Source organism: Cryptomeria japonica, chromosome 7 (genome assembly GCF_030272615.1).
Source record: "Cryptomeria japonica chromosome 7, Sugi_1.0, whole genome shotgun sequence".
Lineage (NCBI taxonomy): Eukaryota > Viridiplantae > Streptophyta > Pinopsida > Cupressales > Cupressaceae > Cryptomeria > Cryptomeria japonica.
Genome location: NC_081411.1, coordinates 832,449,352 through 832,521,440, shown reverse-complemented (window position 1 = coordinate 832,521,440; position 72,089 = coordinate 832,449,352).

Genomic DNA, 72,089 nt, shown 5'->3' with positions numbered 1-72,089 from the left:
CGAGGAAAACCTAATGTGGGAAAAACCTCAGTGAGAAAAGATGCTTGAGACTACAGTTCCAATCCAGCCTCATAGGTAAAATACTGACTTACAAAGATTTAGCACCAACCCCTGCACCAAGCTCCAACTTGGCGATGTATATTGAAATACTGTTTGAATACAATTAAGGATTCTTGTTTCAATTGAATTTTGCAACTATTTGATCAAATAACTCACTGCTGTAATACCCTTAAAATGGTCATCTAAACCATGGGCCCCTAATCTCGGCAACGTCACCAAGGTCCTGACCAAAGGCAATTAAATAAATCTTGAGCACACAATTAATTCTTTAAACATTAAATGTTAGATGGAAAAATTAATCAACCAATATTAATTAAATATTTATATTTAATTAATTAAATCATTCCAAGTAAATCATTTTAAACAATTATCTTATTTATTTTAATTAAATATCTTTTGCATATTTAATTAAATAAATCAATTTTCCATCAAATCATTTTGAGGAATTAATTTGAAAAATAAATCAATTGAGCACAAATCTTCAAAAATGGAAATAAATCAAAAAATGAATTAATTGACAAAAAAGAATTAAAAATTGAGAAAAGAAATCAATTGGAGATAATCTTGAAAAACAAATTAAAAATTGATAAATAATCTCAAAGAAAGCAATTAAAACAATTAAATATTCAAATTGAATGAAATAGAGAATAAATCAGTTTTTTCTGATTTAATCTTATTTTAGTTCAATTTCCTTTAAAACTGAGAAAAGCATCCAATCACATCAATTTACCTGGATTGTGCTTCCTCTTGGAAAATCTTGACCGCTCATCATCATTTGATCTTAGCCGTTGGTTTCTTTTTGAATTTTCTATAAATTCAGGCTCATCTCTCATTCAAAGAAGGCTGGAGAATATATTGTTATTATGTTGTTTTTTCTCTAGACTCATTGATATATTGCATGTTAATTGTTTCATATTGATTAAATCATTTAGCTTAATATTGCAAAAATATTGTTAGATTAACATTGCATCCATCTAGCATTCATCATGTTCATATAGATAAAATCCTTCGTCTTGATGTTGTCTAGTCACTGGTATTGCTTATAATCTGAGAGCAATCTTATACTCACATCTTTTAGAAGGCAATGGGTCGATTTGTTATAGTTTATTATTCATTGATTATGTCTGATTAACCATGCATGTAATGACTTGATTGAAGTGTTGTGTCTTGCAGATATAGATTCTTAGTCCACTTTTCACACACACATTTTTGGTGCCCGCCATGGGGCAGAAAACTACTTTTTCGGCCTCAAAATCATATTTTTTATCCTCCAAGTTTTGTCCATACAACCTCTACAAAATATCGTACGAGCAGTTTCACTGCATCGTATGACATTATATTAACGCGTGCAGTGTATTGTATGAAACAAGATCATATCCTTTCAATTGTCGTATGAATCAGAATATGGAGTCGTACAACATACTGATTTTCTTATAGTTTGTCATTCTATGTTGATTCCTAACTCATACGACATACTGCTTATGCTATCTTTTTGTCGTTTTGCACTAGTTTCTAACTCGTATGATAAAACTATTCTGTCGTTCCATTTTATGAATATTGTCGTACGATTTTGTTTTCTGATGGATTAAAAACATAATACCTTTTAGGATTTTTTGCTTAAATTTTGATGATGCTAACGCTGACCCTGGATTGTCTTCTGTCTGCCTGATATTTTCACAGCCTAACCAGTTTCTTGCAGGACGCTTGTCAAAGAATTTATCGATCAAACGTATGCCTGTCAAAGAATGAAAACAACATGACTATTGATGCATTGTTTTTGTAGGTTGCCTAAAGACAATCAACCAAACGTCGTGTATTTTTTTTAAATTCATCGTTTTTAGGGACTTAAATTGCTATCTGGTTAAAGAACAAATTTTTCTTTTGTGTTTTCAAAAAAATCTAAGAGGTAGGAGAGTATGCTCTTGTCTTTTATAAACAATCAGAAATCTAGACCCTCGAAGCTTTTTTCTATGTTTTGAGATTTGTGTACCTTTAGCGGGCTTGTCACAGTGGGAAAAAGTAATCACCCTGTGAGAATGACCCAAGAGAGTACAGCTGGACCTAAGCATTCTAACTCACTATAATAAATAGGTCTCTAATGATTAAAGTCTCAGAGGATGGGATTATTTGAGTTTTCTCTTTGAGATCTCTCATATCAGGCATTTTGTAGGACCTCACGGTCTCAATCACGTTTACGTGACTACAGCTTGTTTCAGTACCTTGTCAGGCTATAGGCCTCAATCATGCTTGTGTGACTTCAAGGGGTAATTTCAAATGGAATTTTTGACTAAGAACTATAAAATAGAAGCTACCTAATTCACCTCTGAAAGGTTGATAATTTTTGTGCAAGAGAGATAGTATCTCTCCCAAGACACTTGCCATATTGTGCCCCCATTAGCATTTGGAGTCGGCTAATACGGTGTTGAGAATCCATTGCGTGAGACTTAGCGACCGTATTCTGATTAGTTATTGGGTGTGTACCTAAGACAACAAGCAAAGGTTTTCTTCTCTAAGACAACTTCCATAGGGTTAGCGTGTTGTGCTTGAAATATTATATATCTTGTGTGTTTTCTGTGTTTTCATTCCTGAAACTAAAAATGAAATACTGAAACTGGAGAAAACAAATCAAACAATATCAAAAAAATCAGTGATAAACTCTGTCCATGTCACAAACTAGTCCATCCCAGAATTGGTTATACTCAATTATCATACTAAGCCATTGAAAAACTCAGAATTTTTAGTCTTTGCTCTGTGAACAATCGTACGAGTCTGGTAAATTGTCATCTTACACCATATCCTGTGTCATATGAGTATACTAAATTGTCATTCTGAATCCCATATTACATCGTATGAAACCAAACAGTCTATCATTTAAGCTAAATCCGGTGTCATATGAAACAAAACCAAACAGAATCATTTGTCATCTGGGACTTACCCATTTGTCGTATGGTTCTAGGCAGCAACTTGTACGAAACAGAATTGTTGTCATCTTGAACTTGTTGAATTTTCATACGGTCTCAGAAATTATGTTGTACAAGTCTCTGATTTTGCCAGTCCAAAATAGTTAAACCTGTCCAAAATAGTCTACAACGAGTCTAAAACTGGTTATCATCCTCATAAGCATAAACAACCTTGATAGTGTACCTCTGCAGTTGCGTTGCACGATTTTGTCGATCATTTCTCAGCTAGTTCAAACGAACATTTTATTAAACCTAAGTCAACTTAGATAACGTCTTACACAAGATAGATCATTCCTGAAACCAGACCAGATCTTAAGTTACTTCTCCTAATTACTACGTTAAACAAACTACTAGCTACAATTTGATCTTGACTTCTGCAACACATCTCGCTCTTGGTCCTGTTGGTTAGAAATGCCTGTTCAAACTAGAAGCTCTCGTAGCAAAAGAGACAAAGGAAAAGAGACACCCTTTTCAACCAAAGACAATCCAATCTTCAAAGAAAACCCCTTTTACAATAAATCATCCTCGTCACAGATACCAATTTATGATATACCAATCTTTGGTTAGCCCTTATCTCCCACCATGTCTAGAGAAAGGAAAGAAAGAGAAGCTAGTAAACAAAACACTCATGAAGATTTCAGCAATCATGCCACTAACAATGATTCATCAACTAAATCTGAGCTTCCTGAACCTTCTAAAGATGAAGTACATAGATGTCAGAATGATAAAAAATTCTGGAAAATGATGAAGGTTATCATGGCTAGGGAAAAAGAAGACTATTTCCTAGAATTAGCAAAACAAGGTGTGAAACTCCCTACTGGTTATAATGTGGAGGCCCTCGTTGCTAAAGAGGAAGAGACACTATGGGGAAAAATGAGCAAACAAATGCAAGCATTACAAACTGCAGTCACAAGAATAGAAAACAAAGATAAAACACCAAAACAATATTCTTTGGACACAATATGCCCATTCCCATTTGACAAAAACCTTTACATGTCTCCATTTCCTTCACGAGTTGAGATCCCAAAATTTGACAAGTATGATGGTACCTTAGATCCTCAAGATCATGTCAGAGAGTTTTGTGCCACTTGTATGGAGTTTATGCTGATCAAACATACCTCATGCGCCTTTTCCCATGGAGTTTAGGGGGTCAAGCAATGGAATGGTTCGCAAGCCTACCCAAAGGAATAAAAATGTTTGAAGAACTAATCCAACTATTTTTACAACAATACTCATACAACATTCATCACCCAGTCACTATGATAGACCTTTGCAATACCAAACAAAAGAGAGGAGAACCCTTTCTCACTTTCCTCCAACGATGGAGAAAGATGTTCTCTAGATATTCACGAACTATCCCAGATCTTGAGAAAATGGATATCTTCGTCAACAACTTAGTCCTTGAATTGAAATACAGTGTCTAGATGCAAGTACACCCTTCATTCAAAAAAATGGTAGATAACGCCCTCAGAATGGAAGACGTTCTTATCAAAAAGGGAGATATATCATTTTGGAAAGAAACATCGCAAGGTTCTAGCTCTAAAGAAAAGAGTAAATACTGGAAATATGGCAAAGACAGAAACAAGAATGTCGTTAGTGATGGAGTGTTAGATATTGTCCAAGCAAAAACAAAATCCACAATATTCAACTTGGCCAGTGGCACACAAGCACTCAAGGCAGCTGAAACTACAACAGAGAGTCCCCCAAAGAAAACAAGAGAGTGGTTTAAAGATAAACCTTGGGTCTCAAAGCCTAAGCGTGAGTTTACTCCTCTAGATGAGTCATATGAATCGGCTTTTAAAACTCTATTGGAAAATAATCTAATAACATTGCCAGAAAATTCCCGACCATATGACCCAAAAATTAGACCCAAATGGTGGAGAGAAAATGACTACTGTGACTACCATCGGAACAAGGGACATAACATAAACCACTGCATGAAACTCTGACATGAAATCCAAGATCTCATTGATGTAGGCAAGATCTTTTTTGGAAATCACACAACTAATGCTGATCATAAGGCCTTTAAAGATCCCTTACCCACTTATGAACAAGGAGATTCCTCAAAATACAAGGGAGGAGCTAGAGTCAATTATACTTACACTAACAACGATAATGTGATCAACATGATTGAATCTGTTCAACCTGAATATTGCAATGTGATTATAGTCGAGGATCATCAAAGTCAAGCACAAGCTGCTAATGCTATGACTCGCGCTCAAAGGAAGATTTCTCTCCCAAGACCTAGTCCCCCAACTTTTGATCAAACAAAACTGCCAAATAGACAAACAGACACAATCATGGCTAAATCAAAACAACCAGCTTCATCGTCTTCTCCTGGTTATAGTATTGTTGAACAATTGAAGAGAACCAATGCTCAAATCTCCATTCTAGAACTTCTTAAGATCTCTTCTACTCATAAAGAGGTCCTGGACAAGGCTCTACTTACCACCAGTGTCCCTAAAGATTTGGTCGTAGATCAGTTTCAATCTATGGTAGGTCACCTGACTTCACCTCATTATCTCACATTCTCTAAAGAAGATGATAATTCACTGAGTCACCCACATAACCAACCATTGCACATTGAAGCCATGATCCATAAACACCGCGTTAAACGTGTTTTGATAGATGGAGACACTGGGTTGAATATTTGTACCTACAGTCTATTAACACAGCTGGGATTTTCTGAGAATGTCATTGATCCAACAAAGAAGATAACAATCAAGGCTTATGATGAAGAGGAAAGAACTTCTAAGGGATTAGTATCATTACCAATCAGAGTAGGACCTGTGGAAAGAGATGTCATTTTTCAAGTCCTGGACCTTCATCTTTCATACAACATCTTACTGGGTAGACCATGGATTCATGAAATGAAAGTAGTACCATCTACGTATCATCAATGCCTGAAATTTCCCTATAATGGAATAGAAGTCAGTATTCCAGCCGATACAAGCTATACCTACAATGAATTAACACAGGGTACTGATTCTTTTGTTCCTAATAATAGAGCAACTTATGTAGCTAAAAGTTCATAATCTTTGCTGAAAGATTTGGAAAAGAAACTGAGAATCACAAACACTGGCATGGATGGTTACAAGGTAGAGCCTATACTCTCACTAATGTCTCTTCCTCCATCACTAAGACAGTCGGGAAAACCATCAGAGGATATGAAGCCACAAACTTCAACTCCAAAATTCATTTATGATGGTGTCTTTATACAGTCCTCTACTTCTCTTGCAAGTGAAATAGAAGAGGATGATGTTCTCAAGTCACTTTTCAAAGAAGACAGTGCAAATAAAGAAATACAATATTGTGAGATTTCTCTGACACAATATGGTCCAGGCTATAAGATGCTTCAACGCATGGGATATTCAGGTATTGGTCCTCTTGGAAAATGTCAAAAAGGTATTGTTGAACCTATTCAGTTACAAACTAAGTTGACCAATGATAAAGCTGGACTGGGATATGATCCAAGAAAGTCATCAAATCAGAAGCACACATCTCACCATCAATGTAAATGGAAGAAAAAGGTACTACCTTTAACAACACAAGAAATTGATACTCAAAAAACTCAGGAGGAATGTGATGGTGAACAAAAAGAATTGCCCACCCAGGGAGAGGAAACAGATGGTAATCAAGTTCTAGTTATATCAGCTATGATACCACATGAAGTAGACACCCCAGAGGATATGAGAGATGAAATATATAGAATTAGAGAATTGTTTGCACTACTGAATATTCTGGTCACATATACTGGCAGACAACAAGTAGATGACTCAGAAACTGATTCAAATGAGTATGAATGGGGTCCAGATCACATCTCAGATACATCTACTATAGAAACGCTTGAATAACTTAGGGATATCGCAGATGATGAACAAGAGTTGATATGCCTAAGAATGCAAAAGGAAATAGAAGAAATCAGATTAAAACGACAAGAAGACTATGACCGACAGCTGAAGAAAGAAAGGACACAAGCAAGTCCTTCACCTACCAATCCTCCTAATGAGACAAGACAAATCAAGTATAGAACCACACAAGAAGAACTAGAAGCTAGAGCAAGAGAACTAGTCATCAGTCCAGAAGAAGCTGAATGTAACAGACGACAGGGATTAACAGAACCATCAAAGTCATGTCCACAAGTGTGTCAAATGCAAGCAATCAATGAACCAAATCACAAAGGAACTTGCAACATCAAGGATGTGGGTGTTGATACTATATATGCCTTCACTAAACCACTTGAAAATGAGTCAGCAACTTCATCCTATGACTCTGATGACTCAGACAGGAGCTCTATCTATGACAACAACTATTCAACAACGCATTATGACTACTCTGTCATGAATGATGAAATACTGTCTACTGTTATACCACGGTATGTAGCTCCATCTGAAGTAGGTGACAATGCTAGAAGTAGGTCGGTTGAATTAAGTCCAATACATACTAACATGAATGATGATAATCATGTCGTAACTCTTCCTGGTCTCGAGACACATACGCAAGGTAGTCTTCTAGAACTCGACTGGTTGGTCCGAAACAATGATGATAGTATCGTGAACTCCCTTGAGCCTGTTCCAACCTTACCCTTAATGCATCCAAAACTGATTGATTGCACCCTTTATAACCAACCCTTGAATGTACCTACTTTTTCCAATGACTATACACTAGCCTACTATCTCAATGCAGTTGAACCCATGTATTCTTCCACTAGTGAATAGAATGAAAACATGACTGAAGCGGATATCAAGTATCTTAGTCGCAAAAAAAAGAAAAATAAGAATAAAAGATCTGATGGCGAAAACCACATTGTGGCGATGTCAAACTCTAAAAAAGAGAAAATAAAGGATGAACCTAAAGGTGAAAACCTCTATGAGGCGCCTGAAGGTGAGATACTTGATATTCCTCTATCATTGTTTCTTCCTCGAGCCGCAATAGTTAGATACAAACTCATGATTTGTGGTTGTTTCATTAATGGCGATTATTTGTTTCAACAACCCTACCGATTGGGGCATCACTGACCACAGCATGTTTGCCACCTTTACTCCACATGGCATCACAATGATCAAGATGTGGCCCACCAACATGCAGTCGGTCTAGCAAACTCATACCAGTACATTCCTTTTCCAATAGAACTTTCTTCTTCTGCTAACCCATAGAACACACTATACCGGTAACACATCTTCACCTCCAATGGTTTGTGACAACTTTCACATTCTGCCTCTTAATCATAAACAAGCAACCAATCTTCAGACTGGTTTGTACCTTACCGGTAGGCCTTCATTCTTTCTTCTCACACTCATGTGAATATTCATCATGTCGGTTGACATCAATGACAACTTGATTCCAAAATGCCAACATATAGCACATACAATAAATAGTCTGGCACATATAATGTGTTTTTTAGCACATACGATAGATTAAATAATGCATATGATAGATTAAATAACGCATATGAAATTGCACATTTGATGATTGTTTTAGCGCATATGACATAGTGAGTAAATTTTTTATTTTTGGATTATTTCTGACATGTGTAATTTTGATTTTTAAATTTGTTATGAAGTTTTAAACCCTATCAAAGTGTCATTTTGAATCGAATGTGTTGATTTTGGTCGGTAATTGATGTTTTTCATTATGAGTATGTTGTGTCAATTTGAATTTGGGTTGGGATCAATTTGGGTCAAATTCGATATGGTTCAAAGTCGTTATGAGTCTATTCACGATATGGGTCTTGCTTTCATTATGAGTCATTTTTCATTATGGGTCAATTTTTTTGTTATGGGTCAACTTGTTCTAATGGGTCAATTTTTTGTAATGGGTCTAATTTTAATATGGGTTCGATTTTGATATGGGTCTTGATTCGATATGAATCAATTGTTGTTCAATATGGGTCTAATTTCAACATGAGTCCTGATTCGATATGGGTCCTGATTTGATATGGGTCCTGATTGTCAATATGGGTCCTGATTGCATTACGATGCTTGATTTCGATATGTTTCTAGATTGATTGAAACTTGATTGATATGTTTTTTAGATTGATTGTTGATAAGGAACTTGGTCATTTTAAAATGGTATTTGATTTTCAATATGAGTCTTGATATAAAGCGTGTTGTTCAAATGTCGATATGAGGTGTGATTGATTGATTGGATACCTTATTTAACAGATGTTGGTTGATTGTGTGACTGTCATCACTTGTTTGTTGATTGTCAGATTGTGTAGAATAGATTTTTTTGATAGGATGATATCCATGTATTGATATAGGTCCATCGAGGAGTGCTCATGCTTCAGGATAAATTCCCAAAGACTTTTGTGATGCGAGATCGATTGAGTGTTGATGATTTGGCATTCATAGAGGCTTAAGATCTCATCGACATGTTACACATACCGCCCTATCAAAAGAATAGGGCACTACTCACCGTGCTGGTGGAGAGATGGCATAGCAAGCATAATACCTTCCACTTACCGACGGGTGATATCACAGTGATGTTGGACAATGTTTATCAGATTATGTGGATTGTGATTATAGGTGAGCTTGTGGAGTATGATGTGGAGGAGGTCAGTGGGACCGATGCTCTATAGGAGGTGTTTTTCGATCCCCATATTGAAGGTTGCTTAGTGGCATGGCAAGACATGGTAGACAGTTATGCCTCACTCCCTTCAATTTTGGTAGGTTTGATTGACAGCTTCCTAATTCCGAACAAGAGGTCACATGGTTTATCAGTTGGATGGGGTCGAGTGCTCCAACAGATGGTGCAAGAATGCACACAATATGAGTGGGGTATTTGTTTGCTTGCCCATTTATATCATGAGCTTCATTAGGTGGTTTATGATGATGCGGCCAGTCTATCTTCCAGATGCACTCTACTGTAGATTTGGGCATGGCAGCACATAGTCATGGCCCGTCCTCTTGGGCAGAGGTTCAGACCAAAAGGGGCACCTTTTGTGATGATGTAAAGCCAGGTTGCTTCCCAGTCAATCCTCAGGAAGTTAGAGTATTGAAGGCGGGCCCTATATGATATGGATACAATGGTGTGCAGGCCCTATTTATTGTGTGAGCCATGGCTAGAGGATGTTTTTGAGGTGCCACATTTATTTATGAGTAGATTTCTTTTGGGTCGCACCCCATATGTGATAGAGCAGATTATTCTTCCTCAGTTTTACTGATAGCTTTGGCGTGTGCAACCGATGCCACAGGGGATGAGTGTGTATGCTTGGGTACAAAAGGAGAGGATAGATTGGGGGGCCACATTGGATTTTGTGACAACCTGGGCTGAGTTCTATTCTTTGCCTTTTTGTGTATGGAGCATGTTTGAGGATATAGCAGATGTAGGGATGACTATGGAGTATACGCAATACTTTCTGACACACAGGTTCCCTCGATTGATAGAGCCAAGATATTTGATTCCTGCACTGGAGGAGGTCGATGATGATGATCAAGGCGGAGGTCATCAGGGTGGGAGGAGGGGTAGAGGTAGGAGGGATGGTAGGATTGTTGTGGGTGGTGTGGTTGGACATGGTTGAGGATGAGGTGGTGGCGGGGTAGGCGAAGGAGATGAGGGAGGAGTGGTGAGGGGTAGAGGAGAAGTGGTGAGGGGTAGTGGAGGAGGATGGAGGATGGATCAGGTTGGGTGGGGAGGATCATTGGAGGCGAAGGATGTTGTTGTCATGGGGGTTGAGGAGGAGGAGAGTGGTGATTCTTTTGATGAGGGTACAGAGTCTGAGGAGGTTGGTGGAGGAGTAGTTTTGCTTTGATTGGCGGGTGTAGCAGTGGAGGAAGAGTCGAAGGAGTAGGATGTGTAGCCATTGCCCTGAAAAAGGAGGATTGATATGCCCCCTCTTTCCCCTCAATAGGTTGGTATGTAGGATTCACAACCTTTGTAGCTATAAGGTTTTCATATTAGAGTGCCTCCTCATCAGCAGCAGGAATAGATAGCAGCATTAGAGTCCTTTTTGCATAAGGTACAAGATTTTCTTACATAGGCCCAGGCACAGGTTGCACAACTGCAAAGATAGGTGGTGGCAGTGTCTCTAGAGTGGGATACTGCTCGAGTGGAGAGAGATGCAGAGATAGAGAAACATGGCCAGGAAGAGGAGACAATGCAATCATTGTAGTAGGCAGCCGCATAGAGTGTCACAGAGGACACCATCTGGAGTCTTATTGAGCAGACAGGGTGGGTGGAGTATTACAGGACTCTATATTTTCAATTTGTACCACCGAACTGATGTGCTCCTATCTATGCTTCCAGTTCTCAATGCGGGGGTTCTCAGAGATAGAGGGGCAGTGAGGGGGTTGTGGGTCCTAGGAGGAATTCTCCTAGTAGTAACATAGGTGCGAGTAGCTTGAGCTCACATTCATTAGGTCTTGGAGGTGGTCAGGTTGATCCTACGTCATGATCATGATCATGGATTTTGTATTTGCACCTTGATGTACATATATCTTTGTATTTTGATGATGTCCTGATATGATACATTATTATACTTTGATCTTATGTATATGTTACTCAGTGATGTTCCCTTATGATGTTTTGGTGATCTTATTGATGTGTATTGTTTGCCTTGATACTGATGCTACGTGATATGATGGACGTTTGTTATTGATATATATCTAGGGACTTTGGTCATTTGATGACTTCACTGATGATATGTTTATGACTTATATCCTTGTTTTTCCTTTTGATCAACATGTGGTCACACATATATATGATGATATGTTATGGTTGCATCTACTTTGATTTTGATGAGCTATATAATATTGTTTTGATCTAGATGATTCTCGCAGATGTTGATGTAGATGATATGATGTGTGTGTTGTGGATGATTTATATGCTTTATATGATGATTGTAATGTACTATATGTTTGGAAGGTGATATGCAGATGGTTGGATTAATGATTGCAAATGTTTATGATTTATGCAAATGTTTCTAACATGTTTTGTGCTTTTGTGTGTTTTGGATAATCCAATCTATAATATTACATATGCTTGATATGGTGGTGCTCATGTATGGGATGCATGGTGACAATGATATGATTTTGATTTGCGAATGTATCTTAAAAATGAGATGTATGAAATGGAATGATAATGTGAGATGTATCTTGAAAATGAGATGTATGATATGTAATGATAATGTGAGATGTATCTTGAAAATTAGATGTATAAAATGTAATGATAATTTAAGATGTATCTTGAAAATGAGATGTATGAAATGTAATGATAATGGTAACTAATGCAATGAATGTAACTATATGCAATATTTTAACATGGTCTAAATGATAATGATAATGCAAACTTAATATGATAATGAGAATGCACCTAATGATTTATATGCAACCCAATGTAAAGCGAAAATGACAATGATATGCAATATAATGCAATATTACCATGTTATGACATTAATGATCCTAAAATGATATGATACTAATGCAAGATGAACATGAAAAGATATGCAACTTAATGCAAGATTAAGATGATAATGATGTTGAAATGATACTAATGCAAGATTAAGATGATAATGATGTTGCAATGATAATAATGCAAGATTTAAAATGATATGCAACCTAATGCAAGATTAAAATGATAATGATGTGCAACTAATGCCAAGCTTAATATGCATTCTCATTCTTAATGTTGCCATTTGTTTTGATCAAAGTGCCAGTGCTTCCTTTGTTTTCATCATCAGGTCTTGATTTGTTGAAAGTTGATACAAGCATCACAGTATAATTAAACCAAAATGACCTGAGCATAACTCACATGGTTTTGATATTGCAAGACAGAACAAGCATCGAGGTATAATTGAATCAAGATGACCTGAGTGTTGCTTGCATAAAACACACAAGAGTTAACCTTTGTCCCATATAAATCGGAAATGTCTTCAGTGATATGTTACTTGATCACATTGTAAGACAAATTTGCATTATAGAAGGCTTCACTCCTAAACAACAGACAAAGAAAACATTACATTCCCTCCTTGCTTCTCTATTCATGAGACATCCCTGATTTCCTGAGGAGATATGATAAGAAAAAATTAACAACCATAAGTAAGCATGCATGCTATTGGAAATGTATTCTTTTCAAGTAAAACCTCTTGCAAATAGATCTTTTGTTCAATTCCATGATATCTAGTCCGCTTGCATTGTCATTTGTCATTTGTTGGTTGTTATGATCCTTGTTATCTTGCTACGTGTTTGGTCTAATGTCAAATAGCCTCAAGTTGAAACTCCCCTAGTGAGGTCAGGATTTTGCCCCTTGTTGTTGATACTACTTCGATATAGATATTTACACTAATCACCAAGCCATGGTGGGATATGATTTAGATTATCGAGGACAATGACTATGCTAATTATGTCCAGAATGATATGGCATGTATAAGTGTTTGGTGGTGACTATGGGCTTAGATTAGATGAATGAAAGATACAAGTATCGATAAATGGAGGATTCGTTCTCTCACAATTGGCACTTGCTGCCAAGTTTTCACCACTTGTTTTTATTGCACTTTTTTATTTGCTTTTCATTTTTTTGTATTTTTCTGATTTTTTTAATTTTTTGGTGTCACAAGGCGCCTATTTTCCAGGTTTACACCTCAATGACAATTTTTTATACTTTTTTTTTTCTATTTTGCTTGATCTGTGCATTGGACGACTCAAGTGTAGAATTTATTTACATGGATATTATTCATTGGTTTGTCAAGAACGTCCCCTTCTAAATTTGAAAACTGATATGCTCCTGATCCATAGGCTGATATGATGACAAATGGTCCCAATTAGTTGGGCTCAAACTTCCCCTTCTCTCGATCTTGTTGATTTCTGGGATTTTCTTTTAAGACTATATCACCAATTTTGAAAGCCCTTGGGATGACCTTGTGATTATAGCTTCTGCATATTCTTTGTTGATATTCCTTGAGATGGTCATAGGCACATTATCATTTTTCATCAAGAAGCTCTAGTTCCTGCAACTTGTTCACTCAATATTCCTCATCTGGTATGAGGCCCTTTAAAGATACTCAGAGAGATGGGATTTCTACCTCCATAGGTAGAATTGCTTCTGAACCATACACCAATGAATATGGTGTAGCCCCTATAGGTGTGCTGATATTCATTCTGTAGGCCCAAAGTGACATATTGAGTTGTACATGCCAATCCTTGCCAGCATCATTCATTGTTTTCTTCAGGATTTTTAGGATTGTTTTATTTGATCCTTCTTCTTGGTCATTCCCTTGTGGGTAGTATGGTGTGGAAATGTGATGTTGGATTTTGAATCATTTGCATAGCTCTTGCACATCTTGATTCTTGAAAGGACGTCCATTATCTATGATGATGGAACTAGGAAAGTCATATCTGCAAATGAGATAGTTGAGGATGAATGATGAGATCTTCTTTCCAGACACAGTAGTCATTGGGACTACTTTGATCCACTTGGTGAAGTACTATGTGGTGGTTATAATGAACTTATGCTCATTTGAAGAGGAAGGATGAATATTTCCTACCAGATCAAGTCCCCATTGACAAAAAGGCCAAGATGTGGTGAATGTATGAGGTTCCATGAATTTGGCATTTAGGACATTTCCTAGAAAATTGAAAGGACTCTCTTTCCATTGTCAGCCAGTAATATCCTATTCTCAAAAGTTTCTTGGCGAGAGTAGGACCACTTGAATGTGTACCACAAATACCTTCATGAAGCTCATGTAAGGCGGAGTCAGATTCATTACGATCGAGGCATCGAAGAAGTGTACCATCTAGACCTCGGTGGTAAAGTGTGTCAGTGGTTAAGGTATAGCGGGCAACTTGTCAGATGAAGCTTCATTTCTGGTTGTGAGATAGGTTAGGTGGGAGGGTATTGTTTTTGAGATAGTCATATATCTTCCCGTATATAGGGGAATTAGAACCGGTCAGGGCACAAATGACTTACGATGCGGAATTGTCATAGGCTAGGGAAAACAATTACTCCACCAGGAATTCGTAATGATTTTGTTTATCTAGAATTTGTAGAAGTGAGGCGATAGTGGCCATTGCATTAGAAGCTCTATTTTCCAATCTTGGAATCTGCTCAAAGGTGATGTGCACAAAGTACTTTTTGAAGTCATCCACCATTCTCTTGTAAGGCATTATCTTATCATCTTTCCTCTGATAATCATCATTGATTTGATTAGTAAATAATTAAGAATCCCCATAGACATGTAATTATGTGATTCTCCATTCTACAACTACTTTGATTCCTATTACTAGGGCTTCGTGTTTAGCAATGTTGTTGGTGCATGGAAACAATAGTTTGTAAGATCTCAGAATTGTGGGCCCTTCTGGAGTGATGAACAGGATATCAGCACTCGATCCATGTTGTGTATAGGATTCATCAAAGTATAGGGTCCATTTCTTGGGTGTGATAGTGATTACATCCATATCTAGAAATTCCACCTGTAGTGGGTGTTGGTCTAGTAGTGGTGCTTCTGCCAGTTAATGTGCAATTGCTTGTCCTTTGATAGCCCATCGTTCTGTGTACTAAATATCAAACTCACTTAGGATCATGACCAATTTAGCTAATCTTCCTATGAGAGAAGCCTTACTAAGTAGATACTTGAGAGGATCGATCTTTTCTACCAGCTTGATCATGTGGGCAAACATATAGTGGCAGAACTTTTGAGAAACAAACACCATTGCTAAGCAAGCCTTTTCGATGAATGTATAATTGTGTTCATATCCATTCAAAGTCATGCTGATGTAATAGATAGCCCTTTCTTTGCCTACTCAATCTTCTTGTGCTAGCAGTACCCCCAATGATACTTTTGTTGTTGATATATAGAGGATGAGTGGCTTGCCTTCTATTGGTGGTACCAAAACTGGTGGATTTATCATATGTTGTTTGAGCTAGTTGAACGAGTCTGCACATTTTTCTTCCCATCTGAAAGGTATATTCTTATGAAGCAGATGATAGAATGGAAGACATTTATCTTCTAACTAAGTAATGAATCATCCGATGGATTGTAGCCTGCCTTGCAAAGATCGTAGCTGGCTAATATTTTTAGGGGGTGGCATCTCCATGATAACCTGAACTTTTTCTGGATCCACTTCAATGTCTTTTTTTGATACAATGTAGGCAAAAAGTTTATCGGATGTGACCCCAAAGACACACTTCTTAGGGTTTAATTTGACATTGAATTACTCCAATTGTTGAAATATTTTATCTAGGATGTCTAGGTGTTCATCTCTAGTGAATGATTTATCTAGAAAATCATCTACATAATCCTCCATGAAAGTATGCATCGTGTCATGGAAGATTGTTGTCATGGCTCTTTGATAAGTTGCACTAGTATTTTTCAAGCCAAAAGGCATGACGTTCCAGCAATATGTTCCCCATGGACATGTGAATGCATTTTTATCTTGATCCTCTGGAGTAATCTTAATTTGGTTGTAGCCCAAAAAATCATCCATGAGTGATAGCATTGCATGCCTTGTTGTTAGATCAACAATGGTGTTGATGCTTGGCAAAGGAAATTCATCTTTCAGAGATGCCTTGTTGAGGTCTCTAAAGTATGTACAAATCCTTATGCTTTTATCCATTTTAGAAACTAGTACAATGTTTGAGATCCATTTAGCATAGTCTATAGGTCGGATGAATCCAACATCTAATAACTTCTTCAGTTCTGCTTTGACTAATAATGCCACTGATGAATACTAAGAGGGGGGGTGAATTAGTATACCAATAAATACTGAACTTAAACTCTTAAATAGTTTAGCAATTAATCGGTATAACAGATTTACTAACAAACTGGTTAAGACAAATGCAAACCAAACAACAAATAAATCATTCATCCACAAGAGCACGATCGCCATAACACAAGAGGTTCTGACATGGAAACCCAAATGGGAAAAACCATAGTGAGTTGAAGCTCACAAGTAACTATCTGCAGAATAGTAACCAGACCGGTTAAGGTCATACAATGTTCTTAACCAGAACAAATCCTGTTAAGAATCTACATCTTTATTAGGAGATAATTTTGATTAAAGACTACCTTGTAAGAGGATTTTATATTCATAGTTGTGAACCACCTTGTTAGAGGATTTACAAAGGCTTTTCTGGGCCTACCCGGTTAAGGGTTTCAGACTTGTCGAAGATGTGAGTAATCAACAAGTGACTGATCTAGATACTAGCACAGTATGCTTGGTTATATCCTTGATAGCTCATTGTTAATGCATTTCAGCATTACTTCAGTCTTCAATATCACCAGATATCCTCATCTATTGGCTCATCTTCTGCTTGAATTCATCAAAATATTTATTCAAGACTTCAGGATATCCAGTTCCCACCGCTTGAAGACTTTCTCTGATTTGTTTGGTAATCGGTTGGTCAGCGGACCATTGAATATCACCGACTCTTGGAAAATAGCCTTGAAAGCAGAAAAATAGACCTACCAAAAGTTGTCCAAATTTGAATCTTAGGGCACTATCCTGTTTGATAGACTTCAGGTTTATTAGAATTTGTTTTTTGTATATAGGTGCATAGATCAAATGATGCATCTTCCATGATCATTCTATAGGCGGCATTCACTGCAGCAACAGAGATAGAGTTTATTCTGCTAGCATAGAACATCTGATATTTGATCACCATGCAAGTATACTTGACCAAATCATCCTTGATGGTGTTGACGGTCATTCCCCATTGGTCGCTCATAGAACTGGTGAGCTTAGTCATTTTAGTCTTGATGACTTTTCTTAGGGATGGCACCTCATCAGTGTTGCAGAAACTGGTGACGGCATGAATGGCTTCAAGCGTAATATCATGTGTCCTCTCGAGATACATCTTGTCACCATGCACTCTTCTCAGAATGATGCGGATGTGATCTTCCGTAAATTCTTCAAGAAACTACACCACGTTTTGAAGTTTCTTCCTCTCCAAGATGTTGTATTCTAGTTTGATCTTTTTGTCATCCCCACAGAATAGACCTAGCTAGGAATGGATCACTAGAGATCCTAGGTCTTCCAATTTACAATCAATGTACCCTAAAATATCATCTTCCACTATAACTCCAGTGGGTATCTAGGATAGGGCATTGTATTTCATCTTCCTTTGGATAAAATCCACTGAATCAATGCATGCACTAGAACTGGAGTGCGATGCAGAAGCCATGATTAACTGATAAACAAGAATTTCGATAAATACCTTCAGAATTTTGAAATTTAGGGTTTGTCAATACAGTGCACACTTCACCACTTTGATTGTTTGAATACCGCTTTGTGTGCTTCACTTGATTGATTGTCACTATCTCTAGATTCTACTACAAAGATTTGAAATCTCTATGAGTCACAAGTCGAATCATCTTTTGTCACTCTGCTCTTGAAAAACTCTTCGCTTGTAAACTGATAAGTGAAAATGACTTGAAAATCCCATTTAAATGAATTCTTCACCTACCATAATAAATGCTCCACCATTAGGGCATAAACCCTAATTTTGCCTTTTACCATTTCTGGTCTTCTTCTAATTGACAGGTAATAATACCGGTTAAGGTCTTTTACCGGTGTAAACCGGGGGTTCAAAACATTTTTCTTCTTCCATGTTGTCTTCATATCCGCTTGAACAGTTTCAACATCAATCTTTCATTCTGGAGTGATCGGTATATCATCTGATATGTTCTTTCTCATCTTGCAGATTCTAGCTGTGTGACCCGGTTTGTTGTATTGATAGCATACCATTCCAGCTGCTCTCCATGGTCTATTATTTGTGTTTCCATTCTTCCTTCTGCATGTTGCAGCAGTGTGACCGCTACCATGACAGATCATACAGGTTGCTCTCCAACCGGTTGTCGCTTAATAGCCACCACCACCTGACTAATGGTCATAGGCATTATACCAGTTTGGATTTCAATTCACAGAGGATTCAAGAAAAACTCCTTAAGTCTTTTGAGGATATCTTCCAATGTTGTGCACAATAGACCTGCATTCAAATGCTCTATGCCCAAACTTGTTGCATGCATAACAGTTTCCATTGAATCTATTGGATCTTGGCTTATTGTTTAGAAAATAAGGAAAATTGTTCTAAGCCTTATTTCTACATACAATAGCAGTATGTCCCTCCTTTAAACAATTAAAGAAAATAGGTTTGAACTTTTGCTTACCTTTATCCTTTGATGTCGGTTGCTTCTTTGATGCCACATCTTTTTCTCCAGAGGATTCACCTTCCTCATATCCAGAGAAACCAAGTCCATTAGTATTATTTACCGGTTTAGCTGATTCAAGCTTTTGCTCTAGCTTAGCAACACTCTGATTGAATTTGGCAAGGATTTCCTTTGACTCAGTTAGTTCCTTGGTAATAGAAGCATTGGATTCCTTCAAGGTTGTATTCTCAAAAATAGCCATGTTTAGCTCACCTTGCATTTCTTCTTTTTCCACTTTACTCTCTTGGAGATGAGCGGTAAGGGCATTGATTTCTTGTTTCAGTTTGGAGATCTCAAGATCTTTGTCTTTTACCAGGTCTTCAGCTTGCCTCCGGTTCTCAAGCTCTTGACACATTCTGATAGTCAGTTCTTCTAGTTCTCTTCTCAGGTTGGCATTAGATTCATTGAGTTTTTCAACTTCTTCAACTAGGGCTTCCATGTCTGCTTCATCAGAAGAACTATTTTCAGTAAGCTCCATCAGATTTTCAGCATGCTCTCTTCCCTTTTCTAGAGAGGTTTTATATTTGACTTTAAGTTAATCAAAGGCTTTCTCAATCTAAGTGAGACGATGAGTAAGCTCCCTCATAGTGTATTCCCCCATATCTCCTTCCAAGTGGTTAAACTTATAGAAAGGTTGGCTCTGATACCAATTGATGAATACTAAGAGGGGGGGTGAATTAGTATACCAATAAATACTGAACTTAAACTCTTAAACAGTTTAGCAATTAATCGGTATAATAGATTTACTAACAAACCGGTTAAGACAAATGTAAACCAAACAGCAAATAAAGCATTCACCCACAATAGAACAATCACCATAACACAAGAGGTTTTGATGTGGAAACCCAAATGGGAAAAACCAGGGTGAGATAAAGCTCACAAGTAACTATCTACAGAATAGTAACTAGAACGGTTAAGGTCATCCAATGTTCTTCACCAGAATAGATCATTTTAGAATCTCGATCTCTGTTAGGAGATAAGTCTAATTAAAGACTACCTTGTAAGAGGATTTCAAATTCATAGTTGTGAACCACCTTGTTAGAGGATTTACAAAGGCTTTTCTGGGCCTACCCGGTTAAGGGTTTCAAACTTGTCGAAGATGTGAGTAATCAACAAGATAGTGATCTAGATACTAGCACAGTATGCTTGGTTAGATCCTTGATAGCTCATTGTTAATGCATTTCAGCATTACTTCAATCTTCAATATCTCCACACTCTGTTTCTTCACACAGACCTAATCTTCTTCTATGATCGCACATACAAAAACCTCATCAACTACCTAAATCCCTAACAACTACTAAAACCCTAGACATGATGTCCTTATAAAGGAATCTGATTTCATGTCGGTCCAATAGGATTACATTGCAAGTTCCTAGTTTCAGTGCATCTAGACACATTTGGTAACACAGCACAGAATCACCGCCAATGTGTCGATTGATGATAACTCGTCACAAAAATACCAGTTGGTAACTCATCACAGAGTAATATCAGTTCATACATTTAACTGATTACCAGTTTGTCAAAATGAAGACTGGGATAAATGATAACTGCCGCTTTATTCCTTTGTTCCACTTGAGATCCTCGAACCACTTGAGGTCTTCATACTGCGTGGGTCTTCATACCGCTTGAGATCGGTAAACACTTTTTGCAAAACACCGATAGTCTAAAGACTATAATACATAATACCAGTTAGAACAAATGTCGGTTGAGCATAACTCATACATACAAAAAGTGATCTCAAAAAAAGTGTGTGTCCATCAATGACAATCACAACATCATCAAAATGCCAACAACCACATGTGGATTCATCTTCCTTAATTTTAATTTGACAGGTTTAGCTCCCAGAGTGATGGATAAGTGATGCATGATTAGATTCAGATCTACCTCTCACATGTCAGCATAAGACCAAATAAAATTGATTTGCTTCTCCTTGAAGAATTTGACAAAATTTGATTTTTTTTTTTTTTTTGTGAGTGGTTTTGGTTGTCGCTTCAGTGTTGATATTTATTGATTGAGTTGGCTCAATCAAGATTGGTGACCTCTCCTAGTAATGTTTAGGAAGAGTGTCAAGTATCCTATCTTCAGGTGCCTCAAATAGTTTTTCACCTTCAGATACGTCCTTTATTTTTACTTTTTTGTTTTTGCGATCTAACACTGCCATTAAATGGTTTTCACCATTAGATCCATTTTTTATTTTGGTTTTATGACTAAGAGACTTGGCACTCCCCTGATTGTAGATATTGTTATGTGGTTCATTTGTGGAGCATGTTTTCGGGTTGACTAAGCATAGGTATTAGAAAATTGACTCATCATTTGGGAATATTGGTATATCATGATGTTCGGGTTCTTCCCAGTCTATGAGATCAGGATATATGAGCGGTAGAGAGTGATTTGGTGGGTTAAGATCAGCTATTGTAAATGTCATGATGGATACATTGTCATAGTTGTTTGGGATATTGGTGAGGTCTATGATATTCTGGAGGTCTTCAATGATACTCTCCTTGACATTGCCTTGTTCGTATTGTCGCTACTCGTTCTCACTAGCCTCATAGATATGTTGCGGTCCAAATTCAAATGATCGAGATCTTGAGCATTGTCCCTAATGAGAAATGGGTGTGTATGCATGGATTGTATCCACTCCAATATCCTCTATAAAATTAGAACAAGTATCCCACTCATACTCATTGGAATCAGTTTCAAAATCATTGTCTTCGATTACCTCACTAAATTTAACAAGGATGTTGTATGGTGAGAAAAGATCACTGATAATTGATACTAGCAAGTTAGCTTGTTCTGATTCAGAATCTCTACTTTTTTTTATTCTTTGAATTTGTTCATAAATAGTTTCCCTTATTTTAGTAGGAATCTCCTCTGTGTGCGACTTGGACTTGATTTGATCATGTTCTTGTACATGATGTACTTACTTATAAGAAGCTTCCTCCCTTTGGATAGCGAGTTCTTCCTATCGCCTCTCATTTTTTTCATATTTTTGCCCCTCATTGTCTTTTTTGTTTATTGGTGTAGTGCTTCTTTCCATGAGTCTTTGTTATGTTTTTTCTTTTCTTTCCATTGAGGTTTTTGCTGATGAGCTTTCTTTTTTATAAGGGGAATATGTTGGCCATACCCAAGTCATGTTTTATCTCTTGCTAATTGAGAATGGGATTGTATGGGTTCTATGATACCTTCTTGACGTTGGCCAATAGGTCCTTTTCATTTGTATCCCATTAGTTGCATGATCCAGAACCCATTTCCATATTGTTCTATTGGTACGGCCACTTCTAGGGAAGCAGCTCTAATTTTTTCCTTATCCTTATATAGCTAGCTAAGGATGTCTTTATCTTCAGATTCTTCAACTAGTGTGCCCATTTGGATAAATTTACCATCAAACTTTGCGATGGGTTATGTTGTCTGATGTCTTGATGTGGAAGGTTGTCCATAAGACCTTGGTAAAGTTGGCAACTTAGATAGACACAAGGGTTCAAAAGAGTATTCCCCCATGCCTTGGTCCTTTATTTTCATCTTTTTCTTGAAGTTCATGGATAGAGACTTGAGTTCTTCTTGATGGTTGGATGATGAGGAAGCTTCAGCCTCCCTGTTGTGTGGAACCAAGACATTTTGAGCTGCCCCCATAGAATTTCAATACTGAAAAGGGTTAGTATCTGCTAATATTGAAATTTCTTGTCCCTTGTAGGGGAACTTGAAGCATTGATGGTATGTGGAAGGTACCACTTGCATTTCATAGATCTATGGATGACCCAATAATATATTTTATGTCAAGTCTATGTCCAAGACTTGACACATTGTGTCTCTTTGTACAGGACCTACCAGAATGGGTAGTATCACAGTTCCTTCGGATGATCTTTCTTCATCATCATAGGCTTTGATAGTGATTTTTTTTGGGATCAACGGCTTGCTCAAAGAAGCCCAATGCACAAATAGTCTTTAGAGTAAATATATTGAGACTGGCTTCTCCATCTATTAATAATCTTTTTACCCAATCTTTATAGACTAAGACCTCAATTTGTAGTGGGGTATTATGCAGATGAGTCAAGGAGACATCATCATGTTTAAAAAAAAAATAATATATATATATATATATATATATATATATATATTATGTGGCACTGCCATATGGGCCACCATGGCTTGGAATCGATCAATATCCAAATCATTTGGAACGGTCTTTTCGATAAGAGATTTCTCCAAGTTATCCTTGTGTTTTGGTGAAAGTTTGAGCAACTCAAGTATAGATATTCGAGTGGGTGTTCTCCATAGTTGTTCAACCAAGTTATATTGAGTCTTGGGGAGAGTTGTTGTTGTTGATTTGTTCCCCTTCAAGACATATTTTTGAGCTCTTGTTGTCACATTTATCAACGCATGTTCTTGTTTGTCTTTGATTTTAATGATATTCACTTGATTGTCATATGTCGATATGTGATTGTTGGTATTTTTGTATATGTGATTTATACGAGCTCCTTTGGTGTTGTTTGATATTGATGCTCCTCCCTTGTCATAATTAGGAAGAGGATTTTTGAAAGCTTCATAGTCACCATTGGTTTTATAACCATCGACCGTTAATTCTGCCTTGTCTATCATATCTTGAACTATCTTCAACCTCATGCAATAATTTTTTATATGCCCCTTATTTCGATGATAATCACAATAATGTGAGTCATTCCACCATGGTGGTTTGACTTGGGTTTCAAAGTTGCTTGTGGCTGGTAATGTGATGATCTTATTTGCCAATAGCTCTTGAAATGTTGATTCCAAGGTTTGTCCTAATGGTCTGTATATTCGTTAATATGGGGAAGTGTTAGTGTTGCCTCTTTGATTTGTGTTGTTCCCTAGGTTGTTGTTGTTGTTGCCTTGGTGATTGTTTCTATTATTTGATGTTGAAGCTCCTTGGTTGGTATTTCATTGATAAGTATTAGTGCCTTGATTGGAACTCCTTTGATCATTATTGGATGGTGGGTTGCCTGATAAAGTCAACACTAGTTGTTTAGACTTTACATTGTTGGCATCGACTACCCATCATTAACAACATTTTTGTTTCTTGTTTAAAATTTGGACTTGTCTGAGTTGTTGTTATTGTTTTGATTGTTAAAGGTGTTATTGTTTGACGAACTAAATCTTACTTAAATAACTTCAAGGGTACTTTCTTGATGGAAGCTTCCTCTACTTGGATACCATTCTTTATTAATTTTGCAAAAGATGGTATACATTGTAGTTTGAGATGATAACTCATTTCACTATTTAGATTGTCTATGAAGATTTCCATCTTTTCCTTTTTAGAAACATCTCATGGGTACCTTGCAACCATGTGCCTCCATCTTTGTAGAAACACCATGAATGTTTCATTATTCTTTTGTTTCATATTGTATACGTCAAGCATGGTGATTGCATGTTGGATATTATAGGAGTATTGTGTTATGAATTTATTCACCAACTCATCAAATGATCTGATGGGAGGTGTGAGTTTTGAAAACCACTCCATTTTTTTCCCTCCCAAACTTCTTGGGAATAGTCTCATTAGGTATGTGTCGTTGTGAGCAAACTCCAAGCTCATAGTACAAAATTTCCAAACGTGATCATGGGGGTCACTCTTACCATCATATTTTTCATACTTTGGTATAACTGAATTTCGAGGAAAAAATACCATGTTTAATCTTCTATCAAAAGGATAAGGACAAATGTCTTCTAATGAGTATCTTATTGTGGTTCCTTATTGCGTGGTCTGCATTTGTCTTTGAAGTGTTTGGAGTTGTTGTGTAAGAATAGCTAGGGGTGCATTGGTCCTTCGATGGGGAGCTTCCCCTCGTTCATTAAGATTGTCCCGATTGTAGATATTATCTTGTTCATGAGTGATATCTTGTTCATGGGTGTGATTTCAATTGCATATGTTTTCTTGATCATGTGTTTCCTCTCCTCTCATGTGTTCTTGATTTTGGGTATTGTAAGTATAGTTTCTTGCCCTTGTTCATGAAATTCTCTCGTCCATATTCCTTAAATTTTATGTGTCAAAATCTTCAGGAATATTGACTCCTTTACTAGTTAGCATGAGGAGATATTTTTTCTTATCTGATTCTATAAGTCTTTCTATGAGTTTTTGGAAAGCAACATTCTCTTGACATTCTTGGGGAATCTCTTCAGTGATCCTTGTTTCTTCCATATTTGCATATTCATCAAAAGGATTGGTCTCCCTATGACTCATGCTTGATTCTGGTTGTGAATCCTTCCTTTTATTTTTCTAAGATTGAGTGACAGCAGGCATCATTATATCTCTACAGTAATGAATTCTTCTTCTTCTATTGGGGTTCTTGGTGGAGTTGGTGGCTTAGATCGAGCTTTGTTGTAAGTGATAATAAACTTTGGAAACAAGGTGGCATTAATCCTTCCTCCACTATTAAGGCGTTGATTGAATTTTGCCTTTTGAATGTAAGCCCTACTTCTCAAAGGTTCTTTGTCAAATTCATTGGCTTTTACTTGGAGATACAATCACATATAATGCAACAATGCATGATGTGATTTAAAGAGTTGACAATTGATATAAATAAATTTACTCCTCTTGATAAGTGCCTTAGAACTAGGTTGTCTCTTCTTCAACTTAGTCTTTTGATGAAGACTTCTTCTTCTCAAAATGTGGGGCGTGGTCATACAAAATAATCAAAGTTGATGTTGATGTTGGATATGGATACTTTGTTTTGGATACTCAAGCCTACTTGTCAAGTAGAAGTTTAGTTTGATTTGCTTCTATAACAAAGTGTGTCAAATGATATGATTTAAGTTTCACGATGTAGATGCTAGTTAGATGAGAGGGGGGGTGAATCAGATAAGCTCACAATACAATGATCTATCCAGATTCAACCTTGGTAGAACTAACTTGATATGCAACTCTGATTGTAAATCATTCAAAATCATAAACTGATAAACTTGAAACAACAAAACACATTTAACATCAAATTTAACGTGAAAACCCAAATAGCGAAAAACCACTGTGGGATTTCAAACCCACAAGAAAATATACTCTTCTAGAGTATGCTCGGTTAAAAGCCAATCATGTTAAAGATTACATAAACAAATTTGCTAGATGTGACCTAGTTAAGGGATTTCCCTCAGATCTATCAGAATCTTGCACTTTGTTAGAAGTGACCTTGTCAAAGGATTTCAAACACTCATTCAGAATGTTACCTTGCTAGAGGATTTACAAATAAGATTGTTAGGTCCACTCGGTTAAGAGATTTCCTGTCACTTACAAAAATAAATAATAGTAATAAAATATATCTGCAACTTCACATCTGAAATGTTAAAGCAAACTCTATGTACTCAAAATAAATGTGTCATAAGACTTATCTTCCTCCTTGTTGGGTTTCTCAATTTATTCTTCAATCTTCTATACTCGGTAATCACCTTTGCAGTATCACTACTCTTCTATTTGCCCGCATTCTATGTTCATCAACTTTTCCTTATTTATAAGCAATTCCTAACCGCTTAATCTCCTTAATCACATTTCCCATGATTATTCTTATCCTTCAGATCTTCAAACTGGACTAGGTTCATTGAATCCTTCGAACTGAAAAACATTTTATCTTGCCTTGAAACTTATATACCTTCCTTGGTACTTGTGCTTGGTTATGACCGTTCAATCTGTGTTGCAGATCCCACTCTTGAATTTTCATTTCCGTTGATCCTTAACAAACTTCTTGCACGACATTCCAATCTTCTATAAATCTCCAACTCATTGGCATCCTTCATTTAATAATGTATTTATTCATCCAATGCATTCTGTTACTGCTCAGTTGATACTCGGTAAATATTGAACTATGCTTGGTAACTTCTTTCTTCTTTAACCGACACTGATAACCTCGGTGTTTACCGACTAGCTCCTTGCTCGGTAAAATAGAACAGTATCAAACCTTTACTCATTCTGTTACATGAAATATTTTCTCCTTCTTATTCAGTCTTCAAATACACATATATAGGATATCAAAATAATCAAAATAACATAATCTCGTCACTATCTAACTCAATAATAGTTTCCCATTGAATAACTTATTACTCCCTTTCATTTTCACATTCTTTCTGTGTCACTTACCGACATCTTTATACTCATTAAAACATACTCTTTAAGATATGGCAACATCACACTAAATCAGAAAATCAATTGCTTGACATCAATAACAAAATAATATTATCAAGACAGTAATCTTCCTTTATCAATTATATCATCAATCTCCAACAACCTTCTCAATATCATCATGCCAACAAACTTAATGTAATGCCAACAATCTCTCCCTTTGGCATTGATGGCAATACCAACTTGATTTATTCCAATTGATTCGGACTATTGTTATTCATCTCCTGTTATCCTTGAGCTATAAACTTCTCCTATGATCTTCTCCCCCTGTCATTAGTCTTCTCACCCTTTGACAACAATTCCAAAAGTAAAACTAATCCATGATTACTTCCCCTATGAAGTAATTTCTTTGCTTGTTAAAACATATACAAATGTATCATCTCAGTCTCGGTCAGGTCATCTTGTCTTCATTCATTGTTTCCTGCACAACTTTAGACAACCTCCTAAAGTGTGTAAATCAACATCTACTCACAAATAGTATTTTGTAGAGTCATAGAATTGATGCTTTCACCGAACTCTGTCAGTGAGTACTAGATAGGGGTAGGACCCCTAACTTACTTTTGAGATACTCAAAAGTGTCCCTTGGCAGTGGCTTTGTGAAGATATCTACTATTTGTTCCTTTGTGCTAACATACTCCAGCACAACTTTCTTTTCTTGAACTTCTTCTCTTAGATAATGATACTTTATAGAGATATGCTTTGTCTTAGAGTGCATTACCGGATTCTTTGAAATGTTGATAGCACTTGTATTATCACAAAATATAGTTACTAGCTCAGTAATTGTCTCATTCATACCTTCCAACAGTTGTTTGATTCATGCTATATTGGTACAATTCAATGCCACAGCGACATATTCAGCTTCAGTTGTTGACTATGAAATGCATCCTTGTTTCTTGCTAAGCCAACTCACTAGTCTTTCTCCCAAAAAAAAAGCTTTGCCACTTGTGCTTTTCCTATCATCAATATTTCCTGCCCAATCAGCATCAATATAGACTTTAAAGTCAAAATCATTCCTCTTTTTATATAGTAAACCATAATCTTCAGTGCCTCTCAAGTATCTAAAAATTCTCTTGATTGTTGTCATATGGGTTTCTTTGGGATCTGCAGAAAATCTTGCAGCTATACCTACTACATGTGCTATATGAGGCCTATTGTGAACTACATATTGCAACTTTCCAATCATAGATCAGTAAAGTGTCTCATCAACAGATGCAAATTCATCATTCTTTGATAGTTTACAATTAGTAGTCATAGGAATACTTACAGGTTTAGAATCCTCCATTCCAAATTTCTTCAAGATTTCCTTTATATAATTGGATTGAGTAATGAAAATCCCATTTTTCATTTGCAGTATTTGTAAACCTATAAAATACTTTATTTCAATGATTAATGACATCTCAAATTCTTTGCACATTTCATTTCCAAAGTTCTAGCATAAAGAATCATTTCCACAAAAAACGATATCATCAACAAATATGGTTGAAATCAGTATTCCATTATCCTCATCATTCTTCATATACATGTTGTTATTTTCACTAGTCCTCATAAATCCAATCTTGATTAAGTAAGAGTGCAACCTTTCATACCATGCTCTAGGTGGTTGCTTTAGGCCATATAAATCTTTGTTCAACTTACATACCTAATCTTTATTCTTCTCTTCAACAAATCCTTCAAGTTGTTCAATATAGAGTTCTTCTTCTAGTATACCATTCAAAAATGCAGATTTAACATCCATTTGATATACCTTGAAATTTTTGTACGCAGCATATGCCAATAATGTTCTCACTCCTTCAAGTCTTGTCAAAGGTGCAAAAGTCTCACCATAGTCTATTCCTTCTTCTTGAGCATAAACTTTGCAAACTAGCCTTGCTTTATTCCGAATGACCTCACCTTTTTCATTTAGCTTATCACTAGGAAATGTAGGGATAATGTCATCTTCTTGCACAAAAGGATCCTCATGAAGGGAGTGTTTTTTAGGGGACACAAAGGCATCAAGGGCATCATTCAACAAAGCATGATCATATCTATTAAAAGGTTTATCTTTTGATTCAAAAGGAGATATCTCTTCATAGAGGGGATCATTGAAAACAACCATGTTACTAGATTTAGTGGAAGAGCTGATAGGAATGTACCCTTGAGAGGAATCATTCGACTTATCTTTCTCATCACACCGAAATGGCATAGTAACAATGTTTATGAGTTTTTGGTAAAATGAAGGTTTGGTATATTTAGGTTTCAAAAACTCATCTAAAGCTTCATCTAACTTATAATCATCACAAATATGAACATCTTGCAAATAAAAATCTGACATTTTGAAATTGCATAAAATTTAAACACACAATGCAAAGAAACACACCCTTTTTTTTTTTTTTCTTTTTAATGAAAATGAAATGAAAACACACTAAATCTAGATCTAGATCTAACAGATGCAATGCAAGAGGAAGCAATGATAGATTCACGTCAGGTTCACCAAAATGTGTGGGGGAAAAAGTGACACTAAGCAAACATGCCCTAATCTCACTTTCAATCACACATTTGTGGAATACGAAAGAGCCTAGAGGTATCACACAATTGGCTACTTCTTTTTGTGGAAGAGAGAGCCACGGGCTACCTATTAGGATTTCTATTCCTTTGTTGTAATTGAAAGATAAAATGATGCAAGTTCAATCCCTAACCCCAAAGTGCAAGTGTGAACTAATAACAAGATTGCAGAATTGAACTTAAACAATGGAAAGCGGAAAGCTGTAAACACAAGGACAAGACAAGAATGTAAATGCGTACTCGGAGTTAAAATCTGACTGAAAATGTTCGGGACGGGGGCGCGAGCGCCACTCTCCTGATTCTGCCCCTGAAACTACTCCGAAAACTGTTGTTTTTGCACTCTGGAAAAGCTGTCAAAAATGCTGAAAATGTTGTCTATCAGGAGGACCAGGGCACCCAGCGCCCCTGTCCCAGGGACCAGGGCGCCTAGCGCCCCTGTCCTGGCAGGACCAGGGCGCCCCAAGCCCCTATCCTGGTATTTTTCTCTAAAATTTGGTGCGGAGTGCTGTCTCAACCTGCTATTCCCGGATCTGCAACCTGCGGCGTCGTCCGAGTCCTGAAACCTGCACTTATATCTGAAAAGATGTTTGGGTGATATAGGGTTTTGCCTTAGTCAAACCCCCACTTCGGTGATTTCCACCTCCATGAATAGCCAAGTTGTATTGTAAAATGTATTGTGTGTGCAGACCTAGTGTGTGTGCAAGGTCCTAAGATGCAAGTAAGCAAACTAGAGCAACCTAGAAAGTAAACCCTAATTGCTCATAAATGATAATGTAAATGCTCTAAATCAAGATGCAAAGTGATCTAAAGCATGAATAAAGGATATGTTGAAGCTTATGAAAAGACATGAAAACAACATGAAATCATACCCAACCCTCAAGGGAGGAGTACAAGCCAATCTTCAGTCGGTAATCTCCTATTGTTCTTCAATGTCTTCCAAGCACTAAATGGATGAATGAAATTGATAAATGCTTGATAGAAGGATGTTGAATGTTGTTGAAGTCTTCAAAGATCTGCTCTTTTGCTGCATAGAAGGTCCTTGAAAGCCAAAAATTCTAATCCTTTCAAATGAAGAAAGAGAGCTCTTATATATGAAACCCTAGGTCTTAATTCCAACTTTTGGCCGACCTAGAGATTGAATATCCCACCAATTTCTTGGGGTTAAGCTTTATTTTGTGATTGGGTCGTGCACTTAAAATTTCGGGAAAAATGTCCGGGACCATGTGCACTTCGGGCGCCATGGTCCCGACAACTTTTCACCAAATTTTTAGGGTCGTTGGATATGATGATTTTAGAGAGAATCCTGAAGTTACAGCTAATTTCGAGATGTTTTGACCCCCGAAATCAAGCCCCCAAGTTCAAAATAGGACCTAATTAGGGTTTTTGATTAAATAATGTACTGGAAGAATAAAATGAAAGGGGCACACTTTAATGAAAGGGCCCAACTTTATGATGTGGGAGATGATGAAATAGAACCTTAGACCTAATTAATTTAATTAATTAAGTGCTAAAGGGGAAATGCAATGCAAAATGCAAAATGCGCCAAGGCGGGTGCTAAACTAGGTGTGAAATTGTACCACCCTAGCAAGTGCATGCAATTTACGACACTACATTTAGCCCCCACTTTAGCGGTCATATGAACACTACGTGCATATGCAAGCTAAAGTACAAAAAAGTAAACATTATTTGGAAAAGGATATATCCATAAGTCTGTCGAACGAAGCCCCCAGCGGTATCTGCAGTACACAGTTAGGAACCGCACCCTACAAAACACACGTTAGATCACAAAATCACCTAATGCTTACTAAATAAGGTGATGAAAATTCGAGGGTAGCTATATGCCCCCCCCTGTTTCGGCTTGCTAATTTTAGTGAGTTGAAACAGGGTATCATGTTTACCACTTCGAATTGTTAAAGAAAATTGATGACAAATGCTCACAAGAAGATTTGATATGAGATCAAAAACTAATGGAGAATCATTTGGTAAGAAAGAGGACTAAATCTCAATTCCAACACAACAAAGAGTGTGAGGATTTGAGAGTTCTCTAACACAAGATGAAGGATGTAAATGGAAACAAAATGCAAAGAGAAGAAAAGAAAGGAAAAAAGCATGAATACACACATTGGTGATCCATGAGAAGAATAGTGAGAGAGAAAAACACGGACTTCTCGCCCCTAGATCTTGTCTAGGTGATCCATGTGAAAAAGGACATGGAAAACTAGCCCCTAGAGTCTGTCTAGGTGATCCATGTAAGGGAGGAGAGTGAGAAAGTCTAGCCTTATGCCGCTAGTTCCACTCAACCTCGTGCATGTGTGTGTAAGGGAGGTTAGAAGCACCACATAGGAGTCTATGCCCGAGTATGCTACAACCTGTATATGTATAGTACAAAAGCGTGACATCTCGCTCTAAGAGTCTGTGCTCTGGTTTCGAGAATAATCACCTTGCATAAAAGAAAAATGGAGACATCTCGCTCTAAGAGTCTATGCTCTGGTTCTGAGAATGACCCATTGCTCAAAAAGTGTAATGTTTATGTCATAAGCAAAGTAGAACAACGATACCTACCTTCATCACAAAAGAAGATACCCCAAAAATGCAACAATGTCATAGATCCAAGCAAGAGAGTTTTGCACTCTTTAAGCAAGGATAAGATAGTTGAAAAGGGATTTCTTGTAGTATGTGTAAAGGAGATCCTTAGAGGAGAAGAGCTCTTTGTACAAAAGACACCTATCCCCGAGAGGAATTGTCTTAGAAAAGAATAAGAATGCAATACTTCCTTCTTTTGCGAGGTGAAAGTGATTCTTAATGAAGGATGACGCTCTTTTTAACCCAATTGGGAGAGTGAATTCATTATGGATGTATTTTACCAAGTGCAAAAGAGGTTGTAGTCAAGGACTTACACCTCTTGTAAGAGAGAATCCTTGAACAAACAACAACAAATGCATACAAGGAATAACATCAAGTAATAAAGTTCACACCATCCACGAAATAGGAAAAAGTGGATCCTTAGATAAAAATAAGGAAAGATCATTGCCTCCCAAGGATAAGAACAATGAGAAGGACTTACACAATCTTCTAGGGAGAGATTTGGACATAAGCAAAAGAAGAGATGTATGAAATCATTCTTGTCCCCATAGGAACAAGAAAATTAGGCTATTATGTTGCTTCAAAAAATATGATTGCACTTGAAATTGTACCATCATGAATGACAATGAGCCCCCAGTAAATGAGCTACCAATGTCACATAATGATGAGCAACATAATAGCCATTAATGTTATTTAAAGACATGATAGACTAAATGAGGTATTTGAATATGACATGTTAAATGCTCAACTATAAGTGAGATCAAGAACATGTATAAAATGATAAAGATTGAAGAAGAAAAGTCACATGAAATCTTAGAAGAGGGATGAGTGTAATTTATTAGAGCCTTATCCCTAGAGGAAAGGACTTTATGATGAATAGGAGATAAAGATTCATAAGTGGATTCAGAAATTTGAGGGGATTCATAAAGAGATTTGTTCATTGCCAAGATTTCCTTATGAGGGGAATGAGAGTTGATAGAAGTAGAAGATGATTTAGTTGAAGTGAGATCATCATCACTACTAAATATAGCATTCACATTGAGAGATGGTCTTTTAGATGCTTTGGTACGTTTGCATGGATTATAGCCGAGTCCAAAGGCATAATTGTGAAAATTAGTCTCTAGAGGAACTTTTATCCCTTGTTCATGAGCGCCACAACCATTTCCATGATACCCATGCTTAGCAAAAATGCGAAAACCACGACCATAACGATCAGCCATTTCAGAAAGAGAAGGTGGTCTTTCATAAGACAAAGAATAAAACTCTTCATAATTAGAGGTGTGAGGAGAAGAAGTTTGAGAAGCGGCCACAAAATTATTGCTCATAGGTTCAGGTAAGATTGATTGATCTCTAGTTTCTTCCTTCTTTTTAACTTTAAACTCTTGAGGAGGAACCCTATACTCACCTACAAAGGTGGGATTGAAATCAAGAGATCCCCAATCGTCTTCTACGAGAACCTTCTCAGGATCAAAAGCCTTTTCATGTGGAGAAGAATCTTCTTCAGGAACTTCAGACTCATCCAAAGAATTTTCATTATTAGAGGGTGATGATTCATCCATAGGTATCTTGTTTAACGAGTCATCACTAGAAGAGGAAGGCTTAGATGTTTGCAAACAAGCTTGAAAATTAGTATCACCTATCAAGGTATATGTCTTATTGTTATAAATGAATTTAACTTGTCTATGCAATGTAGAGGGGACAGCTTGCATACCGTGAATCCAAGGTCTCCCTAATAACAAGTTGTATGTTAGATTTCCCGACATAACATGGATAGGAGTAGGCAAAGTAACAGGTCCCACTGTGATGGGTAAGGTGATAATACCTAATGAAGACTTAGCCACATTATCAAAGCCTCGAATGGGACGAGAGTCAGGCTCAATAAGGGATGTATCCACATTCATCTTATGCAATAGACTAATGCTACACACATTAAGGCCAGAGCCATTATCTACCAGTGTTCATCTTATAGCAGTGTCATTTATGATAACCACAATCATCAAGGGATCATATTGATGTTGAATTTCACTAGTAGGCAACTCATCTTGAGTAAACACAATTTGAGTTTTAGGATTCATCACAGAGTTAACCAAAGACACTATATTACTAGATGTATCAGGTGGAGGAACATTCAAATCTTTCAAAGCATCTTGTAACATTCCATGATGAGGGGAAGAAGTTTGGATCAGATCCCAAAGGGATATCTTAGCAGGGGTAGCTTTAAGTTGTTCTATGAGATCATATTCCTTACCAAGAACTTGTGAAATATGTGGAGCTTGGGGAAGAATAGGTTGGGAAGGAGGAAGTGAAGTTGGGATAACTGGAGGGGGATTAGGTTGCCTATTGTTTCTAGTATTATAAGTATGGGCAACCGCATGATAACTCTCTCTAGTCAATTGCTTAGCATAATCATAAGGGCTCTTAGTAGAATAAACTCCTTGCACAATAATAATAGGTTTCTTAGGAGTGCAAAAAGAATCATTAGCATAACCGCCTTGAACCACTAAGATAGGCTTATTTAAAGGTTGAGAATTTTGAGAAGGACAAGCACCTTGGACAGTGAAGAGAGGTTTGTTAGGTGTCTCATTCACATGTATCAAATTGATTGAGGATGGTTTAGAGGAATGAACAAAAGTGTTGGAAGAATTATTGATAGTCTTCTCTTACACTAAAATCTTATCACGGATCAAATCAATTTTAGGAGAGAGACAAGGGATAGGCATTGATGTTCTAGTAGGAAGAGTAATACTAGGAAAGGTCATATCATCCTCTATCATCAAAGGATCTACATGGGGAATAAACTCTCTAGGAGAAGGATTAACATTACTCTCTAAAGTCTCACTTTTGAGAGGGAGATCTTTGAAAGAGATGTTAACCATCTTGCTTTGAACTAGGGTATCCTTATGAGTAGAACCAAATTGAGGAGAGGGAGATGCTTTATTTTTAGAGGGAGAATAATTGAGATTCAAGGAAGGTGAGAAACTATCAAGGGAGTTTCCAATCTTGATTTCATCCCCTTTGGCTAGGGGTAGAGAATAATCTATACCTTCTTCTAATCGTTCATCCCAAATAGTGAGGTTGTTGAAAGGAATGTTTGAAGTGTTGTCAATTTTGAGAGAGGAGATAACATTGTTTATTAATTCTGCATCCTTAGGAGGGAGAGCATCAATAGATGTGTTAAACTCATCCTCTTTCCTCAAAATATGTTCAATAGGGGAGAGAGAATTAAGGAAATTGCTTATTATTTCATCTTCTTTCTCTAAGGGATGCTTATGGGTAAGACCAACTTTAGGAGAAGGGTAAGCATTTACCATTAATTCATCATCTCTAGTGGGAATTTTGTTGGAAAAGGAAAGGCCATCACTAGGAAATGTAGGGATAATGTCATCTTCTTGCACAAAAGGATCCTCATGAAGGGAGTGTTTTTTAGGGGACACAAAGGCATCAAGGGCATCATTCAACAAAGCATGATCATATCTATTAAAAGGTTTATCTTTTGATTCAAAAGGAGATATCTCTTCATAGAGGGGATCATTGAAAACAACCATGTTACTAGATTTAGTGGAAGAGCTGATAGGAATGTACCCTTGAGAGGAATCATTCGACTTATCTTTCTCATCACACCGAAATGGCATAGTAACAATGTTTATGAGTTTTTGGTAAAATGAAGGTTTGGTATATTTAGGTTTCAAAAACTCATCTAAAGCTTCATCTAACTTATAATCATCACAAATATGAACATCTTGCAAATAAAAATCTGACATTTTGAAATTGCATAAAATTTAAACACACAATGCAAAGAAACACACCCTTTTTTTTTTTTTCTTTTTAATGAAAATGAAATGAAAACACACTAAATCTAGATCTAGATCTAACAGATGCAATGCAAGAGGAAGCAATGATAGATTCACGTCAGGTTCACCAAAATGTGTGGGGGAAAAAGTGACACTAAGCAAACATGCCCTAATCTCACTTTCAATCACACATTTGTGGAATACAAAAGAGCCTAGAGGTATCACACAATTGGCTACTTCTTTTTGTGGAAGAGAGAGCCACGGGCTACCTATTAGGATTTCTATTCCTTTGTTGTAATTGAAAGATAAAATGATGCAAGTTCAATCCCTAACCCCAAAGTGCAAGTGTGAACTAATAACAAGATTGCAGAATTGAACTTAAACAATGGAAAGCGAAAAGCTGTAAACACAAGGACAAGACAAGAATGTAAATGCGTACCCGGAGTTAAAATCTGACTGAAAATGTTCAGGATGGGGGCGCGAGCGCCACTGTCCTGATTCTGCCCCTGAAACTGCTCCGAAAACTACTATTTTTGCACTCTGGAAAAGCTATCAAAAATGCTGAAAATGTTGTCTGTCAGGAGGACCAGGGCGCCCAGCGCCCCTGTCCCAGGGACCAGGGTGCCCAGCACCCCTGTCCTGGCAGGACTAGGGCACCCCACGCCCCTGTCCTGGTCTTTTTCTATGAAATTTGGTGCGGAGTGCTATCTCAACCTACTATTCCCGGATCTGCAACCTGCGGCGTCGTCCGAGTCCCGAAACCTGCACTTATATCTAAAAAGATGTTTGGGCGGCTATATAGGGTTTTGCCTTAGTCAAACCCCCGCTTCGGTGATTTCCACCTCCACGAATAGCCAAGTTGTATTGTAAAATGTATTGTGTGTGCAGACCTAGTGTGTGTGCAAGGTCCTAAGATGCAAGTAAGCAAACTAGAGCAACCTAGAAAGTAAACCCTAATTGCTCATAAATGATAATGTAAATGCTCTAAATCAAGATGCAAAGTGATCTAAAACATGAATAAAGGATATGTTGAAGCTTATGAAAAGACATGAAAACAACATGAAATCATACCCAACCCTCAAGGGAGGAGTATAAGCCAATCTTCAGTCGGTAATCTCCTATTGTTCTTCAATGTCTTCCAAGCCCTAAATGGATGAATGAAATTGATAAATGCTTGATAGAAGGATGTTGAATGTTGTTGAAGTCTTCAAAGATCTTCTCTTTTGCTGCATAGAAGGTCCTTGAAAGCCAAAAATTCTGATCCTTTCAAATGAAGAAAGAGAGCTCTTATATATGAAACCCTAGGCCTTAATTCCAACTTTTGGCCGACCTAGAGATTGAATATCCTGCCAATTTCTTGGGGTTAAGCTTTATTTTATGATTGGGTCGTGCTCCTAAAATTTCGAGAAAAATGTCCAGGACCATGTGCACTCCGGGCACCATGGTCCCAACAACTTTTCACCAAATTTTCAGGGCCGTCGGATATGATGATTTTAGAGAGAATCCCAAAGTTACAGCTGATTTCGAGATGTTTTGACCCCCGAAATCAAGCCCCCAAGTTCAAAATAGGACCTAATTAGGGTTTTTGATTAAATAATGTATTGGAAGAATAAAATGAAAGGGGCACACTTTAATGAAAGGGCCCAACTTTATGATGTGGGAGATGATGAAATAGAACCTTAGACCTAATTAATTTAATTAATTAAGTGCTAAAGGGGAAATGCAATGCAAAATGCAAAATGCGCCAAGGCGGGTGCTAAACTAGGTGTGAAATTGTACCACCCTAGCAAGTGCGTACAATTTACGACGCTACACAACTCTTGCCTTATACCATTTTAACATTTGAAAGGCTTCTGATTTCTCTTTTAAAAACATAACTAACATCATCCTTCAGTAATCATCCACAAATAATATGAAGTATTTATCACCATAATAACTTTGAAGTTTCATAGGACCACAAAGATCAGTGTGCACAAGATCTAAAATTCCTTTAGAAGTGTAAGACTTACTTGTAAAGCTTGATTTTGTCATCTTAACCATCTGGCATCCTTGGCATATTGCATTCTCAGGTTTTTCCAAGCTCGATAGACCTCTTAGTCGGTGCTTCTTGCTTATTTTGATTAGGTTATCAAAATTTACATGACAAAACCTTTTATACCATAACCATGTATCTTCTATTTTTGCATATAGAAAATTGCTCCGAGTTGAGTCAAGATGAAATGTATTACCTCTTGTTTGAGTCCCGGTAGCAGCCAACTTTCCATGTTTGTCATGAACTTTGACAATTCCTTTCTGAAATTCTATTCGGTATCCTGTATTGTTTAGTTGTGCTACACTCAACAAATTGTATTTCACATCTTCAACCCAATATACATCATCACATTTAGCATTGTCAAGAAGTGTGATAGATCCTTTAACTTTCACAGGACATGGTGCATCATTACCAAATCTTACATAACCTCCATCATAGTCTTCTAATTTAACAAACTTGTGTTTATCACCTATCATGTGATGTGAGAATCCACTATCTATGATCCAAGAATCATTATTATTTATGTGTGATATTAAGGATTTTTCTTCATACCTTTCTTCATCTGATCCATCTTTGATAGCCACATATACAACTTCCTCTATCTCAATCCTATCAGATTTTTCATCATTGGATTCCTCATCAGCTACTAGGCATGTCTTTCTATCTCTCCTTCTGAAGTCTCGATGTCCTCTGTATTGGTTGTCTTTCCGTCTGTGATCTCAGTATTCTCTCTTTTCACTAGATTCTTTGTCAGGACAGTTTGAAGCCATATGTCCAATTTTATCATAGTTAAAATAGTTCAAAGGTAACTTTCCTTTATACTTACCTTTGCCTCTCAGTAACCTTCTGGCCAATAATGCTTCAAACTCTTCTTTCTTTCTGATTTCCTCATATAGTTTGTGTACTTCTTCCATGTTTTTGTGAAATCTGTCACTTGCTCCACTGTGATTTCCTTCAGCATACTTATACATTCTATCATTGTAATCATTAGATTCATCAAGATGAAAAGAACTAAATGCAAATTCAACTTTGTTAACCAAAGACCCACTGTTATCAAAATTACTCAGCTCAAAAGCATGTAGCTTACCGATAGTAGCATCCAAAGAGACTGGCATGTTTGGTACAGACCTTAATTCATTAATTGCAGAGACTCGAATGGCATAAGCAAGTAGAAGTGTTCTCAGCAACTTACTTGTTACATCATTTTCTTCAATAGTTCCTCCTGCTCCTTTGATTTGATTGACAGTTTCCTTTAACCTTGTACTATATTGGTTTATGTTCTCACCTTCATTCATTTTCATGGATTCAAGTTGTCCTCTTAGACTGTCTACTTTTTCTCTTTGAACATGTTCATCGCCACCATACACAGATATAAGCTTATTCCACATAGCTTTGGCATCATTACAACCTTCTAGATCATTAAACTCTGAGTTGGTCAATGTTGATGGTATTTCAGTCATTGTTTGAATATGTTCTTTCTTTGCCTTTATCTCTTCCATTGTCATTGGGTAGGTGCTAGGTGCAATGTAATCATTCTCCAGATAATATAATGCATATTCTCCAATTCCTGATAAGTGCAGTTTCATCCTTTTCTGCCATGTGAAGAAACTTGACTTGTTCAACTTTGGTGCATCCCTTTTATACATCTTCGGATCTTGCCTCAAATTCCTTTAAACTTTTCTTTCGGAGTTCTAGCTCTGATACCAATTGTTAGTTAGATGAGAGGGGGGGGTGAATCAAATAAACTCACAATATAATGATCTATCCAGATTCAACCTCGGTAGAACTTACTTGATATGCAACTATGACTATAAATCATTCAAAGTCATAAACTGATAAACTTGAAACAACAAAACACGTTTAACACCAGATTTAACGTGGAAACCCAAATAGGGAAAAACCATTGTGGGATTTCAGACCCACAAGAAAATATACTCTTCTAGAGTATGCTCGGTTAAAAGCCAATCCTGTTAAAGATTACATAAACACATTTGCTAGATGTGACCCAGTCAAGGGATTTCCCTCAGATCTATCAGAATCTTGCACTTTGTTAGAAGTTGCCTTGTCAAAGGATTTCAAACACTCATTCAGAATGTTACCTTGCTAGAGGATTTACAAATAAGACTTTTAGGTCCACTCGGTTAAGAGATTTCCTGTCACTTACAAAAATAAATAACAGTAATAAAATATATCTACAACTTCACATCTGAAATGTTAAAGCAGACTCTATGTGCTCAAAATAATCTTGTCATAAGACTTATCTTCCTCTTTGCTAGGCTTCTCAATCTATTCTTCAATCAAATCTTCAATCTTCTATACTCGGTAATTACCTTTGCAGTATCACTGCTCTTCTGTTTGCCCGCATTCTGTGTTCATCAACTTTTCCTTATTTATAAGCAATTCCTAACCGCTTAATCTCCTTAATCACATTTCCCATGATTAATCTTAGCCATCAGATCTTCAAACTAGACTAGGTTCATTGAATCCTTCGAACTGAAAAACATTTTATCTTGCCTTGAAACTTGTATACCTTCCTTGGTACTTGTGCTCAGTTATGACCGTTCAATCTGTGCTATAGATCCAACTCTTGAATTTTCATTGCCGTTGATCCTTACCAAAATTCTTGCACGACATTTCAATCTTCTATAAATCTCCAGCTCATTGGCATCCTTCATTTAATAATGTATTTATTCATCCAATGCATTCTATTACTTCTTGATTGATACTCGATAAATACTGAACTTTACTTGGTAACTTCTTTCTTCTTAAACCGACACTGATAACCTTGGTGTTTACCGACTAGCTCCTTGCTCAGTAAAATAGAACAATATCAAACCTTTACTCATTCTGTTACATGAAATATTTTCTCCTTCTTATTCAGTCTTCGAATACACATATATAGGATATCAAAATAATCAAAATAACATAATCTCATCACTATCTAACTCGGTAATAGTTGCCCATTGAATAACTTATTACTCCCCTTCCTTTTCACATTCTTTTTGTGTCACTTACTGACATCTTTATACTCATCAAAACATACTCTTTAAGATATGGCAACATCATATTGAATCAGAAAATCAATTGCTTGACATCAATGACAAAATAATATTATTAAGACAGTAATCATCCTATATCAATTATATCATCAATCTCCAACAACCTTCTCAATATCATCATACCAACAAACTTAATGTAATGCCAACAGTAGAAACTTAATTTGACAACTTGAGAACCTAAATAGGTATTGTTTTGATAAGACTTGTTGGATGATGGAACCTTTGATCACTCAAATGGATACTCCTTAATTTTATTGGATGAAATCTTATCCTAAGATAGTTGAAGATCTGATACCCTTTTCTAAAAGTGCTTAGTTGGATTTGGAAATTCTCTTCTCACTAAGGTTACTCTTTGCTCTTTGTTTTGAACTGATTGTTGTATTGGTTGATTTGTAACTTGCAATATGTTTTAATGTTCATGACAAGAAGACATAGCACACATGAAAACAATGGCCATCCCTATGCTAAACATTGAGTGTATGTTTTGTGAGGATGTTTTCAAATCCCCAATGTTATCACTGGTTTAATTTACAACAAAAGACACATCATATAGACTCTTTATTCAAAGGTCATTAACAATATCATAGCCCACTAGTCTCGATACTCCATCAGCTCAAACAGCCTTGTCACCCCCTAGAGGGTGCCCCTTTTTTTGTCTTTTGCCAGAAATTAACCCAAAGTGAATTACTTCACAGTTGAGTAGTTATCTTGGGAGATATATGGTGAGTAATCTTAGGGGTGGATTCTTCCACACCATTGCACTATGATATTGCCAATGTTTGGCAACTTGCTTGGCTCAAAGCTTCTAATGCTAAGGTTCATAGTAAGGACTTCGTTCGGCACAGAAAATGATAAACTCAATTAAGAGGCTTCCCAACTTTTAGAACAAAGGCTTTTCACATCACAACGATATCAGGGGAAGGCTATCAAATACACACTTTCGTTGGAGGGGATTTTCATCAGCCTCCACATTTGATTATAGTGGGTTGGTAAACTTGGTGATAAAGTCATTCCCTACTTGGGTCATACCCTTCACACTAGCCCTTTCAAGGCTTTGAGAAGGTAGGCCCTCTAAAGGATTTAATGCTTGAAAGTAGATAAAGCAATAAAAAAGTGGATTTGGATTTTTGATCACCCAATTGAGGGGAGAGCATATACCTACCACTTAAGACAAAGCAAACAAATTTCTTTTTAACCTTTTCAAAGCAATGGTTAGATAAGTCCTATTTGGAGATGTTGCTCCAATAAGCATGGTGTTCTTTTTATACCACAAAGCAAGTTGTTGTCTAACTAGGAAATTGAAATCCTGGTCAACATAAAGTAAAGCATGTTTACTTGAAATGGAAATTGCTTGGTAAATTGAAAATTTGTGGCTTGTTCTTTTTAACTTGCAATAATAAATTTGATTGTTCTTTTTAACTTACAATAATTAAGTTGATTGTTCTTTTTAAACCTTTGCACGAAATTGAAAACTTGTTGATTCTTTTTAAGCCCAAATCTGAAGTGTCAATCCTAAGTTGCAAGAAAGTAAATGTTTGATTTGTTGTTCTTTTTACCTTGCAAATATGATCTTTTTAGAGCCCAAATGAAAATGAGGTTGATTTTTAAGCCCAAAATAAAAATGAGATTCTTTTTAAACCAATGAAAAAAATGAATTCTTTTTAAGCCAACTTTGAAAGGAAGCACAAAAAGAAAAACCAAATCTATTCTAACTCCTCCAAATCTGCAAAAAACTTGTTAGGAAAACCTACAAGAAAATAAGTTAGCAAAATCAAAATCTCAGGTGGGCTTCCACAAACCTAATTGTTTTTTCAAGAAATTTTTGCCTTTGTTTTATATGCGCAAAAATAGAGACCATATGTGCAATAGAAACAGTTGTATGTGCAAAACTAACAATTATATGCATGAAAAAAATTGTTATATACACAAGAAAAATAGTTAAATTTGTAAGAAAGACAGTTAAATGTGTGAGAAAAATAGTTAAATGAACGAAAAGAGATGGTCAATGCGCCAGAAGATCTGTCGTATGCGCGAGAATATTTGTCTTATGCACTAGAATATCTATCGTATGCGCTGGAATATCTGTCATATACACAATTCTGCTTTTAAAATAGGCATGAATCCTGCGGAAAAAAAAAAAAAGTTAAAATGTTGAAAAATGGAGTTTGAGCCCCATGGTGGGCGCCAGAAATGTATGCTCATATTGTGGTACCTGCATGAGAGAGGAAAAAAACACAAACATACCAATGGGACATTATGTTAGAGATCAAAAATCATTAGAACAAACAAATGAAATAAAGATCTTAAGTGAAACTCATTGTTCTCTATCTCCAAGGATCCTTCAAATCAAGGTGGCTCTTAGCTTGGAAGAGCACTTGATCTATAGGATGACGACCAAAAGAACAAGGGATATGTGATGATTATAAGATCTTAGTGAAATGCAACTAAGATCTTAGTGAAATGCTAATATGAGATCATGAAGATGAAATGCAAAACTAGATGATTAAGATTTAGATGAGTTCCAAATTGAAAGCTCAGACGATTAATTAAGCTAGAAAAGGATATCCATCTAAGTTAAATGAAACTAAAAATGCTTATGATATGGATGCTTGATAATAAAGAGAGCTCCTTAACCTGCAATGTGACTATAATTTAGATGCACAAAATACTTGATATGGAGAATGAAGAATGAGAGCTCTATTTATAGGGAAAATAGGGCAATGGAGGGTTAAGATTGAATAATCTCAACAAGGGCTAGGATTGAAAGTTATCAATCCATGTGAGGGATTCAATCAAATCCCAAGTTGACAAATGTCACCTTAAGAGGGCTTGAGAGGAGATGCAAGAGGCATTAAATGCCTAAGGAGGCATGGAGTTACCTTATGAGGTAAGGTTATGGTTAGGTTAGATTTATCCATTGGATAAAGCTTTTACCCAACGGGTAAACTCTTGTACGAGGTTTAATAGGATAACTATGGTCAAAGCCATAAGTGCTTGATGAGACCCTTAAGTTAGCTGAGGGTTAAGTTAGAGAGAAAGTCTCTAACCACGAGGGGAAGATTGAGTTAACCATTAATGATTAAGAAGACTTTGGGGACAAATTTGTAAGAGTCCTTTCAAAATTGGGGGAACTCAACAAGTTAGCTTGTCGAAGAAATAAAGCCTTTAATGCATTTAGAATACTTTCTTCCAAATTTAAGAAGTGACCTCCTCAAACTTAGGGAAATGACACGATTAGAGAGATTAAGGCTAATTAAAAGGGTTTAGAAGAATCTAGAAGGCTCTAGAAGAGGTTTAGGAGGCAAGTGGGAGATGTAGGATTTTGCAAGTAGGTGAAGAGAAAAAAGAATTTAATTAAAATAAAATTAATTTATTTTAATTTTGGTTGCAACTTGCATTTGATAGTCTAAATAAATATTTATTTATTTAAATGTGATTTTTGATTTTGCAAGTGGGTGGTTTTAATTAAATGTAAATTTAATTAAAAATGGTTAGAAGGGGAATTTTAATTAAATGTAAATTTAATTAAAAATGGTTAGAAGGGGAATTTTAATTAAATGTAAATTTAATTAAATGGCTATGAGGGAGAAATTAATTAAATGTAAATTTAATTAAATGACTTAGAAAGGGGGATTTAATTAAATGTGAATTTAATTAAATGGCCTAGATAATTAAATGAATAAAATTCACTTAATTTGTTGTGCAACTTTTAGGTGTCTACAGTACCTAGTAACAATATCTCTCCTCCTCAACATGACAACATAATCAGCAAACCATGTGACCAAAACAAGCCACCAATCTGAATATACATCAACAATGAAAGGTCTATGGGCATAGACAACCCATATCCAAGCCATAAATGCAACCCTTTAAGTATAGACCGCCTACAACACTACACAACTTGTAGACCCACCAATGCAACATACATACTCAAACCAAAATTGATAACCATATCAACATGAGAGAAATCAAGATACAATACTAAGTGTACAATGACATAGACTCCAAATCTTCAATATGTAACATGTCATAAACTCGTAATGTCACCATAGTCAAAAGAACCCATAAATAGTTGTGAAGAGGGAAAAATAGATTTGAAAGGTAAACTAATCAAAACATAACGAAATAAACATACAGAATGCTAAAATATCATAAAAAGACTATTTCACCTTGCTATTTTACCTTCTCCTTCGGATTGAGCTTGATGAAGTGAAGGCGCCCCTTGTTAATGCTCCACTTGATGTGCTCCTTTGATTGTTGGATGTGGATGGCTCTCCAATATTGTGCACAAATGATAAGGATGAGATGATCAAGTTGCCAAGATGATTTCTTGGGCTCAAAAGGGCAGCATAAGCTTATTGAATTTCAAGATGATTTGAATGAAGGGATGGAACCCTATTTTATAGGAAGAGGAGAGGAAAACGGATGGCTAGGATGAATTCGAGATGAAGGGCTAAGATTTACTTGTGAGGTCACACAAGGTCCAAGAGAGGGTGTGGAGACCAAGAAATATGCCTTAAAGGCATTTCGTATCTCCACACTCTACAAGATGCATTGGAGAAATTAAAAAATTTCCAAAAATGGATATTATGGGGATTAGAAGAATAAAAAGGAATTAAAAATTCCTTGGAAGAGGGAAATGCCTAGAGGAATGTAAGATTTCGAAAATCTTACATTCATCTAGAAAAAGAGCATTTAAAGCTAGTGGTTGGATGAAAGGACAAAGAGTTGACTTTGTGGCTAATCATGATGATTAGCCATTAACGACTCATTAGGAGGGGAATTAGAGGAAATGTTAGGTGGGATTTATATTTGTAGGAGAATTTGACTAAAAGAATAATGTTAAGTGAGTTTAGGGAGTTTCTAGAAGAATTTATTAGGTTAATGATGAATTAAGAAGATGATTTGTAGGAATCATGTAGGTTAACTAATTAATTGAAATTAATTAGCTAAGAGGAAGATTTGTGAGGATTTGATTTTTTAGAAGAATAAAGAAAGGGATTGATTTATTAAATAAATCAATCATATGCTATAGTGACAATATTAATTATATTTAATTAATATTGAGAAGAATTTTAATTAACATAATTAATTAATTAATTATGTGAGGAATTAAAAAATAATTAAAATAATTATTTTTAAGTGTCTACGTTTTGCCCCTCTTTGAAGCGAGGTGTGATGACGCATTGATTCAAAGAATAATCTTGTTTTGATGTTGATATTGGTTTGATAGGATGCCACGGCTCTTGATTTATAAATTACGGTATGGTGATGCCCCCTCGGGAGATCAATTGAGGTATTTGATCTTTGGAGTTTTGCGAAATTGATATCCCGATAGATTTGATTTGATTTGATTGATAAGATCTAGATTCAGTCTGGTTTCAAGAAGAATTCATCCTGTATAAGACAAAGATGATCAAAGTGTCTGGTTTCAGGAAGGATTCATCCTGTATAAGACATGATTGATCACAATGTCTGGTTTCAGAAAGGATTCATCCTGTATAAGACATGATAAGAGCGTCTGGTTTCAGGAAGGATTCATCCTGTATAAGACATGATCGATCACAACGTCTAGTTTCAGGAAGGATTCATCCTGTATAAGACATAATCGATCACAACGAATGTCTAGTTTCAGGAAGGATTCATCATGTATAAGACATGATCAAAGCGTCTGGTTTCAAGAAGGATTCATCCTATATAAGACATGATCGATCACAACATCTGGTTTCAGGAAGGATTCATCCTGTATAAGACATAATCGATCACAATGAATGTCTGGTTTCAGGAAGGATTCATCTTGTATAAGACATGATCAGAGCATCTGGTTTCAGGAAGGATTCATCCTGTATAAGACATGATCAGCTCATCTGGTTTCAGGAAGGATTCATCCTGTATAAGACATGATCAGCTCGTCTGGTTTCAGGAAGGATTCATCCTGTATAAGACATGATCAGATCACAACGTCTGGTTTCAGGAAGGATTCATCCTGTATAAGACATGATTAGAACCAGAATTGATTATGTGAGGAAAAATAAATAAATAAATAAATAAAGGAAGAAAAATTAGGGTGGAAGGGATAAATGAGGAAGATATATGAAGTAGCCGTGAGGTATTTGGAAAGAAGAATAAGAGATGCGAGACTGCGGAGGAAAATGGGGGCAATTGAGAACTCCATGAGATTATTGAGTTTAGGATTTGATGGAATGATGGTGAGATTTTGTGCACAACAAATGTGGAGAGCCAACCTAGTTTGATGTTGCCTTGAGTGACTTGCACCACTGCTTATAGAAATCAGGATGCCATGAGAAACCCAGGGTGTGGACTGACTCTGTAGACAAACGGGAATTTCTTGCACACAACGATGCAAGTGTTAAGAAACACTAATACAAAGTTGTGGGTTTGTGCAAGGAAACCCTCAAACACACCGATACCTCTTGTATATGAGAAGGTAAGTGTTGATAAACACTAGTACCAGGTCATCGGTTTATACAAGAAGGATCTGAAACATGCCATACTATGAAATATGCCCCAGTATGCACCTATCAGAACATACCTAGATATGGAAGAACCCAGGCAGTCATAAATAGTGGCATTTGTAGGGCAAAAGATGCAAGCCTATATGAAAAAAATCTAACAAAATCTAACAAGTCTCTTCCTTGTGACCAAATGATACCTCTTGCCAAGAGTAGAACTAGGATGGACTTGGGATTGTTTCTCAAGACTTCTTGAAGCTTATATAGAGGCATGAAAGCTCTGTTTCACTGGGGCATGTCTTGTTCATGACTTAGGCAAAGACTCATCATCATACGCATGTTTTATTGGGAGGCGGAAAAGAAGGAATGTTGTGCATGGGTGGGCTAGATGGCAAATGATTTGTAGTATCGACCTGATAGACAGTGGATCCGGTTATTTACCTTGGCACCCGCACAGAGGTTTTCACCAAGATACTTGCCCATAGCGCCACGAATTGTTTTTCTTTCTTTTTTCTGATTTTCTCTTCTTCTTTTTTTTTTTGTTAATTTTTTATTTTTTATTTTTATTTTTTGACAATTTAAGACTTTCTGAGGACTAAGCATAAAACCTTTTGAGGTGAATGATATTCATTGGATCATCCAAAGGATCGCCTTCAGGAGTAGCCAACTGATAAGCTCCTGATCCATATTTCGTTGTGATTACATATGGTCCAAGCCAATTAGGCTCGAACTTGCCTTTCTTTTCTCGTTCTTGTAGATTTTTCTGATTCTCCATGAGGACAAGATCACCAACTTGGAATTCTCAGGTTCTGACTTTTTTATGATAACTCATACGCAGACGGTTTTGATATACCCAGAGATGATTCAAGGCCTTGAGGTGCCTTTCATCTAACAATTCTAGCTCTTGTAAACGGGCAATTTTGTATTCTTCCTCTAGTAGGATGTTTTGCAGCGATACCCTTAGAGAGGGGATCTCGATCTCAAGGGGAAGGATAGCTTCAGAACCAAATACTAGGGAATAAGGAGTGGCGCCTGTGGGGGTGCGGATGGAGGTGCGGTAGGCCCACAATGCAAGATGGATTTGGAGGTGCCAATCACGGCCCACTTCATTGACTGTCTTTTTGAGGATTTTTATTAGGGTTTTATTAGAAGCCTCAGCTTGGCCATTGCCTTGGGGATAATATGGAGTGGAGGAGCGGTGTTGGATGTTGAATTTTTGGCAGAGTTCTTTGACATCCTGGTTTTTAAATTGTTTACCATTATCTGTGATGATAACTTTTGGGATGCCATATTGGCAGATTAGGTAATTCAAGATGAATTTGGATATTTGCTTGTCGGTGGTGAAAGTAAGAGGGATAGCCTCTACCCACTTGGTGAAGTATTCGGTGGCGGTGATAATGAATTTATGTCCATTGGAAGATGAAGGGTGGATTTTCCCAATGAGATCGAGCCCCCACTGCGAGAAGGGCCATGGTGTAATAAATGGCTACAATTCTTGTGACGGTGCATGAATCTTGTCACCATGTTGCTGGCAAGGGATGCATTTCTTCACATAATTGTATGCATCTTCTTCCATTTTAGGCCAATAGTATCTTGTTCTCAAAAGTTTTTTAGCCAATGTGAGTCCACTTGAGTGTGCCCCACAGATGCCCTCATGTACTTCGCGTAATGCCCATTCGGCTTCTTGTTTATCTAAACACCTTAGGAGGGAACCATCAAAATGCCTTCTGAACAAGGTGTCTGCAAGGATGGTGTAACGGGCACATCGACGGATGAAAGTTTGTTGTTGGGTTTTGGTGAGATGTGGGGGAATGGTGTTGTCTTTGAGGAAAGCGAAGGTTTCTTGGTACCAAGGGGACTCTGGACCAACGAGAACACACACCATTTCAGATTTTGGTAGGTCGTATGCCAGTATAAACAATTTCTCGACCAAGAACTCGCACTTCTGACTATGTGCTGGCATTTGAAGGAGGGATCCAATGGTGGCCATTGCATCTGCAGCCCTATTGTTTGTTCATGGGATTTGATCAAACTTGATTGCCATGAAATGTTGCTTAAGATCTTCAACCATGGTATGGTAGGGAAGGAGTTTATCATCTTTTATCTGGTATTCATCATTGACTTGTTTTATGACGAGCTGGGAATCGCCATAGACTTGTAATTCCTTTATTTTCCAATGGATAGCCAAGCGTAAACCTGTGATGAGGGCCTCGTATTCTGCTATGTTATTAGTACATGTAAAGGCTATCTTGTATGATTTGGGGATGCCATCTCCTTGAGGTGTGACCAATAATATTCCTGCCCCCGATCCATTTTGAGTATAGGAGCCATCAAAATACAATTTCCATGTGGAAGATGTGGTAACAGTCATAATGAACTCATCTGGTAATTCTGTGAGAAGAGGATGGTCGCCTGGAAGTGGAGCTCTAGCCAGTTGATCTGCAATGACTTGTCCCTTGATTGCTTTTCTGTCCACATATTCAATGTCAAACTCGCTTAAGAGCATGACCCATTTAGCCGTTCTGCCAATGAGAGCAGCTTTTGATAGGAGATATTTAAGTGGATCAATTTTAGCAATTAATTTTGTCTTGTTGTTTAGCATATAGTGTCATAGTTTCTGTGTACTGAATACTAATGCCAAACATGCTCTTTCAATGGGGGTGTAGTTGAGTTCATATCCTACTAACGTCCGACTGATGTAGTAAATGGCATGTTCCTTCCCTTGATCATCTGTTTGTGCCAGCAATGCCCCCAATGCCACTGTAGTAGCACATATGTACAAAATGAGGGGTTTTCCAGGGGTAGGTGGCATCAAAACTGGAGGTGATGCTAGATATTCTTTTAATTTTTCAAAGGCCTTTTGACAGAGGCAATCCCATTTGAATTTTGTGTCTTTTCGTAACAAATGTGCAAATGGATGGCACTTGTCGGCTAGCTGTGAAATGAAACGCTTGATAGACTGGAGTTTTCCCTGGAGACTGCGTAGTTGTCTGAGAGTTTTTGGCGGAGGCATTTCCATAATAGCTTTTACTTTTGCGAGATCAACCTCAATGCCTCTGCGGGAAACAATGAATCCTAGTAGTTTTCCCGATGTGACGCCAAACACACACTTTTTAGGATTTAGGCGCAGCTTGTATTTTTCCAATCTTTCGAAGATCTGTTTTAGAATAGGGATGTGCTCTTGTCTTGTCTTGGATTTGCCTAGCAGATCATCCACATAGTCCTCCATAATTTTGTGCAAGAGGTCATGAAAAATTGTTGTCATTGCCTGTTGATATGTAGCTCCAGCATTTTTAAGGCCAAAAGGCATGACCCAGTAACAGAAAGTACCCCATGGTGTTGTGAATGCGGTTTTATGCTGATCCTCATCTACTATCCTGATTTGGTTGTATCCAGAAAACTCATCCATTAGCGATAGCATTTCATGTCCTGTTGTAAGATCCACAATCATATCTATGTTTGGAAGCGGGAAATTGTCTTTAGGACAAGCTATATTTAGATCTTGAAAATCTGTGCAAATGCGGATGCCCCCAGCAGGTTTGCCGACAGGCACAATGTTGGAGACCCATTCAGCGTAGTCTATGGGTTTGATAAATTCTGCGTCTAACAACTTTTAAAGTTCTGCCTTGACCAAGAGAGCAATATGCGGGTGCATTTTGTGGAGTTTTTGTTTTACAGGTTTTGCATCTGGGCCGACGGCGAGATTGTGAACCACCAAGGCAGGATCCAACCCTGGCATATCGGAATAGGACCATGCAAAATTGATTTTAACCTCTGTAAGGAAGTTGATGAAGTCTTGTTTCTCAATTTCGGTGAGGGATTTGGCAATGAGCACATTTTTTGGAATGACTTTAGTGCCCATGTTGATGCTATATGTTTCTTCAATCAACAAATTTGATTTGTCCTGTGGAAGATAACCAATGGTAGGGAGGTCAAATCCCTCATCATCAAGTGCCTTTTCCAAGTTTTTACTTTCAAATATGCCCTTTGTTTTTATTTCTTGTTCATCCAAAGGCGCCTCAGGGAGGTTTTCACCTAGTAAATCATATCTTTTTCTTTTATTATCTTTTTTGTGGATAAGGGTATTGACTTGACTACCAAAGTATCCCTTTTCGTGTAGTTGAATACCCTCAATTCTATTACCATCTTCCATATTTTGCATTGTTAGGAGAGCAATGAGAGCATTATCATCGACGCAAATATCTAAATTGGGTTTGTCTCGTTGGCCCCAGTTAATGAGTTCAGGATGGACAAGATGTAGCTCATGTGAAGTGGGAGGGGTTACGGGGGTGATGGTATTGATGTAAGCATCGAAGAAGGTATCTTTCTCATATTCATAAGGCATTTCATGGAATTCCTCTTCGTCAGCGCTTTCGATATCCAAAGAAGGACTAGAAGGGGCACCAGCGATAGTAATCTTAGGCACCAGGGTGTACCCCAAGCCTCTGTTGTATCTGTAGGAGATAGGATTTATGGGTGCTTTTCTTCCTTTCTCCTTTGGTCCCAGACCGTGTCCTTTGTAACCCATTTTTTCAACTATGGCAAATGCTTTTGGATACATTTCTTTGGATATTCTTGTTGGATCATCGTCCTCTTCCCAGTACAGCCATGAAGAAATATCTGCTTCGAGGTTCTCGTTATCAAGTGGGCCCCATTGCTAGAAGGTGGTGCTTTGGCATTGCATGACTAGTTTCGGGTCCTTTTTTATCTCTTTTGGTTTGCCAAATGACTTAGGACAGAGAGGGAGGTTTCCTATTAATAAGACGTCCTCCAATTTGTATTCTCCACAGCCATTATCCAAGATCTTGATTTGATTATTTGGTTGGGATGATGTCGAGGCAACATTTGATGTGTCAGATGGAAGCGTTGGCGAAGGTCTATTTAGTGGGCAATGATACGGATGCTTCCCCTCTAATAGTTTGCAATATTGAAAAGGTTGGGGATCACCTTTGATAGTGATCACTCTTCCATTATGGGGGAATTTGATGCATTGGTGATAGGTGGAGGGTACGGCTTGCAAGGAATGAATCCATGGTCTCCCGAGGAGAATGTTGTAGGGGAGATCAAGATCTAGTACTTGGCAAGGGGCTTCAATTGTAATGGGGCCCACTTGAAGAGGTAAGGTGATCACGCCCTTTGAAATTCTTTCTGCATCATCATATGCCTTTATTTTGATCCTTCCTGATGTGTCTATCAGATCTTCAGAAAGTCCCAATTGTTTTATCAATTTGTATGTACACAGATTAAGCCCGGATCCACCGTCTACCAGGATTCGTTTGACCTTGTGCTTGTGGATGAGAGCTTCGATGTGCAAAGGTTTGTTATGGTCCTCATCTGCGGGAGCATCTTTGGAGTTAAATACAATGTGTTGCTGGGCAACAAGGTTTCCAATGAGGGTTTGAAATTGGGTGGCATTGATGTTATCAGGAACGCGTGATTGGAGAAGGGCTTGTTCCAAAATTTCTTTATGGACTGGAGAAGTCTTGAGAAGTTCCAAAATGGAGATCTGCGCGGGTGTCTTCCCAAGTTGATCAAGGAGGTCATATCGGCGGGTGGAAGACATGGGTGGAGGGTTTGGTGGGGGAGGAACTCCTTGGATGGTGACTCTTCCTCCGTGTGTAGTTGCATTACAGTCATTCTGGAAATGGGAGGTGGAAGGCGTGGCACCTTGAATGACTATTCTAGCCGGGTTTGGTCTGCTTTGGGAAGAAGGAGGATTAACTCCTTGGATGGTTATGACATTGACATAAGTGTCTATAGGTTCAATGCGACTTACTAAAAAATCAAAACCGGTTACGTGATTAGCATAGTCATAATCCATTACGTTAGATGATGAGCCTTTTCCCTTATCATGCTTTGGGAAGGGTTCTTGGTACATTTTAAGTTTGTCATTGTTATTACCAGGTTTTGCATTTGCTACCTCAATCTCACCTCTATCAATGAGATCTCTTCAATTTCATACACTTTCATGTATCATGTCCCTTGATACGATGGTATTCACAATAATCATTTTCATTATACCATCTTGGCTTAGTTTGATTGGGATCAAACGGGCGAGTGATTGGAAAAACCACTATACTTGCTTGGACAAGTTTTTGAAACACCACTTCAATAGGCTCAGCAAGAGGAGTGAAATCTCTTGGAGTCCTGTTATTCGATCGGGGTGGTCATCCTTGGATTGAGACATTGTTGTGAGGTTTTTGAGATTGATTTGAATTATTTTGATTGTTGAATTGATGAATATTGGTGGTGGACTTTGGGGGAGTGGCCACGGTTTGGACCCGCTTCACATCAGTTACACCATCATTGACCATGTTTTTATTTTTAGCCCAGAATTTTGGCTTGTCGTTATGATAAGAGGAAGAACTTTGTGATGACTTCTGGTAATGTTTCAAGGTTCCTTCCTCCAACAAAACACGTTCGAGGGCGAGGCCCTTATCGGTCAATTTTTGGAAGGATTTGATACATTGAGATATTAAAGGTCTTGAAAGTTTAGGCACCAAGTTCTTTTGAAATAGTTCAATTTGATGTTGTTCTGGCATGTCCCACTGGAATTTTTTGATAAGATGTCGCCATCTTTGTAGGAAATTGGTGAAGGTTTCTCCAGGCCTTTGTTTTGTATTACATAGGTCCATCATAGAAACATCATTACCCATGTTGTATGCATAGTGGGCCACAAATTTTTCTGCCAAGTTTGGAAAAGAGACAATGGAACCTCGTGGTAAAGATGAGAACCATGCTAGGGCTTCTCCCGTGAGACTCTTGGGAAAGAGTCTGCGAAGATAAAGGTCACTATAGGAGACTTATTGGCATAAGATGTGGAATTCGCGAACATGGTCGCGGGGGTCTCCTTTGCCTTCATACTTGGTGAATTTAGGGATCTCAAATCCCGGGGGATACGGTGCAACTGATATAGATGAGTCATAAGGACAAGGGCAAAACTCTTCGAATGAGTAAGCTTTCCTTTTATTAGTCTTTTCTTTCATGTTTTTGATGATATTCTTCATGTCTTGAATTTCCTTGATGAGGTCTTGTTGTGGACTTTGATATTGATGAATTGTATCTGCTCCAAGCATTGGATGAACTGAAGAAGGTGCACCACCACCAATATATTGATATGATGAGGAAGTGGGAACGTGGGATGTGATGACCGATGTTGCTGGGGTTCGTGTGATAGTTGGTTGTGATCCGCCAACTGTTGTGACGGGATTGAATGCGGTCTGGATAAAATTTGCAACATTGTTGGGAGAAAGGGAAGTTTGTGGAATAGAAATATGTGGTCGAATAGAAGGAGGTGGTATAGAAGTTTGTTGGAGAATGGATGAGATTGGATTTGATAGTGGTATGGATGGTAAGGAGGAAGAAGGCAGGATGGAGATCATGGTGGGAGGTGTCGCGGGTAGCATTGATTGGGCTTGGATGATTGATGGGGCTGCAATAGATTGAGTTTGAATAGTAGGTGCAGCACTTTGTATGGGAGCGAGATCTCCTTGTGGTTGTTGGACGAGAGCGGATCTATTAAATTCAGGTGGAAGTTGAGCTCCATGTTCAAGAAGAGTTTTCAGAAGTGCAGTAGGATTGTGTTTAATAAATTTTTCTATCATCTCTTGGTTATAAGAATCCGCTAGGAAAGTTTGCACTTCCGGACAAAGTTCATCTTGGTTAACCATGTCAAGATTTTGGCTTTGATCTTGATCGCTTGGTTGCCCACTTTGTGTATGATCTTGTGTGGGATCTTCATATAGGACACCAATGTCTGGCATGCCATATTGTTGATCAGCCATCTTTTTCTTTTGGGATCGAGTTGCGACCATACATGATATTTGTGATGAAAAGACTTAGGAAAAATGTGATGAAATGACTTAGAAAATTTGTGATGGAAGGATTTTAGAAACTTGTGATGAAAGGACTTAAGAAAATTGAGAATGAAAGGACTTAAGAAATTTGAGGATGAAAAGAATTAAGAAATTTGTGATGAAAGGACTTAAGAAATTTGTGATGAAAGGACTTAAGAAATTTGAGGATGAAAAGAATTAAGAAATTTGTGATGAAAGGACTTAAGAAATTTGTAATTAAAGGACTTAAGAAATTTGAGGATGAAAGGACTTAAGAAATTTGTGGATGTAAGAACTTAAGAAATTTGTGATGAAAGGACTTAAGAAATTTGAGGATGAAAGGACTTAAGAATTTTGTCGATGAAAAAAAAAAAAACTTTAGAAATTTGTGATGAAAGGACTTAAGAAATTTGAGGATGAAAGGACTTAAGAAATTTGTGGTGAAAGGACTTAAGAAATTTGTGGATGAAAGAACTTAAGAAATTTGTGATGATAGGACTTAAGAAATTTGTGGTGAAAGGACTTAAGAAATTTGTGGATGAAAGAATTTAAGAAATTTGTGATGAAAGGACTTAAGAAATTTGAGGATGATTGATGAAGAAGGTATGGTAGTGATGGTTTAGAAGAAAACTTGATGACTAGGTTGTCTTTGGCATGAACATGAAGGATCTATTTAAATGGCAAGTTGTATGAAGGGATATGACCACCCTAATTTGGACGATAGTAGGTGTTTCAAGGGACAAACTTGAATGTTGATGTAGAGGATAAACTCTTAGCTTCTCTCTTAGGCTTATGAAAAATGGGACGGACGGAGTTTTGACGCAATTTTGAACTTGGTGTGGGTAATAACTTAGACAATTTATTTGTGTCTTGACAAATATTTTTGCAAAGTTTTTTGGGGATAGTGATGTGTTTTTAGTCTACTCTTGGCAAGTATGTATCAAACAAAGCAAACACAATGATTAAATGCATATTATCTCAAAGACACTCATGTTCATATACAACATTCTTAAGGCTGGCAAGGACAATAGTCATTGAATCCCAATTGGTTTCCCATCTACGCTTACCCAGAGCGGACACTTAGATGCTTGACCCCACTGGCTCCCCTCCACGGCACTCACTTCTCGGGGCGGCCAAGCATCAATTCTCATGAAAACTCCTCATGGCGAACTTTGTGTCTCTACTAAGGGCCGTAAGAATATGGGCTGCTTTAGAGGTCCGACCTCCTGCACCAATGACTAGAGGTTTTTTGGCCACTATGAACAAGGTGTTTAGTAAGTCTTCCCGTTAGGAGCTACCCTTCCAAGTTGCGCAAGCGCAATTGAGGCCTATAGCCCAACGAAGCACCAAGAACTTAGTAGTCACGCAAGCATGATTGAGATCTCTAGGATCCTACTAAGCACCTAATGTGAGAGTGAACTCTCATATAGCCCCAACCATTAACCCTTTCGTAGTCAATGGCCTATTTATTATAGTGAGTTGGGAACCCCAGGTCCGGGTGTACTCACTTGGGTCGCTCCCCTCTTACCTTCTCAAAGAGCAAGTTGGGAGGGCAGGCCCGCTAGAGATAAACACACAATCAAACAAAAAAAGGTTGGAGGGTCTGGATTTCTGATCGTCTAATAAGACGAGAGCATACTTTCCTACCTTTACGCTTTTCTTAAAGACACATAAGACAATGGTTCATTCCATTTTAATTAATATCTAGGTGCCTAATTTAAATAAATGCACAATATTTGGTTGAATCAGCTAGGCAACCTGCAAAACAACTTGATTAGTAGTTTGGATAAATAGTCTTCAACAAGCGTTCTGCAAAACAACTTGATTAGTAGTTTGGAAAAATAGTCTTCAACAAGCGTCCTGCAAAAAATCAACAAAATGACAAAAATATTAATTTTTTTTATTTTTTTGGGAATAAATAGAAAAACATGAATAAAAACTTTTTTACTAATGACAAATGTGGATTTGAAGAAAGCTTTGATGGGTAAATGGGGTTTGACTAGGTTTTTACCACTTTCTGAGGGAGATGCAAGCGAAAAAAATGGGGATTTTGGAGGAGAGATGAAGGAATGGGAAAATTTGTCCAAGAGGGACAAAGAAGCAAAAGTTGAAGATGGATAATATGGAAAAAATTTGGAGATGATTGGATGAAAAGGGAAGAAGTTATGACAAACCCTAAAAATAGAGAAATATGGGATTTTGGGCTTCAAAAAGTGGATTTTTGAGATAAGGCTTCCAAGGAAGAAAATGTGAAAAATGGCAATGTAGAGAATATGGTGAAGTTTGAAGGGTAATGGAGTCAAGATAAAGAAGATATGGCGAAAAAACAGAAAAAAAATTACTTTTTTTTTTTTTTTTTTTTTTTTCAACCATAGATTTAACGGAATAGAAACCCTAAATTTAACAGAACATAAACCCTAAATTTAACAAAACAAAAACCCTAGATTTAATAGAGCAGACAAAAACCCTAGATTTAATAGAGCAGAAACCCTAAATTTAACAAAACAGAAACCCTAGATTTAACAGAGCAGACCGAAACTCTAGATTTAATAGAGAAAATTGTCGCACTAAACAGAATAGAATAAAAATGTCAAAGGTCCGGATTTCTGATTGTCCAGATAGACAAGAGCATACTCTCCTACTTTCACACTTTCCTGCGGGTGGACAGATTATATTTAAACAGAGCAGATAACAGGAAATAAATAAATAAAATGCAGACTACAGTTAGCGCCTACAATTTTCAGACAGGTTAACAAAGAAGACAGTAGCACTACACAGATAGAAAAGTGTCAAAGGTCCGAATTTATGATTGTCTAGATAGACAAGAGCATACTCTCCTATTTTCACACTTTCCTGCGGTCAGAGCATACAATCGTGCTAAACAGAATAGAAAAGTGAAAAGTCTGGATTTCTGATTGTCTATATAGACAAGAGCATACTCTCCTACTTTCGCACAGATTATACTAAAATAGAACAGACAACAAATTAAATAACAAATCAAATAACAGAGTTGTCATGCTGCAAAAAAAAAAAAAAAACAGAACAGAACAGAATAAGGAGCTATCGCGCAGAAATGCAGAGCCATGATTTTGGAACCTGCGAAAAAGATATATATATATATATTTATTTTTATTTTCTGCAGTCACGCTATTCTGGAACCTGCGTCTCACAACTCACAAAAACCTTAAAAAAAAAACAATAACATTAGTTCTCAGGGACGTGAGTCCCACCGGGCATGCCAAAATGAAGAGGGAAAAATAGATTTGAAAGGTAAACTGATCAAAACATAACGAAATAAACATACAGAATGCTAAAATATCATAAAAAGACTATTTCACCTTGCTATTTTGCCTTTTCCTTCGGATTAAGCTTGATGAAGTGAAGGCACCCCTTGTTAATGCTCCACTTGATGTGCTCCTTTGATTGTTGGATGTGGATGGCTCTCCAATATTGTGCACAAATGATAAGGATGAGATGATCAAGTTGCCAAGATGATTTCCTGGGCTCAAAAGGGTAGCATAAGCTTACTGAATTTCAAGATGATTTGAATGAAGGGATGGAACCCTATTTTATAGGAAGAGGAGAGGAAAACGGATGGCTAGGATGAATTCGAGATGAAGGGCTAAGATTTACTTGTGAGGTCACACAAGGTCCAAGAGAGGGTGTGGAGACCAAGAAATATGCCTTAAAGACATTTCGTATCTCCACACTCTACAAGATGCATTGGAGGAATTAAAAATTTTCCAAAAATGGATATTATGGGGATTAGAAGAATAAAAAGGAATTAAAAATTCCTTGGGAGAGGGAAATGCCTAGAGGAATGTAAGATTTCGAAAATCTTACATTCATCTAGAAAAAGAGCATTTAAAGCTAGTGGTTGGATGAAAGGACAAAGAGTTGACTTTGTGGCTAATCATGATGATTAGCCATTAACGACTCATTAGGAGGGGAATTAGAGGAAATGTTAGGTGGGATTTATATTTGTAGGAGAATTTGACTAAAAGAATAATGTTAAGTGAGTTTAGGGAGTTTCTAGAAGAATTTATTAGGTTAATGATGAATTAAGAAGATGATTTGTAGGAATCATGTAGGTTAACTAATTAATTGAAATTAATTAGCTAAGAGGAAGATTTGTGAGGATTTGATTTTTTAGAAGAATAAAGAAAGGGATTGATTTATTAATAAATCAATCATATGCTATAGTGACAATATTAATTATATTTAATTAATATTGAGAAGAATTTTAATTAACATAATTAATTAATTAATTATGTGAGGAATTAAAAAATAATTAAAATAATTATTTTTAAGTGTCTACAAGTTGAGATCAAAATATCAAAAAATAAATCACATCAAACCTACTTCAAATCTAAATCAATGTTTAGTGCTCTCCAATAGCTTTCTATCGACTATTTGAAGTCATAAAGGTAACTGTCACTTCCAGCTGACATTTCACTACCCAAACAGAAGAATATGGAAAAATTGATCACATAAACATGAAATAAACTGAATCACCTTTCCAGTGACTATAAGAAGTTGAGAAACCAACACTCCTGGTCCAAGTTATGCTCCGTGAAAGAAAAACAACCAATTAGGCTATATTCAAGCAAATGGACTCCAAAAAATTTCACCATTATACCATAAAAATAATTTTTCAAATTTTAATCCAGTATGCCCGAATATTGATTTCCAATTTTTTCAAAATATCAGAGTCGGCCCCTGGTCGGACCCTTCTACATATAAACGTGACATATTAATTTACCGGCAACAAAAAAACATTTCAAAGTTTATATTTAAAAAACAAATTTTTCATTTTTTAACATATTTAAAAGGGTAGATTTGTTTTAATTGTTTGTTTTTTTTAATTTAGATTTCTTTTTTGTTTTAATTGTGGGGGGGATAACTTTCACCCCCACAAAAATACAGCTGCCTGCACATGGCTTCACCCCGTCAGATGGTACTGGCAGCACTATTGGTAGGGTACTAGCCGTGTTGGCGATATTGTCAATACCACCTGATAGGGTGTGGGCTTGGGATGTCATGGTGGGGGGTCTGTGGACCCCCACCACTGCCTTTAATTTTATTTTTTTATTTTCAAATAACTTTTCAAATCGCCCCACGGATATTAATTTTTTATTTTATTTTTCATTTTGCAAGACCATAAATTTGATGGTTGTCAAGTCATCCAAATAAAAAAATTTGCCTTTTTTTAACTATCACTAAAATAGGTCGAATTATATATTATTTTTCATCTCTCGACCAACCTGAATCCATCCATGAGGTCCATTTTGTCCCATGGGATCACTTATGAAAGCTCGCCCCCAAAACCCTCATATAAAATCACAAGCAAGGAAACCTATTTGACCAAACGTTTTGCCAACCCCAAATCTGCCAACAAACCATCATAACAACAAACCTAAAAGCCTTGGATCTGCAATAAACAACCCAAAAAACCCTCATATATTGTCTTGCCTTTCATTCTAACATGCATTCATGGATTCAACACCTAGGGTTATAACACCATAAACCATAGCTCTGATACCAATTGTAAGAAAACTTGCAGCCAACTTTATGACAATTTCCACATAGCCCAATTAATATTTTAACAAAATAATCACATAGAGTCCACATGCAAAGAATAGACAACATACCCATCAAAGATGACACAAGATATACCTTGGGAAAACCCTCATGAGGGAAAAACCCAGCCTCTAAAAACATCCATCACCGTGTATTATTTAGCAATGCAACATTACAATACAACTATGAAAGCTTTTGAAACCTTAGTCATCAACAATCTATCAACAAGCACTCCATGTGAACAAGCATATAACCACACATCTCATGTCATGCTTCCAACCTCCACAAATGCTAACCTGACTAACTGGCTCTTTGGCTAACCCAAACAACTACCCTTGTGGTTGCTTTTATAAACACAAGCTCCCACAAAACCACCAAGTGTTATTACATCAAAAATCATGTGCTACAAAACCATGTGCAAGTACCATGGGCTAACAACCCCATTGACCCCACATCAAATATTGGGTACTTTATTGAATTACTTTCCTCAACATTAAATAAATACAATATAATAATCTCAATGTTACAATACAACTCATCAAGTGGTCTCGCGAATATTCCCAAGGAATCTCTACATGTTACACATCCATGTGCAACATCAAATAATTAAATATTACATTACATGTCCATGGGAAACTCACATAATAAATAAATATTACAATTACAAACATTAGTATCCAAGGTGTACAACACCTATTTTCCCAACACCTACTTGGGAAAATTGAAAATATACCTCTTTAGGTGGCCTCTTGGGGAAGATGAAGTGACAGCTATTAGAAATTTTTTGTAATCCTTAAATTATAGAAGATCTCGATATGGTTTGCAAATTGAAAAAGGCTCTATATGAACTCAAACAAGTACCTAGGACTTGGTATACTATATCAGATAGATATATGTTACAACAAACTTTCAGAAAAGGTACTACTTGTAGCATCATAAATTATAACTTATATCAAATAGATATATGTTACAACAAACTTTCAGAAAAGGTACTACTTGTAGCATCATAAATTATAACTAATACAATTCACAACTTGTATTTGTGGTCCTACTTTAGCATGTCTTATCTTCATTCCCAATAGGCTTGTTTTGGACCCTTTTACTCTAGATCTAATGTCACTTGTATACATGGTTAAGGGGACCCTATCCTAGCACTATTTACCCTCTATTTAATGGCTTCTTGTCCTACTTTTGGAGGACAAGGGTATTGTGGTGCCCCTGTCTAGACCATGGCGCCATAGTGCCCTAGTCTTCCTTAACCATGACCCATTCTAAATATGGGTGGGCTCTCGCCCTTCCTCGTGGAATTTGGTCCCCGTGTCACAATGTGATTGTTGGAGGTCAACCTAATTGGTAATTTACCTAGGAAACCCTATATAAGGACATCCTATTAATTTATTGTACATCTAAGACTCCATAACATACATTCCCCATCATTTGTTCATCCATCAAACATTCATCATCAATCATTCAAAGCAACATTTTCATCCTTCAAGCATCATGGAGAAAAGTCATATCAATATTCATGCAAGCATGTGTGTTTGATTAGTTCATTCATGTTTGTGTGTTTATCATGTTATTGCATTCAACATTCATGATCACATCTAAAGAGACTTCCATCATCAATCTTCTATCTACCATTGCAAGTTTGAGGTATATCTTACAACATTTACTTTAGTATTTACATTTCATACTTCAATTCAATTCAAGGTTATTTCCTAAAGTGGGCTTTGACCTAAGGAAAACCCCTATCCACAACCTCTTTTTCTCTCTATGTGTGTGCACAAAATTGATTCAGGAGCCATGGTTGAAGATTTCAACAAAGTTGATGATGACAAACAAGTTCAGATTTTTTAGGAGCGAAAAGCGGAGGACTAGGGCAACCTACAACCACAGTCCCAAGAACTTTGTATGAACTTTCGATAGTGGACCTTATGCGTCTCCTTAATCCAAAAAATATGTCACTTCCCTATCCAAAAGTTACAAGACCAAGATGACCTACCACCACAATCCCAACAATTCAGCCCAAAATTCTAGCTACAAGTTGTGATCTTCTTCTTCTACTCTACCTGAGGTTTTTCTAATGTTTGTAACTCTCTATTTATTTTTACTTACTTCATTGATCCATTTTTTTACCCTAAACCTTAAAATTCACATCCAATTTCAAATCAAAAAGGGGATACATCTATAGCGTCCTAAATTGTGCCAAGTGCATTTATGACACTTATACATGGCTCCCGGTACATTAATGTCAGGACCATGATCAAAATCCCATCAATTTGACATCATGGGCCTCGAAGACAAAGTTCCCCCATTCACCTTAAAACTCCATTTAGGCCTATCTTTGAGAAGATGACAGTGTGTTGCGCTAATGTCCCAATAGATCCGTGGAATCTTGCATCATGCAGCTAGTCACACATTTTCCGATGTGTGTCCCTAGGCTCACTTTGGGTTGTAATAGTCCTCCACACCTCTTTCCATCTTTAAAATCCCTTCCTTTCTCATTTTAAGGGGTTCTTCTTCTATATTTTTTGGGCTCTCTCTCAATGCTCTCTTGAATATTATCAAGCTATCCATATCTACAGTGCTCTTGCAATCTTCTTACAGCAACAAGCACATATCTTGAGCTTCATCACGCTCGTATCTTGAAAAGTGGGGGTTTGGCTACACATATTGTCTTCTCTTTATCATTTATCTATCTTCTACCATTGCATGCAATTTATCTATCATATTTGTAAGTGTATCTATGATCTAGGTGCATTTAGTTTATCAATGATCATTTTTATCCATTTGCAATAGGGGTTTGCTTCCATTAAGAGAAGTATCATTTCTATTTGCATTTTTATCTATTATTTGTTATCCATTCTATTTATCTAGTTGTCTGTGCAGGTGGAAACACCAAAGTGGGGGTCTAACTAAGGAAGACCCCTATACAGTCCCAACATTTTCCCTCATCTTTGTGTGTGCAGGTGGTGGACAGAGTTTGTGAGTCACAGAGAGTTATTGTGCATTTTTAGTTGGATTTTGTGTTCTCTGGTCATACAAATGACAGTGCATCACATTGGCGTCCAAAACACGAGACCTTTCTATTTCTTTGGTATAATTTATTCTCAGTTTTGTTTCTCCATGTTAGCTTAGGTTTTCACGTTTCATTGTTCCCACATTTTAATTGTTTAGTTACTTATCTATTAGTATAATATTACTTTGTTGTTATCGCTTGGCTCACCCTTAGTGCTAGTTTAAGTGAGGTAGAAGTGGATTGATTTATTCTCTAGGATTTATCATCTTAGAGGTAACAAATTCCCCCTCCTTTGCATTTTGGTGAACCCGATGTCAATGTCTAATGTCAGATCTTTTTCTCTTGGAGTTTGATTCTTTTGACAAGGCATTTTCTAAGGATGACTTTGATAAGTTGGATGAAGTGTTGGATGAATTATTAGAAGCACCTATTTCCAAAAGAGATGTAAACAAAGTTTCATCCTCCATGACATCCTCATTTGAAAATAATAAGTCTGTGAATGTTATTTTTGTTTTCACGGCCCCTCAAAGGTCGAAGAGACCCATACATTCATGTGACCATAGCGAGTCCTTCTCCAAAGAAAGTTAAAACCATTAATGGAAACCTTTTAAAGGAGAAAAAAATTATTTATACACAACGTTTATGTAATCTAAATAGTCATCCTACAACACCATTTCTCATACATATAACACTCGGAGGAATAAACAATCTTTTGATCAACCACAAGTTTCTTTGCCACCCTCTCCGCCTAGTCTTCCTCAAGCACCTTTATTGGTAGATAAGAGAACTACTAATTATGATCTTATCAAACAACTTAAGGTTACTCCCACTAAAATATCACTATGGTATTTTCTTCAGACTACTCTGATGTATCAAGGTATGCTACAGGAAGCTTTGCAAAATATTTTAGTGTCCTCTTTTGTGAGACTAGCAGATGTCAATGCGTTGATAGATCATATTTGTGTGTATTTGCCAAACATTACATTCTATCCTCATGAGATTCCACCTCTAGAAGTGAGAAAACATGGAAGACCCTCTAATGATAATTTTTCATGCAACCCACTCATTGACACAGGCTTGACACTCAATGTTTGTATCCTCGATTTGTTACTAAAAATCAAGGTGGATCTGAACACCTTGGCAACTTCTTCTCTATTGATTCAAGGATTTAATAATAGTGGTAAAACCATTATGGGAACTGTCATATTGTCCTTTGAGGTTGGACCTATCACTATTCCAACCCTAGTACATTTGATGCCAGGTCCTTTGTCTTGCAATCTTCTTCTAGGTAGACCATGGATTCAAGCCTTGGAAGCTATATCCTCTACTCTTCATGGATCTATAAATTTTGTAGCTAACAACCAGGTTGTCACAATCAAGGTTGGCCCCGAATCTAAGCACCTTTGTCAAATAGAAGTAGATGGTCAAGCCTTTGTTCTACCTTCTTTTCAAAATTGTATACCTACCTTGTCATCTTTGATGACTTATATTTCTATTGCATTCCCTAAAAAGGAAGAGCAAAAGAGTGAAGATGTCACAAAGGAGGAAGTTTCTAAAAAGTGAGGTGTTGTGAAGGAAAAACTACCTAGGGAGAAGGATTCTCTAGAAGAAGACTCCTAGAAAATAGATCTCCCTAAGGTACAAGCCTTAGAGTCTACTCCTAATGAATCACCTTCTCCATCTAAAGTGAATGCATGCTTGGGTGATGATTGGGGTTCCCTATATTTCACTGATTCGCATGTCGTTGAATACAAAGTGGATCTTGTCCACCTAAAGTTCCCTAATATTTCATTCACCTTAGCCACAAAAGATGATTATGCATCTATAAAGTCATGTGATGCTTATCATTTCGATCATATTTTCTATACAAAGCTTCCTTCCTTTAAGGAGTTGCATGATATTTATGGTCTTGGATATAAACTTGTATCACAATTTGGTTATGATGGAAAAGGTTGTGGACCTAATGGACAAGGTATTCGAATTCCTCTAGAAGTCAAGCCTCATCACCACAACACTGGATTAGGATATCGCCAAGAAAGTCAAAGGTCAAATCCATGGCTGACTATTAACATGGTTTTTGTCGATCCTCTTCCTCTTAAGCTTATTCATCCAAAACTTATTGATAATGCTACCCCACTTAATGAAATTCCCCTGGACCTTTTTCCTTTAGAAGAATCCTTGAAGTAATTTCTAGGTGCCTATGAAGATTTGTCCTCTTATCACCATAAATGTCGATTCCCTTATTGTTTAAATACCCAAGCATATTTTAGGGAATCCATTGCACAGGGGGCACCCTTATCTTATAATGAAGAGGATATATGCACATGTCATATGGAAGACCGCAGTGTGCTCCTTAGTGGAGAAACTACTGATGTCATTATGAGCGATAAAACTCCTAATAAGGTCATCAAGGTCGAGAAGTGTTTATCTTCCGAAGAATTCAAAGAATATTCCGATCTTCTACATAATTCCCTGACATCTTTTATTGGTCTTATGAAGAAATGCCAGGCATTGATGAGTTGATTGTGGTAAATAATATTGTACTCAGCCCTGATGCTAAACCTATGAAGCAAAAGATTCAAAAAATGAACCCTAAGGTGGCTTTATTAGTCAAGACAAAGATAGAAAAGCTCTTAAAGGATAGTTTTATCCCTACTATTGACTATTTTCCTTGGATCTCAAACATTATCCCCATTAGCAAACCCGATGGTCGAATCCGCATCTGCTTGAATTTCAAGATTTGAATAAAGCTTCTCTCAAAGATGATTTTTTGCTCCTGGACATTGACATGATTGTGGATTCAATTGTAGGTTATTCTTTTCTCACTTTCATGGATGGTTTCTTGGGGTACAACTAGATTCACATTAATCTAGAAGATTAGTATAAAACTGCCTTCACAAGTCCTTGGGGAACCTTTTGCTATGTTGTCATGTCATTTGGGTTCAAAAATGTAGGAGAAGCCTATCAACAAGCTATGACCCTGATATTCCACAATTTCATCCATAAAATCTTTGAATATGATGTCAATAATATCTTGGTAAAATATCTTGCCCCTCCAGAGCATATTGTAAATCTTTGATTTATCTTTGAAAGGCTCTAATTGTACAAGATGAGACTCAATCCTCTCAAATGTGTCTTCGATGTGGATCCTAGGAAAATTTTGGGATTCATTGTCTCTCACTGAGGAATCAAGATAGATACTAATAAAATTGATGCAATTGTAAACATGCCTCCACCTAGAAACATCTCCCAGCTTCGTAGTTTGCAAGGGAAGATTTATGCCACTCACTGGTTTGTGGTGCAATTGGTTGATCATACCATTCCTTTCACATGATTGTTGAAGAAATATATTCATTTCAAATGGGATAAGGAATGCCAAGAAGCTTTCAATTATATTAAGAATTACATGGATAATCCTCCTATCCTAATGTTGGCTATGTCTAATAGACTTTTCTTTTTATACATCTTTGTCTCATCTCATGCTCTAGAAGATTTGTTAGCTCAGCACAATGATGAACACTTGGAGAGACAAGTCTATTATATTCTAGTTGTACTTTGATAGAGTATGAGACTCAATATTTTTCTATGGAAAGACAATGTCTAGCTCTCATCTTTGCAACGCAAAAGTCAAGGCATCACATCCTTCATCCAGAAACATGAGTTATCGCTAAGAATGGTATCTTTAAGCATCTATTTTCAAAGTCTAATATCTTAAGGAGGGTGGATAAATGGGTGATGTTTCTCTCTGAGTTTGACATGAAGTTCATAACTCAAAAGTTAATTAAAGGGTAGGTCATCACTGATTAGTTGGTTGATGCCCCATTTGAAAAATATTTTCCTACCTTAGATCTTTTCTCCAATGAGATGTGTTAACCACTAGTCAAGATCTTGTATGGGATATGTATTTTGATGGATCAAGATGTCAGACTAGTTCAGGGGCGAGTGTGGTCTTGGTCTCATCTGAAGGAAAATCAGTCCCTCTTTCATTCTATTTGGAATTCCCTACAAAAATAATATTACTGAGTACAAAGCCTTAATTGTTGGGTTGCATTTCGTGATTGCCATGGATGTGAAGCATATTCACATCCATGGAGATTTTGAGCTTATTATAAATCAAGTTACAGGTGCATATCATGTTAAGCAAATGAAGTTATCTCGAGATAGGGATTTAGTCATTGACCATACTGAAATATTTCACTTCTTATACAATCGACGATATTTCACAAAGAGAAAATTGTCATGTGGATGCAATGGAAAGCACTACTTCCCTTGTAGGCATGGAGTTTGATCAGGATGAATATCATTTCCTGGTACAAGTCCTCTACTCTCCAGTTGTAATTGATTAAACTCAATTTGATAATTGCATGTGTGCTCATACTAATTCAGGAGAATGGTTCATGCACATTTATAATTATCTTAAAACCAATTTTTTTCTTGATGACACTAGCAAGAACTCGCATGTGTGAATTCAAAAACTTGTTGCCTATCATATCCTCCTATCCAATGTTCTCTATTGACATTCTTATAATGGCCTTCTTTTACGTTGTTTGACAAAATCTGAGATACCCCTTGCCCTCCAAGAAGCTCGTTCAGGCTTTGGAGGTGGGCATTTTGGGGACAAATCTTTGGTTCACAAACTAATTCACATGGGGTATTACTGGAAAAAAATGGACCAAGATTCCTTTTCCTTTGTCAAGAAATGTCCCCAATGTCAGCAACATAGTAACTTGATTCGAGCCCCTGCACGGGAGCTCTGAACTCAAGCTTCTCCATGGCCTTTTAAAACATGGGGGTTGAATATTATTGGAAAAAATATCTCCCCCTTCCTCTAAGGGTCATACCTTTATCATCATTTCTACCAATTATTTCACAAAGTGGGTTGAAGCTATACAACTAAGATCCACCACTGCTGATATGATTTGTGGCTTCATTATGGATAACATCATTTCTCATTTCAACTTACCTGCTACCCGTGTTTCTGATAATGGTACACCATTTAAGAACAAAGAGGGCAATTAGTTTCTTGATAAGTTTCTCATTCAACATCTCTTTCTACACCTTAATACCCTCAATCTAACGGTCAAGCAAAAGCATCTAACAAGAACATTGAATAGATTCTATGTAAGACCATTACTAAACATGGAAAAGATTGGCATACTCAATGGGTATATGCATTGTGGGCCTATTGCACGAGTGTTCATACAACTACGGGGACAACACCTTATGACCTTATGTATTGTGTTGATGCTATCATGCCTCTTGAGTTAGAAATTACATCATTGTGCACCTCTCTAAAAGGACATCAATGATGATTCTTATCATACCCTTCATCTCAATTACCTTGAGTTGTTAGATGAGTGCCGTATGAAGGCCCTTCAACATCTTCAAGTCTATCAAAAGTCTTTGTCTAAGCAATATAATCAAAGTGTACTTCCTCTAACATTTAAGATAGGTGACCTAGTTCTTTGTGAGAATCAGAGAAATGTCAATGTGTCACTTGATCAAAGAGGGATGTTTAGCTTGAACTGGTTGGCTCCATACATCGTCACCTTCATCTATGGTTCTAGTGCTTATGGTTTATCTCATATGGATGGTACACCTCTCAAGGAACCTATCAATGCTTTGCACCTACATAGATATTATGCATAGAATAAAATCCCTATGTATCATGTGCATGATGCTTAGATTTATATGTTAGTCATGTCATGATATATTTTCATCAACACAATGTCTAACTACCTCTGTGTTATGAAGTGACTGTGCATATATGTGCTTGCATGAGTGTGTGCAAGTGTGTACATGTTCTATCTATATCTCAAACATATCCATAGAATGATTGTCATGGAATGTAATCATGCATATAACCAACAGTATGTAAATTAAATCATCCATCACATGAGCATACATAAAGAGTATATAAAGCAAAAAGTGCATCCATCCATAATGACACAAGATAAGATCGAAATGTTGAATCTCATATACATATATATAAAGTACATTTGTATAAATAAAAAAGAATGTTATACATCCGATGAATAAAAAATGAATCGATCTGTACAACTCAAAATATCTCATGACTCCTAAGGAGGATGAGTTCCTGAGTTCATAGGTGTCGGAGGATCCTGGTCTTGGCATGAGGGTTGTCTCACTAAGGTGGACTGTGTTCTCACAATAGTAGTGCTCCATGATCGCAAGCCCCTTAACTCTCCTCACAACTCCACTACAATCTCCTACTGCATCATGAGCTCCTCTCATAGCAAATCCTCTCTCTATCATGTTGCCTCTAAATCTGCTAGCAGCTGATGCACTCTGGGGTGGTTGAGATGACCAGCGGCACCCTGTTGGGTGGCATCCACCTATCATCCGAGATCATCGACCTGGCTCTATAAAGCACCATGTTCCCTCTCGGTACTCTTGGCTCACATCACTGCCTGATCTCTCTTTGAGGATAGAGAAGACCTCCAATAAAGCCTAATCCCTCTACCCTATCATGGTGGCCAGTTGTGTTGCTCCCTACACCTGGCCCTCCTCATATCCTATCTGAAGTCATGCTAATGGCTTGAACAGGTGAGCGTGTCTCCTTGTTGTCTAGAGGGGCTAGTAGATATCTAGTACAGGGCCTAGGATCTACACAACAATGACTATCTCTATGAGTGTCTGGTGAATAAAGCTCAGCCACTCAGCAATGCTCTCTACAAGCACAAAATATAAATCTATCAATATCCATAGTATCAAAATCTCTACATATATATATATATATATATATATATATATATATATATATATATATATATATATATATATATATATATATATATATATATATATATATATATCAAAGCATGTATGAAAAAGACTGAAATATATGAACTGAAGTCACAATACATACCACAATCACCCCTCTGGTAGTCTGGATCCCAAAGAGGTGCCCTACTAGCAGATACCCCCATGGTGATTGTTGGTACTGGTGCCTGCACTGGTGGTATAAATAGTGGTGCAATAGACGATGGTGGGATCCTCCTCACTGTATGTGCTTCTCTCTCTAGACTCGGGCTCCCCACCCACTATCTCTACATTGGCCTTTCGCCCTCATCGCCCGAGGAGGATTGGTCCTCACTATCTCCTCCTAGAGATCCAACATCTCCTCCTATTGCGCCCGGTGGGAAGATTGGAGTAAGCCCTACTGTACCCCACCAATCTATGAAGTTCTGGGTGACTCTAATATCATCAATGTCTAGCTATGGTGTGATGTCATCATTGTCACTGGCCTCAAAGTTGTCTCATACATCTCCAAGGGTGGGGTGAGGTAGGTCCTACGGTTGCACTGCACTCCTATCTAACCAAATATTGGTGGGTGCAATAGGTGGGATATTCTGCACCTACTTGAATTGCCACATGCACCGTCGTCAGTAGTAGGGAATCATGATGTGGTCTTGGCGACCCAACAAGAATCGATCACGCTGCATCTATGGGAGTTTAGTGTGGTTTGTGGTCCAGAACCCCATATCATGGAATGGCTACCAGATGATGTCACCAATTCTAAGTTGGTTGACGGTGATCCTCCAGTATGTCAGGTCCCTAGTCTGCTACATGTCATGTCGCAATGGATAGTTGTGTCCTTGGCATGTCTAGAGGCATCGACACTGGGAATCTGACTGGTCACGTGCATGTGATATTCTCAAAGATAAAAACCTACAGTAGGGTGCATGTTGTCATTCTTTGGTACTCATGGTGGATGTAGTGGGAGATCTTGTAGTAAAGGTGTGCGAGCATGCTCTGCCCCCATGTATATACAATCTGACACTCCTCCATCTCCTGGATCAGCGATATGAATTCAGTAGTGATCTTTGATGTATGGTCTTCGATTAGCACCCAGTACGC